Source organism: Magallana gigas, chromosome 1 (genome assembly GCF_963853765.1).
Source record: "Magallana gigas chromosome 1, xbMagGiga1.1, whole genome shotgun sequence".
NCBI classification, from domain to species: Eukaryota; Metazoa; Mollusca; class Bivalvia; order Ostreida; family Ostreidae; genus Magallana; species Magallana gigas.
In genome coordinates, this window is record NC_088853.1 from 34,117,693 (window position 1) to 34,189,781 (window position 72,089).

The 72,089-nt window shown below is 32.7% G+C and overlaps 2 protein-coding genes and 1 long non-coding RNA gene across 3 annotated transcripts; 1 reads left to right on the top strand and 2 right to left on the bottom strand.

Annotated features, from left to right (window-relative positions):
- The first annotated feature begins 4,312 nt into the window (after positions 1-4,312).
- On the top strand, positions 4,313-6,892 carry LOC117688008 (uncharacterized). Its single transcript, XR_004600790.2, has 4 exons — positions 4,313-4,426; positions 5,209-5,316; positions 6,412-6,528; positions 6,779-6,892. It is a non-coding gene; the product is annotated as an uncharacterized lncRNA (long non-coding RNA).
- Positions 6,893-29,779: 22,887 nt separating this feature from the next.
- On the bottom strand, positions 29,780-31,194 carry LOC136275867 (uncharacterized). Its single transcript, XM_066085988.1, has 2 exons — positions 30,127-31,194; positions 29,780-29,953 (listed from the first exon to the last, which is right to left on the bottom strand). Exons 1-2 carry the CDS (start codon positions 31,192-31,194, stop codon positions 29,780-29,782), a joined length of 1,242 nt encoding a protein of 413 aa, XP_065942060.1.
- Positions 31,195-50,289: 19,095 nt separating this feature from the next.
- Positions 50,290-51,766, bottom strand: LOC136270072 (C-C chemokine receptor type 8-like). The gene is made up of 2 exons (XM_066066465.1): positions 51,544-51,766; positions 50,290-51,352 (listed from the first exon to the last, which is right to left on the bottom strand). The coding sequence occupies exon 2, from the start codon at positions 51,253-51,255 to the stop codon at positions 50,341-50,343; it is 915 nt and encodes a 304-aa protein (XP_065922537.1). The 5' UTR covers positions 51,256-51,352; positions 51,544-51,766; the 3' UTR covers positions 50,290-50,340.
- Between the last annotated feature and the right edge of the window lie 20,323 nt (positions 51,767-72,089).

The following is a 72,089-nucleotide window of genomic DNA, read 5'->3' on the forward strand; positions in this document are numbered from 1 at the left end:
CATTGGATGCCTATTTTTTGGATGTCGTCGGTCCTATGACACTCCAAGCGATGCAGACATAAATAACACATAGGACCGACGACATCCAAAAATAAGCATTCAATGATTATATTTTTACGTTCATACTGATGTCTTTTTATTATATATTGTATATCGCCGCTATTAAGCCAGTATTTGCGCTAATAATCAGGGATATGAAATATATATGGAACAGCCATATTAACATCTTATTTGGTTAAAATTAGAGTATCAGAAACTTTGTGGAAAAATATTTTTTTAAGGAATAGATATATCTTAATGAGTATTTCAAAAGTACATATCAAATTGGTTATGTAAGATTAACAGTTTAATTTAATTTAACAAAAATAAATATACTCAAAACACGTGAAAACGTCTCTATCTGTGCTCATGGCGCATGAATTAGCAAAGTATATTCATAGAAAACTGCATGTTGCAGATTTCCAATACAAACATAAAAAGAACAAGATCGTTCTCGTTGCGAGCAACGAGTGGGTCTTCGGTCCGATTTTTGAATTGATCTGATAAAACTCATCTATTCAAACATTAAATCCTAAATCTAAGCGAAAAATGAGTAAAAAAAAATGCGGCACTCATTGTTTGAACCTGGGTCGCCTAGACCATGTCCACGACTCTATCGACTGAGCTACTCGGACTCTCGCTTCAGGACTTTGACGCTTAAATTTTCGAGAGCGCGTTAATCGTTAATAAAACAAAATACATATTCTGAATCACTGAAAGAGTCACTATTATCTTACTGGGAAAAAAAATATATAACAAAAAAGCTTAAAACGACTGGAAGTGACAACGGACATTCTCTTGACCGAGGTACACCAGAAAAACGCTAGATCTATAATCTCTAAAAATTTCTGCCCTCTATATTCACTAATTTTTGAGAAACATCGCAGAGAAAATTGACTTTTAAAAATCGTAAAAGAAAGATAACTTCCGAACGGAAGTAGATTTTCAAAAACTGTCTCGGTGGTATAAAATTCAGAGTACGAGGCATCGGCCCTGAAAATTTGAAGGGAATCAAACGAGCGATCTCCGAGAAATCGCCTGCACAAAATTTTTACGACAAAAATTAATAATGATAAGAAAAGTGAAAAAGAAACAATAGAATAATAGAAGGGTCTTCCGCTGAAGACGGAATACCCTAGATATATACTGAATATTTACACTGAATGTAAATATATAGTGATGAACCCCTTGATGATAAGTGACGACAGTGTTTTCAGTGATGACAACATTGTTAAAAAGATTTTAAAAAATTCAATTGTCAAATTTTTCATTATTTTTTTTACTATTACTTAGCATGGCATATAAACTGTAGTCGATGTTTAGAATCTACCAAGGACTATAATTTTGGCGTAACATTGGCGCAGGAAAATATCATGTTTTTTTTTTTAAATACAAAATTGCTATAGATTCATGAGTTTAGCATAGTCAGTATTTATTTAGTATTTAGCGTTTTTGAAACAATAACATTTATGTTCGAATTGTTCAACTTATGTGAATTAATGATAAGATTTTGGGTATTAGAATATGTTTTTACACACATTTTGCCAAAAACAAGTTATATTTTTATTTGTTTAAGCCACTTTCTATAAATGGTATAATAGGAAAATGTCACTAAAATATTATTTTTCTCACTTAATAATTGTCCGTACAATTGGTCAGTATGTTAGCTTTTTGTCAATTTATATCTTTATGCAAAGCTTTCATAATATTTAGAAATCAGAAATATTTCATTTTTGGAAGTAAAGAGCAAGAATAAAAATAACATCAAAATTTAAGAAAATAGAAGAAAGAAAATGAAATGAATGAGGACAAAGCAATATCAATTTTGTGTTTAAATATTTACTTCATTTTAGTAGTAAAAGCTGATAAACATTCAAGTCTTTTAACATTTAAATGATAAATAAAAACTTCATATCTTAATCAGATGTCAACATAATTGCTGATATCTATATTTATTTTCAATAAGAAGTATGCCTGATGAAGAGAAAACCTGTTCTTCAAGTCCAGTATTATTTTTCATTTGTTTAGTTATGGCTGATTTTAAGTTCAAATACAATTTAGAAGACTCTAATTTTATTAAGTTATCTAAGTTATTTGTTTTATATACATATTGCAAATAAGTAGACATTTTGATGAAATGTTAATCAGACTAACTGATATTCGACCGATACAGGTTTAATTTAATGTAATCATAATAACTTCTGATAAATAACAAAAAGTGTTCAATTATACATCCCACCAGTTATACATGTATTAATATCCTCGACAGGGCCGATTTTGACCTATTGTTTGCCAAGCTCTTTCCTTAACAAAATCAATGAAACTAATAACATAGCGGAAATATAACTAAAACTTCGTCAAATGAATTATAATTAATTCGTCAATATTTTAAGTGATTATGTTGCAAAATTGGTTATACTTTTTCTTATTCACACATAGATGCATGTCGAACAAATCCATGTCAGAACGGCGCAACCTGCATAAGAAATGACGAATCATTTAGTTGTACATGTGCAACTGGATGGGAGGGTGCTCTCTGTGATCAAGGTATCATCTATATATCTATCTATCTATCTATCTATCTATCTATCTATCTATCTATCTATCTTTTGATATCACTATCATCCTCATCATCATTTTCATTATTATTATTATATATCGACGCAAGTACAATGCAGTAAAATTTGGTAATCTATTACTTTTATTTCAGTGCGTTATCATATAAAAACTTACATGTAGTCATCAGTATGAAATTAGTTTCATAGTTACTTCGCCGCAGTTTCCACAAAGCCATAAATATATCAAATTAAGGTTAAACGTCTTTGTAATGTAGAAACCGCGAGTGTAATCAGTCACTGTCCTTAATTATATATTTTCCGACGTCTACACCGTGTGTACAAAAACGATGTGTGGCACTAAAGCAAAACAGAACATTGAATTCTAGCAACACTTTCCAGAAGAATATTAATTATTTTTGTATATCATAAAACAAGACAATAGAAAGCTTGGTCAACAAAAAACTGAAAAAAACTAGATATTTGTAGAGAATATTTGATAAAATTAACACCACGTCTCCGTCGTCTCTTGTTAAATATGCATCAAGTAACAACCCCTCCTTCTAAGAAAAAAGAGTTCAAAGATTTCATGTATTTTGATTCTGTTTACCATGCATTCCGATCTAATTTACACTACATTGTATTTTGTGCTATGACCTTATTCACTTTTGATCAAGGTTTACTTGTGTGATTATATATATAGACCAGTACATAATGTTTTAATGATGTGTTTTTCGCATAAAGATGTATGTCACAGTAATCCATGTCAGAACGGCGCAACCTGCATAAGAAATGACGGATCATTTACTTGTACATGTGCAACTGGATGGAAGGGTGCTCTCTGTGATCAAGGTATCTATCTATCTATCTATCTATCTATCTATCTATCTATCTATCTATCTATCTATCTATCTATCTATCTCTATCTATCTATCTATCTATCTATCTATCTATCTATCTATATTTGTGTATCTATCTATCTATCTATCTATCTATCTATCTATCTATCTATCTATCTATCTATCTATCTATCTATCTATCTATCTCACCATTATCCTCATCATCATCATTATTATTATAATCATATATCGACGCAAGTACAATGCAGTAAAATTTGGTAATCTATTACTTTTATTTCAGTGCGTTATCGTGTAAAAACTTACATGTAGTCATCAGTATGAAATTAGTTTCATAGTTACTTCGCCGCAGTTTCCACAAAGCCATAAACATATTAAATTAAGTTTTAACGTCTTTGTTATGTAGAAACCGCGAGTGTAATTAGTCATTCTTCTAAATTATATATTTTTTGTCCAGCACTCAAAAAACCATCCCAACGTCTATACAGTGTGTACAGAAACGATGTGTGGCACTAGAGCAACACAAAACATGGAATTTTAGCAACACTTTTCACTAAAATATTAATTATTTTTGTATATCATAAAACAAGACAATAGAAAGCTTGGTCAACGAAAAATTGAAAGAAAAACTAGATATTTGTAGAGAATATTTGATAAAATTAACACCACGTTTCAGTCTTGTTAAATCTAAGAAAAAGAGTTCAAAGATTTCATGTATTTTAATTCTGTTTACCATGCATTGCGATCAAAGTTACAGTACATTGTATTTTCTGCTATGACCCTATTCACTTTTGATCAAGGTTTACTAGTGTGATTATATACAAATACCAGTACATAATGCTTTAATGATGTGTTTTTCGCATAAAGATGTATGTCACAAAAATCCATGTCAAAACGGCGCAACCTGCATAAGAAATGACGGATCATTTAGTTGTACATGTGCAACTGGATGGGAGGGTGCACTCTGTGATCAAGGTATCTATCTATCTATCTATCTATCTATCTATCTATCTATCTATCTATCTATCTATCTATCTATCTATCTATCTATCTTTTTATTGATATCACCATCATCCTCATCATCATCATCATCATCATTTTCATTATTATTATTATATATCGACGCAAGTACAATGCAGTGAAATTTGGTAATCTATTACTTTTATTTCAGTGCGTTATCGTGTAAAAACTTACATGTAGTCACTCAGTATGAAATTAGTATTATAGTTACTTCGCCGCAGTTTCCACAAAGCCATAAATATATCAAATTAAGGTTAAACGTCTTTGTTATGTAGAAACCGCGAGTGTAATCAGTCACTGTCCTTAATTATATAGTTTCCCGACGTCTACACCGTGTGTACAAAAACGATGTGTGGCACAAGAGCAAAACAGAACATTGAATTCTAGCAACACTTTCCAGTAGAATATATATTTTTTTTTTAATATCGTAAAACAAGACAAAAGAAAGCGTTGGTCAACGAAAAATGAAAGAAAAACTAGATATTTGTAGAGAATATTTGATAAAATTAACAACACGTTTCAGTCGTTTCTTGTTAAATATGCATCAAGTCACGATCCCTCCTTCTTAGGAAAAAGAGTAATAATATTTCATGTATTTTGATTTTGTTTACCATGCATTCGGATCTAATTCATACGACATTGTATTTTGTGTCATGACGTAATATTTTTTTAATATATGTATAGACCTCTACATACCACTTAAATGATTTGTTGTGGGTTTTTTTTTTTGCATAAAGATGCATGTCACAGTAATCCATGTCAGAACGGCGCAACCTGCATAAGAAATGACGGATCATTTACTTGTACATGTGCAACTGGATGGGAGGGTTCATTCTGTGATCAGGGTACATCTATCTATCTATCTATCTATCTATCTATCTATCTATCTATCTATCTATTTATCTGTCTGTCTGTCTATTTATCTTTCTTTCTTTGTCTCCATCAATCAGTTTGTCATTTTTTCGATATTTTGTTTTGTAATTGCTCGTATTGCAAATGGAATAATTGTTGCAAGCTTCAGATAAATAAAACTGCCATATTATGTTTTCAATGTTAAAATAAATGTTGATAAAAGTCGTTCATATCATTATCAGGTTGCATAAGTACATTTTAAAACTTTAATGCTTCTTAAATACTTGAAAATGAAAGCAAACTAATTTCAATTCATATCACAATACATTTTTGCATACAGGCTGAAACTGTTTACCACTGTATCTTAATTCACGGCGAAACAGATTTTCTTAATAATGCAAATTGGATTGTGTAGTTACACGTTTTCGCGAAAGTAGTTCGAGGAAGTAATGATATTTACTATTTAAAATAAATTATTACATTGAGATATCTCTTCTGTATATAGATTATACTGAATTGTTGTTTTTTTTTTTAAATAAGCGGCCTTTACAGGTAAAAAACCTTAGGTGTAATTAGTTTGTCACCGCAAAGAAGTAAATGTACGTTATCGGTCGCGTTTTTTGTCTATAAAGCATTGTTTAAAACGTTCCAGATATAAGATTGTCAAAGACGATACATTCATTAACGAAGGTATTGCACAAACAATATAGCATGTAAGAAGAGTGCGAGAAATGGACACCTGGTGTCGTATTGCGTTCCAGTGTCAGTGTAACATAAGTGAGATAGGCGTTTATGACTACATTGTAACTCAACACTAAAATAGCCAAATAAATGGTGTTTTTGACTAATGGTTAGATATAAATCGCTATCGTGTACGTATAAACATGAAGTTGACTGTTAATATTTGCTAGCTGGTTCATTATGTAGAGAATACAATGATTACTATGTAGTACTACTTACATCAGATATCATAATCAGTTGTTTCTAGGGATGAGTTCTAAATTTTATATCGATATTTTTTTTATATTATTTCCATACCAATTTTTCACTCTTTAAGTAATCTTGCTCTGTATTTATTCTTATTTTAGATATTAACGAATGTGAATCTACTATTTGTGGAATTAAGACGGACGATTGTTCGAACACACCTGGATCATTTATTTGTCATTGTGATTATGGTTTTGAGGGGGTCTTATGTGAACGAGGTACATTCTCTCTCTCTCTCTCTCTCTCTCTCTCTCTCTCTCTCTCTCTCTCATGAAATAAAAACTCAAACAGCACCTTGACATATTGGAAGTTATCCTTGCATAAACCACGTTAACAATATCGTAATTCCTTTTCTACTAACAGCTCTATTTGAAGCTGAAATATATATATATATATATATATATATATATATATATATATATATATATATATATATATATATATATATATAATGTTTTTATTTATAAGAAATAGATCAATGCCTCAGTAGCCCATGTCAGAATCGTGGAGCCTGTTATGACACACTTGGATCGTTCGCTTGCGTTTGTGCTAGTGGATGGGTTGGAAGTCGTTGTGAAATAGTAAATATATATTTGCCGTTTAATGTATCAACACACACACACACACACACACACACACACACACACACACAGATATATATATATATATATATATATATATATATATATATATATATATACATTATATATTGTTTTTTTTTTCTTGTTATCAAACTTTCAATGTATTCCTCCGCACGGTCTATGTATTAAATATCTCTTTAATATTCTTTTTGGTTAAAAATCAAAAATTTTAAATTTAGAAGTAGTGCTTAATCAAAGAAATGTATGTCTGCAAAGGGGGAGGGTTAAAGAGCTTACTTGTGATTGTATTTTAATATTACGGTTTAAAGAGGGTACCTTACATATTTCGACCCTCCTGAATGTTGACAAAATAATCCTATCATATCATATGAACTGCATCCAATCATACAAATAAAATTTGTCATAACTTGTTCCATGATATTTATAATCAAGAATAAAAGATATACAAACAAAGTTTGAGGAAATTAAACTTTATTATCAAATTCATAAAATGTACGATGAGCATATAAGCCAAATTTTGGGGTATTTAGTAATATGTTTACGGTCATTTGTATCGATGAGGTTTAGTTGTCCGCGAGGTGTGCAAATATCAAAACAAACTAATATGCAGACTATTTTCAAATTCGTGAAGCATAAAAGAGGCCCATGGGCCATATCGCTCACCTGAACAATCGCTATAATTGAATCAGCTTCATGTAGTCATACACTGCAAATATTTGAACAAGGTAGTAGAATAGATCCTATACAAAAATTATCCCAACTTTTTCTCTACATACTTTCATGTTAATTATTAATTTATAAATATTTGTACATCCAATCATAAGTTGATTTAATTTGATTGATTCAAGGTTGAGGTCAATTACTTTAAAACGTGATTCACTACTTTTAAATGCATCAATAACTTTGCCCATTACTTGCATTGCAATAACATATACATTTTTTTTTTCAAATGTATTTCAATGAAATTATTCTCAATTACTTTGAGGGATTTAATTAAATATATATCAATTACTTCATTTTATTTGAATTAAAAAAAAACAAATATATGTTTAAGCAATAAAAAGATACTTATTGCTTTGTGCATAGTAATGTTATTAAAATTAGAAAGGTAGATTTTTAGTAGCGATATTTTTTGCTCGTAAAATTTATACAGTACAATACAATATAATATAAAATCTGATTATCTGCATGATACGATAGTTTAGGAAACAACTAATATGTTCATGTATCCTGCCGCCTTAACTATCGTATTATTAAACAACTATCTAAACGGCGGTCCTGTCTCTTATTTCAGGGAGAAGGAGATGATGAAAGATGAGCAAGTTCAGTTTGGCTAGCAGAATTGACATAATGAACCAAAATTTTGAATTCTTTCAAATTTTTATATTGTACATAAAACCATTTGAAAGAATGCAAAATTTATTGTTTCTACCTTTGTATATCGTTTTTATGGATTTTCAAGATTGTTGACAGTTTGTTATTGTCATTTTTTCCTATGAAGAATAAAAATTAAACAAAAAAAATTTATCAACAGAAAAATAATGATATTAACTACTCTTGAATTTTTAATTAAAGAGATACGTTGCATGTATATGTATTTATTGATGTGTTCTTTCTATCCTTTTATTTGGTAAAATCATTGAAATTATGCCTTTCTCAAGGTGCAACAAATTCATCCTTTTTTATGACAGTCTGTCACAAATGGCAATTTTATATTCGTTACAATGTATGATAATTTTCATATTTTTTCATGTATGTTTTAAATTATGTAATTTTCTATTTCTATTGAATAAACATGTATATAAGATCTCATATGATTGCGATGGTATTTGATTTTTATCCGACGAGGGCTTGGGATAGATAACAAACAACGAATTGGATAAAAACTATATACCATCGCAAACCATGAGATTATATTTCTATCACATGCTTTACCACGTCTTTTCAAAAACCTTAATCTGTCCTGAAAAAATTATAATTTAGAGCCACTAAACGCATTTACTGCCAGAAGTCAACAACGTTACGCAAGAAAAAAGTTCCAACGTACCAAACGAACATTTCATTTTCGAACACATTTTAATTCATTCATGAAAAGAAATAAAACAGTGTTTAATGCTTCACATTTACAACTCCATAATTTAAACCTACGTAATGTTTAATTATGACGTCACGGCGAGTAAGAATACACAGTGTAATATCCAAAGTTTATTACGTGCGTGATATCTACCGTATATTAAGCTAAGGATATGAACAATATGGATATGTTGTATCAGTAAATAGTTTTAGCAAAAGCACCATGTCTGACCTTTGCATAATTAAAACTTTAAACAAACCTTTCCCGATAGCGTCAACAAAAGTATCCTTCGCGTTTTTGCGCCATCCATGCCTTACATCTGTAACAATATTGATTCCATCTAAATACTAATAAGTGCTTATCCCTGCGTAGAAAGCTTTGGAATCTCTTAAGCATGCTTGGCAACCTTTTTTGTAGTTTTCGAAGAAAATTGTTCTTCGTTGTTCCTTTGATGCACCCTATTCCAGCGCCGTAAGTACTTGTATAATAGGAGGTTGGCATTCCACTACAAAAATATTCATGATTGAGTCGCTTGTTGACAAGATATTCATTGTTTAAAGACCAAAGATATCAATCATAGTTGCCAATATTGCACTGAAACCGAATGAAAAAAAAACATGACCTTTCATTATTTTCTTCAAAACTGTAAGCTTCTTACTCTAAAGTTTAAAGCAACAGGCAGTTGTCATAAAATGGAAATTGTAATTCTGCTGTAACAAACATCTGCTAGTGTGTGTGATTCTTTTTCGTCTGAACAACTGAAGGTGGGAAAACATTTTCTTTGTCAATTCCTTCAGTAGAATCATGATTTTGAATCCAGAATATCAAATGGTCATCAAAAGGTTCACCACTGGCTGCAGGTTGTTTCTCGCTGCGGTCAACACATTTTCATCCGTTTTCATTCTGTGTAGAAATGGACTGAGGTAACGCAATGTCGTGGGGAAAACGTGTTTTCAAATTAACTAAATTTATATTTTCGAATATTTGATTTAATAACATGTAAGTAAAGCTATCAAATTCTTCTTCAAATTTACAACAATCAATCGATTTTTTACTACATACTAAGGCAAATAAAAGGAGAATGCGTAATAGTAAGTTGTTTAAGTAGAAGTATGGGTCACCTTCTAACATCTTTAATTAGCTGATTGCGAGAAGACTTTGACCCCGCGACTTTATGTCTTAGTCAACGATATCTGTGTTAGTCGACGATATCCGGCCACATAATTAATTTTTTAATTATTTTTCGTGATCAAAAATTGTGTCATGTCAACCAGTCATTAAATGCATACACACACACACCGTGCACCCAAAGTCGTATACCTTTTTGCATAAAATCCAGTCATTTAATTTACAGTCTTTAGAATTTTGAGCGCATATCAGTTAACATTAGCGAATGGTTAGCGTAATGGAAAAGCAAATCTAAAGATCTAGGGTTCGAAATTAGTTAAAGACGTAGTGTTTTTCTTTTATTTACACTTGCAAATGTTTTTCCTTATGAAGCACTGTTTGCTTAATCCGCTTTTATTTCTACATAACATCAACAATGTTCAAGAGGTTAAAGTATTGGATGAATAATCTAGATCACTACTTTTTCTATGTACGCAAACTAACATACTTTGCTAAACACGTTAAATATCGTAATGTAAACACAATTTATGCATATATTTAAAAAATTAAAAAAAAAAAATTGTATTTTCTTATACTTAGTTTTACTCATTCATTTCCTTACAAAATATAACATTAACTGCAGGGAAAAATGATCATGGCTCTAGGTTCAGGCAAAATAGATGTAGTTCTATAATTTTTTATATTTACATTCCACATATATTTTGCATCTAAAGGTACTGCAGATATAGCACCATAACACAGACAAGGTATTAAAAGGTTAAATCACGAGTTTTAATTATGATGTCACAAACGCTGAACGCTGATAAATACAACGTCACAAGCGAAAATCAAAGATCACGCTTGTGGCTGTTGCTGTGGCTCTTCCATTAATTTGAACTTACCCATAGGATAATACAGTAATTTAAGGTAAAATTTGCATTTGCGTACAACGCAAGAAGGTAAAAAAAAATGTAAATATAACCATTAAATCCTTATTTTTTGAAAGATATAGTCTCATAACTGCAACGGTGTGTGCAAACATATCTGTCAAAAAATAAGGATTTAGTACTTAAATGAATCGACATCGGCAGTTTGTCAAATGACCTAAAATCAGTTATTATTCATATGACTTTATTCCATGACTCGATCAAAATCGAAAACGCAATATCACAGACCTTTCGTCCATTCACGGATTTAACTCCGTCTGCTTCGCTGTCCATTTTGTTCCATAAAAGACGTTAGAATTGCTTTCCTCCACCACCCCAAACCAATGTCGGACGAATTGTTATGCTTCTGAAATCTGATTCTGCGATGGAGTATCCCCTGATAATCCCTAAATGGACTCTAATTCAACTTTCAATCGCTTTGCTTTCAAATTTCCAACCGTTGTACGACTTCAACAGAATAAGTACTATTCTGCCATGCTTCAATCTTTTTTATCAATTGTAGAATTAAATTCCCTATACTGTTTCCTTTTACTTTAATAAACAGTGTTGTCTTGTCAAAAGTGGTGCATTAATTATCTGTTTATCATGACAATCAAATACTTGCAGAACTGTACTTGCAGTACTATTCTAAGTAACGTCATCATTATGGAAGCGACTTTCAAGGTCATCACCAAAAAAGGAAGTACAGAGCATTGTTATCGTCATAATTTGCTACAAATGTAAATATAAGAAAAAAGGTATTATTTTTGGATGTATATCGGAATTTCTACTACAGTTATTGCCGAGGTCAAAGAAATGCTGCGGAAATTATTCTTCAATATAACCACAAACGTCATCAGTAAATTATCAGATCAGAAATACCCATTGTCTCGCACTGACCATGAAAGTACAACTTTAAACCGTAAAAAGTTTTAAAACTATGTAAATGTCACGGGTTAGTTTCAGTCAATGTGGCTGTTCCTAGGACCTCCCTATCACATTTTTACTGCGTGTTTTTTACATAAAATATATAACATGCAATAATAGTAATCGTATTAAATTGCCCTTAAAATATTAGGAACATGATTCAAAAATATTTTATAAATAAGTATAGAGTATTAAAAATCTAAAGAAAAGTTATGTCGTCTGCATGTGATTCCTTTGATCGATACACATGTAAACAATACTAACAAAACCATCGGAGTTACACGGAACAGCCGTCAAAATGACATAGATCGTCTCTCTTTAGGAGAAACGATCTGTAGAAACACTGGGCTGTTAGTAGAATAGAAAAAAGTTCTTGTTATTGTGGATGTTGCAGGATAACATCCTCGGTCTCGAAATGTTGTTTAAAATATAAAAGCCTCGGCTAACGCCTCGGCTTTTTTATTTCAAAACAACATTTCTCGACCTCGAAAGTTATTCTGCAACATTCTTGAAAACTTGTACTTTTTTCTCAAATAAACGGGATATAAATACGGGTTGGTACGTGATCAAGGCTTCCATCGGGTTGTATGATATTTGATCACGTGACCAACCCGTATTTATATCCCAATATACATCCCAAAATGATACCTCATTTTTAAATAACTACATGTATAACATGCAGACCACTCATTAATCAAATAAGGAAAAACAAGGTTTTTGTCTATAAACTGTATTTTCTATCGATTATAAGCATTTGAGGTAAACGTTAAAAAAACGTTTTTAATATTTTGAAAATTGCAATTAAAACGCGACTGACCTAATACATTTAAACACATGAAATTATATTTACAAATTACACACAGTTATACATTGCAGTTGAAAAAAAAAGCAATTAAACTCCATCCTTGTTGTTTCTTTATTTTGACAGATTAATATTAAAACTAATATTATATAAATTATAATTAATAAAATAAATATAGTTTGCGATATTGTGAAGACTAAAATTGTTAGCTACCGGTCTAAAAAATGGATGTATGACCTTGACGCTACTATTCTGTGCGTGTTAAAAGTTACAATATTCATGTGGAAATAAGCTTAATCAGTCAAAAAAGTAGCACAATTGTTTCTGTGTTGAAAATTGCATCTTTTTAACACTACGAAGCAAGTTATCAGGTCGTTCATCATGTTTTTGCATACTGGGAGCTACATTTACATATATGTTCCTTCAGCTACAAAATCGAGAGACCGATATACCATTTAATGCTTCATGATACAAGGAATGCGAGTAAAAATATATATGGTTTATGAGTAGGGATTTCAACAGTTTTTGGGATGTTAGGCAATTTCTAATTAGTGCGGGAGGGGGAGGGAAAGAAGGTGGGAATAATATCACAGTGCAAAATTGACTGTTCAATAATTATCTTTATTTCGGACTTTACTTTTCAAATACAACATTTATTTTGTCATATATTCTTAGAATTTAATGTTTACAAAGTGATTTAACCATTGACACTAGGCAGACTTTTTATTAAATTGTTATTACAAATCAGACGGATGTTTCTCCCAAGAACTGCTAATCTCTTGAAACAACATTGCGTAATTATATGCCTTTCATGTCCTGGTCATCAAAGACTCATTGAGTTAATCTTATTACCTAATACCCGTGAATCTAACACTCAATTCATTTGATGCGGGGCTGCTGCATATATTTTGCAGTAGTCAGATCCTGGACCTCTTCAGCCAGCGAGTTTCCCCCACTGAACATCAAATCAACGTATCAACGATGGACAACAACAGCCACAGTCATCATGGACAGCGCAAATCTGATCACCGTGAAGTTCCAACCAACGTTTCAACACCCTTTCAACGCCCAATTACAACCATAAAACTCAACAAAATGACAAGATTGTGATATTTCATTCAAAACACGAGGACATGTTTTCCCCGGAGCGGTGGGAAACTATCACCGTGCAAAATTCACTGTTTAATTATAACTTTATTTTGGACATTTCTTTTAAAATTCAACATCTGTTTCGTAATATTTTCTCACAGTTTATTTCTTACAAAGTTACTTATTTAGTTAGTGATTGACACTTTTCGGACTCTTAATGTGATTTCAAAGAGACAAAGTGTCATGTCTCAAGGACTGTTAATCTCTTAAAACAACATTGTGCAATTATCAGTTTTTCATTTCTTGGACATCAAAGACTCATTGAGTTTATTTAATTATTTTATATCTGTGAACCTTTCACTCAGCTTACTAATGTCATCACCTGCCAATTTATAGTCATTGTTCAAATTCCTTGATATAGTTATGTACAATTGTCAATCGGCAGTCTGGAATACGGCGGCCAGCCTCGGCCACGTCCGACTCACCCAGAGTCTTGAGTCCGGAGGCCACTACTGGCCATATCCGACTTGTTTGTAATATGTCTGCTTGTTAAATTGTTATAATGTTGCCATCGTTGAATCTCGTCCAATAAATACGGAATACTTCATCACTTGGTTTATTTCTCTGGAACTGTATACTGGTGGACCTTCGGGAATACGGCAAACCTATTCTTCGTTTCTTCATGTTATAAGTTTAATAGTGCTCCATCATCCTCTTTAAAACGTTGCTACGTCTAGGTTAATTGGTGTTTTATACAAATCATCTTTATGCACTAAGATTTTAACATTCTCCTTTTAAAGAGTGCTTACTTTAAAAAGAACTCGGATGAGGTAAACTGCACGAAGAAAATATAAAAAGATGACTTTGAGATTTTATTACTTTGTTAGTAAAACACAAGCATTCATAATACTTCTGGGTGTTTTGGATACCTCTAGTAGCCTGGGTGAGTAACAAATTAAGTTAAAATGGTTCCGATGTTTACTTTAAACTTACTATACATGTACAATTTCAGTTTATTCAAAAAAAAAAGAATTCTTAACCAATAACATCTGTTATTAGTTAAGTCTCATTTAGAATATAATGACCGTATTCAATTCATTGTGCGTCTTACGTTAACAATTTTACATTGTTAACTTTGTCTTGAAAACTACACGGTCAGGTTTAAAATTATGGTTCGAAAATCTAAGAGTAGAAGAATATAAAGTGTGAAATTACTATATATGACCTAAAATGGTCCCTTAAAATGAACCTCATAATTTTACTGTAATTCATAGTTTTAGTTAAAAACAGATAAACTTGTAAAAGTTTTTTTGTTAAAATTTTTTTTAATTATGATGCTCTCAAATAAGAAATGTTGCATCATACATTTTAAATTTTCTTTGCCTTTTTCGCATTTTTAACATTAAGCGGCTTGTTTTAAGCACACTTTTCTTTCAGAAAACATTTAGCGAATGCATGCTTGTGATAACTAAACATTTTCATCAGAGATGTCACTATCCAAGACTGATGTGTTACAACAAAATTCTCCATGTTCAAATTCACGCTTGGTATTTCCAATTAAAAAAGATTAGAAAAATATTAAATTTGATTATTTTTTTTAGAATCCTCACTTTTGAAGTCATATATTACCAGCGAGTGCAAATATCTAAAATAAATACATGGGAAGTATATCTTGCATCAACATTTAACAAAAAAAAGGCATAACAATTTAATGTACCTGAAACACTTTCAATAATGGCGATTTATGAGGGCCAAATTTTACTCAAATCATATATAGTTGATAATGAGCATTTTACCACCACGGCTTCATGAGCAGGTATAATTAAGCGTATAAATACGAAATTTTCTCCTCTTTTCTACACCCATACATGTTGGAAAAAAAAACTAAAAAAAAAATGTTACATGTATCCTAAAACCCTCTACAACAGATGAGTCTTATATTAAAGTTTAGACTCCACAGTAGAGAAATAGAGTTCAAAATACAAAATGAATGAAACCTTTTGTTTTCAGTTCTGAAAAAAAAAACACAAACACAAAACATTAAAATTATATTCTTTTTATCATTGTGACGTTATATGATTTATCCCTATATGATACCCTGTATCATTTTATCATTGACCATCGTGCTGCAACAAGATGTATCTGAGAACGGCTGATTTCTTGCAAATCTGTCTAAAACACTCAATACTCAATCAAATTAAATACAAATTAATAACAACTCTGATATAATCATACATTGTTTCTCTAGTTTAACGTAATTGATCAGTGATATTGTAAATTGTTTACTGTACTAAATTACTAAAAAAATTATGTGCCACGTTTATTAATAATATTAATCATATCAATAGGAACAAAAACAGAAGAAAAAACGCATAAAAAACCAAAACGAGGTTAGTGGGAGGCAATGCTCACAAGTGACTCTCCTGCTCTGATGTGAATATACAAAAAAAAGGTAAAGTCGACATTTAACATAACGTCCAAATCAAATTGGTACAAAAATGGTTCCGTTCATATTTATTTGGCATACCTTTACAAAGAATGTTGAAAAATTGCAAGCACCATGATCAGCGATGAATGGCTGCTGAAATATCTTTGACTTAAAATGTTGTTAAAACTTAAGCAAAAGATGAAGAAATATAGTCCTTTAACAGGAAGTTGACGCCCAATTGGAACAAAAATGAATCCCGCCATATGGCATGCTTTAACAATGAGTGTAAATTTCAAGCAGATACAATGAATAATTGCACCTTCGGAGCGGGGGTATAATAAAATCAACATACTGGTTAGTGTTGGTACGATTTTATCCCATTTTGAGATATTATGACATAAACTTAAAAATTAAAAGATACTGATGGATATATAATTATGTATTTTAAAGTTGGTTAGCATTTGAACTATTGATATCAGTGTATGGATACAATATCGAATAGCAAAATTGTTCATGCTGTAATCTTTTTTTAAAACTATAATTATAACTGATTAGTGATACCATCTGTATAAATTTATATCTTTAAAGTTCATCAGCATTTGAACCATTAATTCAAGTATAACGATAAAATATATAATAGAAAATTGCTCATGCTGTAATTTTTTGTTTTGTTTTAATTATGATCACTGATAACATATCTATATATTTCCTGGAAGGCGTACAATTAATGAAAAAAAATGACAAAAACTTTACATCAAACAACTCATACATTTATTTAATACTTGTAGCGAAGGTTAGCCCCGTTATAAATATCTACAAAACTACACGCAAAACGCCGTTACTTACAAATACCATTTTAATTACCGAGTATTTGTATATTCTATTCTAAAAATATGATGTCTACTTTGAGTTATCAAAAATGACTGTCATTTATATTGTTGTCGGATATAAATAATCATATTTTTATTAATATTTGTACACGATGTCCATACAATGTGATTGTTTTTTTTTTCTTTTTGAATTTGTTGTTCTTGAAAATATCCGCATGCTCCAAGTTATATTGGTTTCCAGCTGAATTAATCATTGTTTTTCGAATGTGATTACCATAAAAGTGCAGATGGTTCATTTTCTTTATTATTATAATTATAATTATTATTATTATTATTTACATCAGGAAAACACATATCTACCAGGAGATGTGTCTAGTTTCTATTTTAAAACAAAGAAAGTAACTAAATTGATTAATTTTTTAGAAGACCATTCAAAGTTATCAGGCGTGGATATTGCTGATCTAAGTACATGTAACAATACGTATAACCTTTGTAACAATGTCACTGGTTTTGGTGAATTTGAATGTCTGCCTGGCAGGAAGGGAAACAACTGCAGTATAGGTATTCACATTTTTAGCATTCATATATATTTAAATTTGTGAAAAGAAAAAAAAATCTGTAAGATTGGTTCTACTTGTACAAAATATTACACTTATTAAGATTTATCACTGAGTCAGGCAGTAACAAAACTAATAAGTGGTTTATTTTCCCCGAGGTCTATCAAGTGAGACATTTTTTTCCAGAGAAAAATGGCGGACAGAGCCTTTTTACGAGCGTTGTTCAGCTTTTGATATCTATATTTCGTTCTCACACTTTTTTAGCTTGTGAGAACAACACGTATGGAATTAACTGCAGTGAAACATGTGGACACTGTCGCGACAATGACGAGTGTTTCCATAGCAACAACAGATGTTTATATGGGTGTGATGCAGGTTACCAAGGATACTTGTGTAAAACACGTGAGTAAAAAGACACATGGACTTTATACATTCATGAAGCAAATCATTATATTTCTCGGGCTCTCTTTCCTTAAAAAAGAGTAAATGATTTATGTTAACACTTTAAATCAAACAGAAAAGTTATTGTTTAATAGTTTCGATATGTCTCTTTGGAAACCTTTCTTATTAATTAAACGTGTCTACATGTATCTGGTTGTTAATTAAGTAAATTGTTAAGGAGATTCCGCTGCGCTGTTAAGGTTTTAGTCGTAGTCCCGCCGATGTTTACGATGACATTACACAAAACAATACGTCATGTAAATTGATCCAAAATATTTTGCGTTTGTAAACTGTACAAACACATTAAACAACATTAAAAGTTAATTCTGAGCGCACCATTGCAGTAAGAAAAGTTCAACAAGTTGCTGTCTTTAAAGAAAGACTGCCTTACTTTCACCATTCACAATTTTTATAGATATTCTAGTCCGAATTTCCTCTATCGGTTTTCAATTTACTACCCATTTTTGATTCAATATAATAGAAAAAACTGAATGTTGATAATGCTAAAACATTTATAGTATTAAACTAAGTATATTGACTTTTCTCTGCTGGCATAAAATTGTATGTGTTTCTAACTGAAAAGTGAAAGTCTTAAGATTACAGAGATTGTACCTGCTTTTAACCAATTATAGCACGCTATAACCCTGACTTTTTACATCCAAATATAAAGAATATATATAATTCGAACATTATTACAAATTATATAAATGAAAATAACATGTAAAGAATTAGGCATTCGCTGAAATCAACTAATTGCGCACACATTACTCCTTGCTCTACATTGTCAACTATACAGTGACAGCTTTTGGAAAACAACAAAACATTGCAATTAAAGCTCTGTGATGCATGTTGTAGTTTCGGCGTACAAAAAACATTTTCCATGATTCTGTCATTCACAACACACGCCGATCATTTCTTTAAATACAATACTTTCTGTTCTGTTACCGACATCTAAACAATTACAGTGCATTTGAACCTTTGTGCACACATGGCATGAAATTCAATTCCAAATTTAGATAAACGTGTACTAGCCTGGTTTCCTGACATAAAAAAACCATATAAACAACCAAATCGCCATGCATCTATTAATGTGATACTGTATGTAAAACGACAGGACTTTGCAAATATTTCGACGGTTTCTTTGTCATGGTTTTTGTTTTTAAAATGATAATGTATTTTTCTAGCTTGCCCTTGGGGATACTTTGGTCAGAACTGTGCTTCCAAATGCAACAATACATGTATGGGGTGTAACAATGTCAATGGTTTGTGCGATTATGGTTGTTTGCCTGGCTGGAAGGGACACAATTGCAACATAAGTATTGGCAATAAAAAAAATAATTGCTCCTATCCTCTAAGTTTTTTTTTTATCTCACCTGAGCTGAAAGCTCAAGGGAGCTTTTCTAATTACTCTTTGTCCGGCGTCCGTCTGTCCCTCTGTCTGTCCGTCTCTCTGTAAACCTTTTTACATTTTTTACTTTGTCCAGAACCACTGAGCCAATTTCAACCAAACTTAAAACAAAGCATTCATAAGTAAAGGGGATGAAATTTGTAAAAATAAAGACCGTGCTTTCTTTAAAGATGAGATAACTAGGATATATTAAAAAATGTTAATATTTTTCAAAAATCTTTCTCTGAAATACCATATGGCCAAAAAAGCTGAAACTTGTGTGAAAGCATACTCAGATGGTGTAGATTTAAGTTTGTTCAAATCATGGTCCCCGGGGCTAAAATGGGGCTACAATGGGGGGTCGAAATTTTACATAGGAATATATTGAGTATATCTTTAAAAATCTTCTTAGAAACCAATCAGTCAGGAAAGCTGTAATTTGTGTGGAAGCATCATCATGTAGAGTTGATCTAAATTTATGAAAATCATGACCCCCAGGGGTAGGAGTGCGGCCACAATTGGGGGGAGGGGGCGAACTTGTACATAGGAATATAAAGGGTACTTTTTTTTTTAAAAATTTTCTTCTCAGAAACTGATCAGCTAGGAAGATGAAACTTGTATGGATGCACCCTTCTGTAGTATATATACAAAATTGTGAAAATCATGACCCCCGGGGGATAGGCTGGGGCCACAATTGGGGGTCGAACTTTTACATAGGAATATTTAGAGTAAATCGCTAATGATATTCTTCTCAGAAACTAATCAGCCAGCCAGGAAAGCTAAAACTTGTGTAGAAGCATCTTCAGGTAGGGTAGATTCAAGTTTGTTCAGATCTTGAGGAGTAGGGTGGGGCACTGGGGCACTGGGGATCCGACTTACAAGGGACATGTTTTAATTATTAACAAAAAGTGAAGGTTATGATATATGTTTTACTTGCATGCAATCATTTTGACATATTGCTGATTCTTTAAAATTGTTGAGACTTTGCCCAGGACAATTTTTGGGCCCAACTAGGGGAACATAGTTTGATTTAGGTTTATATTCCATATATAAACAATTGTTTTTGAGAACTGCAATGCTCAACAGGTGATATCACTATAAAATAATCCTGTTAGAAAAGGGACTTCATTATAAACATAATTATATCCAGAGTGAAAAAATGGACTTTTTTCTATACTAGATCTACAAGTATTATACTACATTGTCCAGATATTCTGTAATATGACTCTGTTAAGCTGATTGTATCATACCTATTGTTGCTCAGGTGAGTGATGTGGCCCATTGGCTTCTTGTTTTTGTTATCTTTTATACTATGTAAATTCTAATTAAAAGGAACAAAAACAATTATCAATATAATGCATTTTAATCAATGTGGTTTTTTTCAATAACTATATTCACGAGATATGAATTACAACGTTAAATAGTTGTGTACTGAGTGTTCCTTTTCATCATTTAACATTTGCACGCAGCTTGTGATAAAAATTCCTATGGATTCCAATGCAATGAAACATGTGGACACTGTCGAGACGATAGCCAGTGTTTCCATGTCAATGGTACCTGTTTGAATGGTTGCAAGGCTGGTTATCATGGAAGCTTGTGTAAAACAAGTGAGTTCATGAATCAAATGACATGGTCATCATGTTAAACGAAATATAATGCAATTAAAACGCAAATTGGTAGGCCAAATCAATTGTAAAAAGTATTTAAAATTTAAAAAGAAAATGAAATGTCATTATTTGAAAGGATGTACACAGGGATGGTATGGTAAGGACTGCAAAGAGAAGTGTGGACATTGTCTTGACGAAAATCGATGTTTCCATATTAACGGAACATGTATTTCTGGATGTCAACCTGGTTATGAAGGGCAACTATGTAAATCAAGTGAGTAAATGTAAAATGCACATTCAAGAACATATTAAAAATTTCTTTAGATACAAGTATGTGTATTTACCAAAATGAATCTAATATTATTTCTACTTGTATACAAGTTCCTTTTAACTTGATATGCGTTTCATTTCACTGAATGGTGAATGTTTTTAAGCAGTGTATATGTCAAGCACATGTCCGTATTTTCTTACCTTTGTTATGTTATAAGCATTTACAGTAAATGCAAAAGGATTTCTTCTTGTAAGATATTTATTTAAAAAATGTTTCACTAAAAGCAGTAAGTGATAACACGAACTATTATCGCGATGAGATTGTAACTTTTCCCCAGCAGTATGTCTTATATAAGCGTGCGATTACTACTTGAGAGGAAGTTGCTTAATAATTTTGATAATATTCATAAAACTACAGTTTCGTTTGTTACGAAATAAATTTACGGTGCACACAAACTTGTTTCTTGACCAAATAATCAATTTTTAAAAAAAATGCCGGTATAAATTGTGGAAACCAGATAATAAGCAGACAATTCACTATACATGTCTTTAGCGTTTTTGCCTCACAATTCCTCTAAAACACGTTCGCAAACCGATATTTAAAATTTACGAACACATCGATAGTTGCTATTTCTTTTTGAAACTTTTTATAAGTGCACTAAATAGTGTAAAAATTCGTACATACATGTATGTTGAACACAATCAGAAGATCTTCGACAGCATTTTTTTAAGGTCAGACAAGATTTAATGATTTGATGACAGTTTAAGTTTCCATAATTCTATATAGTGTATTGCACATACTGATGTTGAAAAGTACTGGAGGTAAACCTTACAAATTTTATTTTTCTGAAATTGATAATAAACATAATAAACGTTTTGATATATTTCATATAGAAACGTCAATATGGATGTTTTTCTCTTTTTTTCATTACTTAATATATTTTATAAACATACATCAACTAACAATGCAAACTGTTTGTTTATCAATGAGAAATTCTAAGGCAGTACTACTTTGCTGTCGCGCAGATAAAAAATAAGGGAGAATGATTACTTTGACAACACACAAAACAACAGGCCATCACATATGCAAAAGAATAATATAGTGCGCGACTGTTATTTGTACGCATACATTAATGTACATTTAAGGTTACCTCAGTGTGAAACTTTAAAGTCAAATAAGTAAAAAAAGAAATACTTTAAATATAAACTGTTTGATCGCGATGCACTTGTCGATGTTAAGTCATTCTGTTGTTTTTGCACTAGGGGACGTGAAAAAAAGCGGCATATTAATCATGTTTTTTTACATGGGAAAATGCATTTTATAAATTAATAGAGCATAATCTTTAAACAATTTTTTACCTATAAATTCTATTCCTTATGCTTGTTCTATTCCATCTTGTAATTGTTTAGAGCTAGTTTTATTTTTTCTCGGGTATTTAATATACAAATTCAATTTATTTGACACCTGGAAGCTTACTTAATCTGCTTTTTACAAGGGCACACACTTAAAAGACCATTATCATCCTCTGAGTATATATCAATAGATACATGTATAAAAGAAATATACTGCTGCTTGGATAAAATCTACAGAGTGAATAATATATAACTAAAAAATAGAGCGAATGTATACTAATTTCAATCGGAGCTCATATCTTTTTATTCTAATATAAGATGAACTCCATACTAAGTAACAGAAATTTCTAAATATACTAGAATAGTAGAATATATATTCATTATCTAGATTTTGAATTCACTTAAGAGGAAACTTCTTGGGAGCTGAAAAGTTTAATATGAGATACGATAGCATCCGGTTCAAATGGGCTTATTATTCAACACAAGACTGTCCTGGCAAAAATTTAAACTTTTTAAACATGATCTTTCTAGATTCCATCAGTCAGGTTTTATTATGGACTTTGTTTTGAAGGTGAGCGATGTAGCTAATGGAGCTCTTGTACTTTTAATCAAAGAGCAGTTAGTAAATGCATAAGACAGTATGCTTTATACGTCTCCTTTTATACTTCATTCCAAAATCCAATTCATGGACACATCAGAATCAATGTGCAAATTTAGAAATCAATCTTTTTTATGACTCCTACATTGTTTTGAAATGTATTGTACGCAACCGAATGTCTGTCAAAGCAGGGTTGTTCCTTTAGAATAAACAAAATAGTGCAAAAGAATAAATAAAGGAAATAATTTCATTTATCAATGAAATTTTATCATATTTGACTTGGGCAGTGATATTCGTATACTGCTAAGTGATAGACGTTTTTGTAAGTTATTGCAAGTATAAATTACTTTTATAGTATGACGCGCAACCTTAATGAATGAAGTTATCAAACTAATAATAACTTTAGTGTGATTTTTTGGTTTACTTAGAAAATGCGCGTTAGCAATTTGGAGAAAAAAAAGAATAACCCAAGCAAAGTCATCAATTTATGTAACATATGATGATGCTGAAATATATTACATGCATAAAATACGAAATACCATATATAGGAAATAACTGTTTGTCTTCTTTCTACTGCCGATGCAGTAGATTTCATTTTGTTGCTTTTAAGTGGAAAATGAACCAACAAGACTATACAGCTTTCGTATTTCCCTTTTTAAGACTTTTGTTATTAAAAAAAAATAAAAAGTTAATATAATTTCTCTAGCTTGTCCTGAATTCTTAGATCAGGACTGTGCTTCCAAATGCAGATAAACGTGTACTAGCCTGGTTTCCTGACATAAAAAACCCCATATAAACAACCACATCGCCATGCATCTGTTAATGTGATACTGTATATAAAACAACAGGACTTTGCAAATATTACGACAGTTTCTTTTTCATGGTTTTTGCTTTTAGAATGATAATGTATTTTTCTAGCTTGCCCTTGGGGATACTTTGGTCAGAACTGTGCTTCCAAATGCAACAATAGATGTATGGGGTGTAACAATGTCAATGGTTTGTGCGATTATGGTTGTTCGCCTGGATGGAAGGGACACGATTGCAACATAGGTATTGGCAATAATTATATCATTGTTCAATTTTTTAAAAGTTGTTTAATTATAGGTTTACTTTATAATTATGTAAATCTTATTCAAAAGAAAGCAAACAAATTATCAATATCCTGGGGTTTTTTTTATCATTTATTAATATTAACTTTTTTCAAGAGTTATTTTATAAACGGTATGTGTTGAGGGTTTAATATTTGCCCGCAGCTTGTGATAAAAATTCGTATGGATTCCAATGCACTGAAACATGTGGACACTGTCGGAACGAGAGGCAGTGTTTCCACGTCAACGGTACCTGTTTGGATGGATGCAATGCTGGTTATCAGGGAAGCTTGTGTAAAACAAGTGAGTTCATGGTTCATTCGTCAAGGTCATCGTGTAAAACGAAATATAACATGAGTCCGATTAAAACACAAATCGGTATGCTAAATCAATTGTAAAACGGCTTTGAAATTGAGAAACGAAAACATAAAAAAACAATCCTTCTCCTGAGACTATGTCATTATTTTTAAGGGTGTACACGGGGATGGTATGGTAAGGACTGTAAAGAGAAGTGTGGACATTGTCTTCACGAAAACCGATGTTATCACGTCGACGGAACATGCATTTCTGGATGTCATATTGGCTACAAACGGCCTTTCTGCAAGTCAAGTGAGTTATTGTAACATGCAAATTCAAACACACATCAAAATATTTCTTAAAATACACAAGTACGAGGGTTGTGCAAAAAGTTCGTGGACACATGTAATTTTATTCAGACTTATCAGGAAGTATTATAATATTGTAATATAGAGTATACTAATGTATATGTATAAAAATCAGCAATGTACATTGTTGCAATGAAGTAATCAATGTGTATACATTGCCTATACAGTCTGCACGGCCCAGTCTGACGTTGAGTTATAACAACGTTTCTATAACGTCGTAGCCCTGGGTGTACCTGAAAGTAATATGCCGCATTGTAGATAAGTAAACCGAACTATTTTGATGTTTTTCCTGTTTCCTCAATCGTTTGTTAAATTTTGTTTCTATCGGTGTTTTACCTCAGTTGACACAATTTTATGATGGTGTGCTTTTTCATGCGTTGTTAAAGACATATACTTGCCGTAATATCTTTTAAAAGTCCACTGCTGGTTTGAAAATATTTGCAAACGACGTATGAAAATGACGTACACCATACAAACTACATCACAATAGAGGATTATAAATTTTTGAAATATTTTATAAAAACTGTAAGTATTCATATCTAAAAACTCAATTACAAAATTTGGACAATTTTTACGTTGGGCCTTATTTACTGTCAGCGACCTTTTTATACATTAAACTTTTACTTTATTTCTATGAAAAACTGTCAAAACCACTTTAGTTTGATTTGAAAGTTTATGAAAAAGATTTAAATATACAATATGTATAAACACCTATAAATTGACAAAAACGCAATCATCCACGAATTTTTTGGACAATTCTCGTATGTGCCTTGACATGCGTTTCCTTTTTCTTAATCGTGTATGCTTATTTATGCAGTGTATATGTCAAGCATTTGACTATGTTTTTGGGGTATTTAGGGTCTTCCGTCTTCATCGGAAGACCCTACTATTATTCTATTGTTTCTTTTTCACTTTTCTTATTATTCTTTTTATTCTTTTTTTGTCTTACAAATTTTGTGCAGGCGATTTCTCGAAGATGGCTCATTCGATTTTCTTCAAATTTTGAGGGTTGATGTGTCGGTATCTGAAGTTTGTACCGCCGTTTCAATTTTTTGATAATCACTTCCGGTCGGAAGTTATCGTCCGTTTATAAAAAACGAATAAAGATATAGGGCTGAAATTTTCAGTGAAGATAGTCTTCCACTTAACCTGTTGCAACATGGTCATAAAATCGTCCGCCTTCACTTCCGGTCGTCACCGGAAGGAAAGATATAAAATCGGTTTTTTCAACTTTTTATTTATATATATTTTTCTAACGGGTTGATAGAGACTCTTTTACTGATTAAGAATATGTAAAAAAAAATTAAAATCGATTGATGCGTTCCCGAGATATTAAGCATCAAATTCCTGAAGCGAGAGTCCGATTAACTCAGTCGTTACAGTGGTGGACATGTGCCCAGGCGACCTGGGTTCAAGCCCTGGGTGCCGACATTTTTTTTCCCTAATTTTTTTGGCGTTAATTAACAATTTAGTCTTAAAAGTGAAGGATTTAATCTCATTTACTCAAAAATCGGACGGAAGACCCACTCGTTGCTCGCAACGAGAACGATCTAGTTTTTTTTCATTTTTGTCTGTTACATTTTACGCATTTGTATTTAAATGCAACTGGTGTGCGGCTAACGAGAAATTAGAAAAAAAAACTTTCAATGAAAGCAGTCGGGGATAACATAAACTATTATCGCGATGAGATTGTAACTTATTTCCAGCAGTGCGTTTCATATATGTCTGTGATTGCTATTCAAGATGAAAATTCTTAGGAATTTCGCTAATGTTGATATAAAAATATAAGAATATCATGCATTCCCTCGATTTTCTTCCTAATAAATTCCAAATTCGAATAAGTGTATTTTTGTGTAGACTTATGCTGGAAATTAAAAAAAAGTAAGAAAAATTGGTGTGTTTTGCTAAAAGGCTGTAAGTTAATATAGAAAATGCTATTTTATAATTTGTTCGATGGTTGGTAAATAATTATCAGATTATATGGGGAGTAAAAGAATAAACAGATTTTTACACTTCACCGCAGATGATCTTTTCTGATCTCTGACATGGTAGTATATTAAACACGTTTATAAGTAACTATTGTGTAAATAGAGAAGTTCAACATAATGTGTTACATTTTGTTTTTGTTAAGGCAAATAAAATGCTACCCAATTAATAAGATGATAGTTTTGCCGAACAATGTAGCTCTACGAGAAAAATTTGGGTTGACTTGCCGGAAAACTCAAGTTTCATTTATCTATTGCTTGTTTTAAATGAAAGTAATTCTGAATATAAATAACAATTGAATGAGCCTACTAGGGATATATATTTATGCTCCGGCATCGAGTCGCTCTGTGAAGCTGTCGTGCCGAGGTATCACATGACAATTCTAATTCAAAGGAGCAAAACAAATTACCAAATGTCATGTATTTATATTGTAATCGATACTTTTTTTTGTCATGAACTTAATGCAAGACATATAATTTACAACGACAAATAATTATGTATAAAGCGTTCCGTTTCATCATTTAACATTTGCACGCAGCTTGTGATAAAAATTCCTATGGATTCCAATGCACGGAAACTTGTGGACATTGTCGGAACGATAGCCAGTGTTTCCATATCAACGGTTCATGTCTGAATGGATGCGATGACGGTTATCAGTGGAGTGGATGTAAAACAAGTGAGTTCAAGGTTAAAATGATGTACAGTAGTTAATATGTAAAACAAAATAAAACATAAGTCTAAGTCAAAACGGATATTGGTACTCTAAATCAATTGTAAAACGTATTTAAAATTAAAAAAGAAATAGTGAAATGTCAATATTTGAAAGGGTGTTTACGAGGATGGTATGGTAGGGACTGCACCGAGAAGTGTGGACATTGTCTTGACGAAAACCAATGTTTTCATATTAATGGAACATGTATTTCTGAATGTCAACCTGGTTATGAAGGGCACCTTTGCAAATCAAGTGAGTTAATGTTAAATGCACATTCAAGAACACATTGAAGTTTCTTAAGAATCTTGCTAATATTCATAATACGTTCATAAACATCATTAAACATTGCATGTGTTCCGTCTGTTTTTTAAATATCATAGGTTACAAAATTTTCAAAATGTATTCTTAGTGAAGTTCTGACATGTTGCATTATTTTTAAACTGTTTTTTTTTAAATTCAAGAAAAAATAAATAAATGTGTCTAAAACCTTTATGATTTAAGCATATGGTTTGATAAGTCAAAAACTTAGTTTTGGTGAAATATGACTTGTTCGTTTTGTTTTGTTGGTGTTATGATGATTTGTTTTGTGTCTTTCAAACTTTGATTCGTTGTTGCTGGTGTTTTTGTATGGGAGGAACTATGAGGCATTAAAGTTGAACAGCATTTCAACCCTAATTTCCCCGTAGAGCTACAGACTATGAGCTAGTCGATATATCTTAGGAACGTGGTTTTGATCAATCAAGCGTTGGCAGTCGTGATCCTTTTTTAAACTTTCCTGGATTTAATTGATTATCTTAAATCCATTTCATAATTTGAGCTTTGGGATGATTGAGTTCATAAGCCAAAAACATCTAATGAAGCTTGTTTCAAATATACGATAAGATCGTTTTCTTCTTCCCAATATGGGGTATTCCAGTACTGGACGCACAAGAGTTGTAAATGCCTGGCTTCGGATGCTCTTCGGGCAATTTCTGAGGTTCCTTCTGAGAAATCCAACTGACCGTGTGGCATTGGCCGAAGTTGCGTTGATGTGTTCACGCCAAGATATGTTCTCGCTGATGGTGACTCCGAGGTATTTACCACTTGGGACTTATTCAAGGATGTGGCCATGTAGATGATATGAAGCCTTGATGGGATGGCGTTTCCTTGAAATGTGGATGGTTGTACATTTCTGGGGGTGGAAAGCCATCTGCCAATCCCTCTCCCACTTCTCGAGTGCCGATAAGTCCTGCTGGAGTTGGACCGTATCGCTGGTTGAACAAATCGTTCTGTAGACGAGACAGTTATCCGCAAAAAGCTTTACGTTGGACTGGACAACTTCAGGGAGATCGTTGATATAGGCCAGGAATAATAGGGGTGCCATTACTGTGCCTTGGGGAACCCCTGAGTTGACGTATACGATGTTAGAGGACAATCCTTAAACCCAGCACTCTCTGTTTTCTGTCAGTAAGGAAGCTCTCAATCCATTGTAGAGTGCAGCCTCGGATTCCATCGATGTGGTACCTTGTCGAAGGCTTTGGCAAAGTCAAGCAGTATGACGTCAATCTGGTTGCCGTTCGACAGGTTACTGGCCAGGTCTTGAACTGTGGCTATAAGCTGGGTTTCACATGATCGCTTACTACGGAATCCGAATGGTGTGAGGATGTAGTTCCTTTCAAAGTGGTCCATGATGTTGGAATGGAGGATATGTTCCAGCATTTTGGAACAGATCGACGTAAGAGATACGGGGCGATAGTTGGCTGCCGTACTCTTGTTGCCTTTCCTGAAAATTGGGACGACGTGGGCTATCATCTGGTACTTGGCCACCGTTTAATGACATCTGAAAGAAGAAGGTTAAAGCTGATGTGATCTATACTGCTAGTTCCTTCAGGAACCTGGCACCTGGTCCTGTCTCCTTGTGTGGACGACACGTGGACTGATGACTATGTTGTCTATTGTAGGGAATGGACTGTGACCCTTGTATGGGGTTTGGCTAATGTCCTCTGTAGTAAATACGGGTTTAAGCTGTTCGTTTAGGATGTTAGCCTTGGATTGTGGGTCGCTGGTTATAAGTCCATCTGAGTTCCGTAATGGTGCCCCGCTTCTTACACTTTATAAATGACCAGAACTTCTTAGGGATTTCTGAGGCACTAGGAGTTATGATGTCATCGATGTATTGTTGGTAGGCACGACGAATGGTTCGCTGGCATTCTGACTTAAGAGACAAGTATCTACGTTGGTCTCACTTGTTCTTTGTTGCCTTGAATGCACGGTGTTTTCTGCGCGTCAGTCGCCTGCTATTTGTGTCAATCCAAGGATTTGTTGTTCTGGATCTGGTACTCTTGGGAAAGGGGGGGGGGGGGCATGTTTGTTGATGATTTCTAGTACAGTGTCTCTGAAGAGCTCCCAGTGGATGTTGACAGATGTAAAAGGCCTGGCGATGAAATCTTGTACAAAGTTGGACACTTCTTGGAGCAACAATGTAATGTCTACCTTGTTCCATGAATATATTTCCTTACGGACTGGTTTGCTTATAAGTGGTTGTATTAATGAGTCTTTTAGCACTGCTTCGTGGTCGCCTACTCCTTGGATTACTTTGCAGCGTTGTACAAGAAAAAGGTTGTTTGTGAAGAACAGGTCAAGTATCTTGTCTCCCCGTGTGGGTGTGTTCACAAGCTGTTGTACTCCACAGTCACCAGGTATGTTGGTGTACTCTGCTGACATTTTGCTTGGGTAGAGATAAGAGTTGATTGACATTGTGGTCCAGTCTATATCTGGGAGGTTGAAGTCGCCAGTTAACCAAAAGTAAGATTTTGGATTATCTGATCGGACCTTGCTTATCTCTGCTTCAGCCATGCGTGCGTTGTCTTCGCAGGTGGTGTTTGGCGGTCGGTAGTATGCTCCAATGATAATGGACTTCCGTCTGGTTGGCTGAAGTCTAACACATAGGAGCTCATGGTCTTTGCTGGTGAATATTGGCCTGCACACCAAGTCGTTCTTGACTACTATGAGTAACCCACCATAAGAGTCCGCTCTATTGCGTCGGAATATGTTTAATGTTGAGGGTAACAGCTCAGCTGAGAAGATGTTGTTGTTCAGCCAAGTCTTTGTACCAACTATGATGTCTGGTTCTGAGTTCTCGACAAGTACCTCGGTCTCCAGGACTTTGTTCTTGTTACTCTGAAAATTAAGGGATATCAATCTCAAAATCTTCCGCTTTTGTGCCTTTGGAGGCGCTGGATCCTTAATTGGAGACGATGTGGCGAACGGGCTTCCTATAGAGGAGCACGGGCTGCATGGGGCCTCTGGGTTGGTAGTAGAGAGGCTACTGTATGAGCTGTCTTCTACTGAGATGGAGTTATAGATCTTGCGTCTGTTAGGGGTGGTACAGGCACTGCAGGTCCACACTGTAGATGTATTTGCAAGATGGAAATACTCAGGGGTGGTCACGAACATGCATGAAGTGCGATGCCATATGTCGCACTTGTCGCAAGCAACACCACGCTGACCGGTTTTAACTGCCTTGGTGCATATACCGCAAGGATATTTTACAGGGCCAGGGTTGAGCTCCACCTGTCCACCGATGAGGAGTAATAATTTAATAAGGCACTTTGGTTTTACGTATATGTGAATATTGCATTGAGAGGTAAGAGGGAAGGCTCTTGAGAGCCACACGTATATACTGATGTGAGGTTTTATGTTGGTATTTTATGTCTTCCTCATAGGATCATGAATCGTGGAATGAAATATGGCAGGTATGAAACATGTGAAAAAAAGAGATAAGCAAAGATTTTTGAAGGTTCATAGTTACGAGACGTAAATACTACTCATGCAGTTCGAATTTCCTCTGTCCAGATTGAAAGTCGCCATAAAGTGCTGTATGGGTGGATACGCCAGCAAATCCGTTTTGATCATGAATCCATATAATGGCCTGCTAACTCTTCTTGATTACTAGTGATGTTTAAAGTTTATGTGGGTAGGTTTACACAAGAAATTAACCAAAAGATCGTATCACAGAAATTTTGTGTATTCACCATGGAATCTCGATCCCGTTCATTTAAAACAAAAACTTGGTGACTAACCTTTGTAATTTTGTGGTTATTTATAGTCATCTTCTGTGGATGACAACTTTTACTTTCAGATTTAAAATTTTAAATATCAACAGTTCCATTCTGTGTTACATTTGCACATATCTATTATACGCATGTTTCAATTAACACAGGATAAACATCTGCCATTCAGTGAACTGAATGTTAACTGAATGGTCTGGAAAGGTGACTGAATGGCATAGCTATGCCATTCAGTCACCTTTCATTTACCGATCAGTCACATTTCAGTTAATTGAATGGCAGAGATTCATCCTGTGTAAGGTTTTTTTTTTTACTTAAAACACTTGAATCCTTGTAAGTCGACATGGTTTCAGTTTAGTTAAGACATATGTTCAACATTGGCAATGCAGATTTTTTTTTTCAGAATTCATATTACTAAGCAGTGATGTAAGAGGGATGTTTTACTTCGTTATCACTGCATGTTGCCTCTCACTTGTCTACATAGTATCAATACTTGTATATCTCATAAAGAAACGGTAAGCGACTACAGTAATTATTAAACCATACACTTCCAAGCTAGCACACAATATATTGAATAAACTTTTCTTCATCGTTTATTTTCTATGTTAGTTCAACATTTATTTCATATTAGATTCCTTATTTTTCGCGAGTTCTTAATTCCGCTATTCAACTGGTTTGTTTTGAATTGCGAGAATATAAAACTGCGAATGACGAATTGACAGCGTAGTTTCATTTAATTGACATATACCTGAAAAACAAAAACAATATATCTCTCAGTTTTATGGTCACTACAGAATTATTCAAATAGTAAAATTCTTTTGTTATTTCTTGTTTTTGATTGTGTTTTCTTTCAGAATAGTGAAAAGAGGAGAGTTTACCATCTCATATAATGTTCCAGTATCAAGACGTGACAATCCACATGATGCCTCTATCTACGAAATTCAATCTAGTGGATACGAAGAACTCAGAGAAGAAGGCGAAAATCAAACATATGAAACCATTCTATAAACTAGAGGTACTGTGAGCAAGCTCACAATTGATAACCCCCGCTAAGATAAAAATCATAATGCGTGTATTTTTCCAATTATAGAAAATATTTGATGAATCTATTTCACCGTCTATTTCTTTAAATAACAACTGCTCTATTTTTTTTAAAACTGTTGGTCATAAGCAATATTTGTGTGAAGTAAGAACATTCAATGCTTCTCTATAAGAAAGATAATGACCAGACACGAATTTTGCACTTTTTCTGCCAGTTACCTTGACGTTGCCCAAATGACCTTGGGTCAAGGTCATGACACACCCTTTAGTCCTAAGCAATATTTGTGTTAAGTTAGAACATTCAATGCTTCTCCATAAGAAAGATAATGACCGGACACGAATTTTGCACTATTTTTGCGTATGGTATAATGATAATATTCTATTTACTGATTGACAACAATATGGATAGAGTTTTTATATTGTACACGAAACGCTTTATTAATCTGTTTTTGTCATGAAACAATGAATATTTTAATTAAAGCGGTTTTATGATCATATTTCAAAATGCGTAGGGTAAAATTACACCAATAATCCTGTTCATATATGTCACAATTTACGTCCATGTTGACTTTCCATGTCCATACATTTTGTGCTACGTTTATAATGTTACTAATTTATTGCCAGAGTTGCTTTCCATAGTTTAAAGTTCACTCAACTGGTTTTACTGGGCGGGTTCTAATCCCGTGTATTTAGTATTTGGGCGTAGCAATTGGGAAAGTGGACGTTTTTCAACCAGCTCCCTCATTTCATTCTTCATGTAACCTTTAAGTATTACTGATCAGAGTCCAACTATTCTGGGTAAGTTTGTTTTTATTTTAATGAAACGGATTCAATGCCGTATTTATTCCTAAAATGACCAGATAACCTTGTTTTATATTTACCGTTAGTAATTTAGAAGTATTTTGAGTAAAGTGTGATAACGAGTATTTGCTCATATAAAAACTATTCAGTATAAAGTAAAAGTATATGTATTGTTGTAATGTGAACATATATTGTATGTATTTCAGAGTAAGGCGCGTAGTAGTTACCGTAAAATAAATGTATTTATGTAGTACACAAGTATATGAAAGTGAAGTACGTGTACGAGTCTAGTGATTGTGTAAAGTAAAGTATATGTAGTGAAGTAGTAAAGTTATGTAGAGCAAAATGTGCAAATATAAGTGTAAATACAGGAAAATGTATTCAATAAAGCAATGTGCAGTAAAATGCAAGTATGAGTAAAATAATGTTATCTGTGTATTTATCATGTCATTTGTATTTCAGATCTTTTTTTGTACCTTTTATTTGAAGTCTATGGACAAGTTGGAAATCAATTTGTGAAATATTACCTGAATAAAAGCCTAGTAAACTTAATAAGAGTTATTATTTTGAATTCGCAAAGCCACTCGGCGACAATAAAATGTTTACAAAGCAATACACACTGACATATTTTCAAAGGAGGCCAATGCGTGGTTTCAGAGATGATACATGTATGTTTAGTTTAAATAAAAAAATAAAGTTATTTTGAAAAAAGCAGACTGAACTTTTAACAAATACAGCGTGTAAAAAATAACAAACACCGTATACTGGCAGACGCAAGTCTTACACAAACACTTTTTAACCCAATGAATAAACGCCTAAAGTGATGAATTTAAAGTCACTCCTCCAAATAACATGCTAAAAGAAAACTGATAAAAAACAAACTTTGCTCTTTTATATCACAAGATCAACATCGTTGTTTGTGACAATATACCGGCAATGTGGAACGTTAACACACAAACGTAACGTAGGGAATAACAAACTAATGTTTTATATCAAATATGTTTTGTGGGTGAACAATATTACGGAAAGAAATGTTTGAACTTCCTGGTTATACATTATATATAATTTATCTTAATTAAGTGAGAATTGGCTTTTTTTCTTTTCTTCTTATTTAACTCTTTGTATCTGGCGAAGTCCTTCCAAAAAAAAAATAAACACTGTGTCATATATTTAATTCAATTCACTTCCTGGTTGGTAACTAGTTCACATATTAAGCTAACTGTGACAAAGTGCAAACATGCGACATGACAATGAGTTTCTCTTTAACCCATTCCTTTTTGAATATTCATTTTCTGATTTTTTGTTTTGTTTTGGGTATAAAAATGTGGTATATAAATGACGAAAATAATTGAAATATTTAAAATGTATTTTTCACCTACATGTATTAAACTGATCATAGATAGATAGATAGATAGATAGATAGATAGATAGATAGATAGAATTGTGCTAACGTCTCTTTGAAAGCTCATTAGATAGTTTTAAAATACAGTTTAAATGGTGTTCCATGTCTTGTGATAACCTCTTCCACAATTTAATCATTAACGTTTGCTGCCTCCATATATATATATTAAAAATTCACCCTATATATCTGTATATTTATACAACTTGCATTGGTGCCTTTTTATTACATGTAGTTGTTGGTGTGTTTACAACTAGCAATGTACTTTTTTGCGTCTTTTTTGCAATCCAGGACAGTACAATTTAGATTCAAGGGTATGTTCCACTTATGCAAGAAAAATATTTACATTAAAATTTCTGGATACTTGTGATTTTTTTTGAAATTGCAATTTCTTAAGAATATATTATAAATATACGAAAATTGTATTTCAGTTTTTTTTTCTTCTTTAAAGAGACCCGACCCTCTTTACATGGGCCAAAAATTGAACATGGAAATTTTCATAGAAAATGCACTTTGACCAGACATTCCCTATAATTAAAAAAATAAAAGTATATTCCAGACATTTTCAGTTTTGTTTACTTGAAAACGTTTTAGATTTTATAATTTGACATAACTAAAACTATGAAATAATAAATATGATAAGTTATACCCCAAAAATGTATGTTACCCAAGGAAAATGGAGCATAATTGTTGATAAAATATGGTAATTAAACCAAACATAAACAGGTTTCTTGAATTAAATTTTCTTATAAAAATATTTGTACAATTTCATTTCATATTATTGTTCCAAATGGAGGCATTAAGAATACGGGTTAGTGTGCACATAAGAAAAAAATATTGTTAATTACATAGGGTGCACATAAGAAAAAAATATTGTTAATTACATCCTAACCCCTATTATCGGTTGAAGCATTTTATAGTACCAAAATAAGCAATATTTGCAGCAAAACCTTAATTCCATTTTCTTGGCATCTCATAGACCCCTGGACAAAAATTCATGTTTTGAAACATTTGTGCTTATCAACAAGGCACCCCAATTCTTATTTATAAAGGTGATTGGCTAATAGAAAATTGTGTGATGAATTTTTAGAACCATGTTAAATTTGGAGAGATAAACGTAATTGTTAACACAAAATTTGCATAACACCCTGAAGTATATAAAAAAATTTCCGAACCCTTATTGAGCATCTACATGTTAAAGTTATAATCCAATAGATGACTTGTTAATAGCGAAAATTGTACGAAAGGTTTTCGAAAGCACGTGCTTTGTTAAAAAAAGTCAAAATTTGCAACTATTGACCCAAATAAATTATTCAAAACCTTTTTACACATCAATAGGACATTTCTAATCACATCCCTAGAGCTGATTTTGTTAATGCATACAACATGTTCACGTAATGGGAAACAGGAGTCCTGGCAATACAAAACCAAAAAACGTTGGATTTGAAATGGTTCAAATGGGGAGGGGCTGTGATTTTTTTTTATTTCCTGGCAAAACATTTCACTAGTACTCATACTCATTTTTTATTCATTTATACATTATTCCCTTTTTATGGAGATAATGAAGATACATACATGTTATAAATTCTCAGAAAACATCAAATAAAACAAAAATGTGAAAGAAAAGAACAACAGACTAACAAAAACTTATATTTACATTCTACTGTGTTTTTCCATTACATTCCGTGATGTTTAAATGCCTCTAAATGCAACACCTATTCACTGCGTAAGAATTTACGAGTAATTCACAGAAGTAGTTCTCAAACAATTTTTTCTATGTTTTAGGTTAAAAAATGCATTTCATGAATGTTGTCGAAACATCATGTTTTATAATTATTCAACAAAAAAATTGACTTTATTGTTAAAAGCAGTATTTCAAGAGTTATTTATCATGGATTATTTTTTCATGCTCGTCGATCTTATCTCATAAGTCTATGTGAAAACCAGTTTTAACCGGTTTTACAAAACAGCTGTTCTTGCTGTTACTTATTCACTCCCTCCAATTCAATTTCAATTTGTATTATTCAATATTCAATATTCAATTTGTCTGCTCACCTGACGGCAGTTATTGACACGACGACGTCAAAAATAAATCATTCAATGCTATAATATACATAAAATATACAAAACAAAAAAAAACTCTAAGTATACCAGTTTTTCTTTTTTTGTTTTTAGTATGAAAACAGGGAGAAAAAAAAGAAGTTTGATAAATAATGAACCCAGTTAAATGTTTCACAGCTAAAACTGTTAAATTTGTATAGTTTCTGCGAAAATACTAAATAGTGTTGCTTATGCAGGATGCTGCACCAATGTGGTAACAATTTAAAAGCAGGGAGTATGTGTCCGATAAATGTGTGTTGATGTATACAATGAATGGGGTGGTATCTTTAAGTAGTTTAACTGCAATATAGCTTTTTGGCTCAGTGCATTTAATGTTAATTATTTTTAAACATGAAATGTGAAAGCATGCATTATTTGTGATCGGTTTTGCCACTTCCTGTGGTCGAGAGAACCTTTACATTTATAAATCAAACAGTTTTTGTTGATACTTAGTTAATACTTAATTTAAAATTGCGAACTGTGACGTGTGTTTTCAGACAAAATAACAAAACGAGGACTTGTGTTATTGTTACACAATCTTAAAACCAGTTTATACATCTTACACAAAGACACATCATTCAACTTCGTACAAGATCTGGTTAATTTTTGATTCACTAAATAGAAGGCATACATTTAAAACTGTGATGGAATGTACTTGGACAATCCATTACTCCATGAACTCTAATAGTTTAAATATGGAGTTGTATTATTATTCAGACAGAAAGATTATTTTCCATAATTATGAACATTCAACAATTCTAAATGCCAATGTAAGTGGTACTTGTGTATGCCAGAAAAGTAAAAGCATGAAGATGATATGAAATTACCTAAGACATTAATGAAAGTAAATTGCTATTGCCATCTCAAGAATTTCGCAGTTTCCTCCATTTTGTAGTTTTTGCTGACCGAACGGTGTTTCATTTATTTTTCGCTGCAGTTGTTTTTTATACCCAGTTTGGCGGAGTAACGTTTATTGAAACTTGTTATTACATATCTAGAGGTCATGTTATTTGCATTGGTTTATACATCTGTTTGATAAATATATCATAGAAGCGGGGAAAAAAATCGATCCTTTTTATTGCCATCTAATATTTCAATTGGTTTATCAGGTAATCTAAATGAAAAGCATTGGGAAACACTTGTCTTAAATCAATATCATACTCTTCCAGAAAAAAAAAACGGCGGTCAATTTGGCGTAAATTGTTAATTTAATTGACTTGCATGCGTTTTCAATGAAAACTGAAATAATGCAAAATAAAAATTAAAGATCTAGTCATATCCTTTGGTTTTGAACTGAGTTGTACATTTTTGCGGCTTTAAAGTGAATCTCATTAAAAGGATTTTTAAGAAGGGGTGGGGGGATTGCACTTTGAAACAGTCTTCTACCTGAAAATCCTTTCCATCACGATCGATTATGTGGGTTTAAAATGATTTAAATGCTTTAGTGTTGCACAAATTCAGGATCAAAAAAGGAGCCTTCAAGTTATAAAAGTATGTCTAAAAACAAGTGTGGATTAATTTTTGAAAAAGTAAATATATTCTTTAGATATTGAATAAAGCGTTAGAGTAAAAGAATGCCTAACCACCATCATTTTTATCCAGATTAGGGATACATTAGTTCTCTTCGTTACTTGTGGACCATAGGGCTACTACAGTGGCTCTCTATATCACTCTGTTATGGGATGTCCTTTGCCTCATTTCAGGTTTTCCCAATGTTTTCTAGTCTTGTTCTTTTCAAGCTGTGTCGTGGTCTCCCTTGTTTTCTCTTGCTATGTGGATTCAAGTCTAGTGCCTCTCTCTGGTGATGTTGTTTTGAGGCTTTCTCCATGTGTGGCTAATCCATTGCCATGCTCTCTTCTTGATCTGAAGTGATGTTGGTTCATGGCTGGTACGCTCCTGTAGTTGTTCATTGGATATTTTTCTTGGCCATGCCACTTTACATATGTGTCGAAGGTGTTTGTTGGTAAAAACCTGGATTTCTTGGTGTAGTCCTGTTGTTAGTCTCCAGGTTTCACATCCGTACAGTAGAACCGACTTGACATTGGTGTTAAATATCCTGATCTTTGTACTCTCGCTTAGCGTGGTAAAACTCCACACGGGTTTGAGCATTGCAAAGGCTTGTCGGGCTTTGCTTATTCTGGCTTTAATACCTTCATGTGAGCCACCTGTTTTGCTTATAATGGACCTCTTGAGAAGTCTCTATCTTTTCCAGTTCTTCCCCCTCGATTGTGATTGGTCCACCGTGTCTTGTCTTAATTTTATAACTTTTGTTTTCTTGCTGTTAATATTGAGTCCTATCTTCTTTCCAATTTTACTTAATTTGTTTTTCTTTTCTCTGATGTCTTTTTTTTTTGGTGGGACAGCAGTGCAAAGTCGTCAGCAAAGTCTAGGTCTTCTAATCTTCTGACCAATGTATCCACCTTGGCTTGTAAAATACCTTCTTTGTGATCTAGTCTATCACTATCACATGTAAGAGGGTGGGCAAGAGTAAGCAGCCTTGTTTCACTCCAGTTTGTACTTCTGAGAAATCAGAGAGGGGTGTGTTAATGCATTACTTGCAGTAATAATTCTTCATGTAGGGTCTTGATGATATGCACTATCTGAGATGGCATTCGATAGTGTCCCAGTAGTTGTCACATTCAATATGTGTTGACACTTTCAAATGCATTTTCCAAATCAATAAAATTTAAAATTAAAATTTTTTACAGTGATGACTATTCGACAGATTGTTCCACAATTATTCTTAGAGTTGCTATTTGGTCAGTCCAGCTTCTGTTGGATCTAAGGTCTGCCTGTTTATCCCGCTCAACTTTATCTACTGCGTCTTTCATTTTGTTTAATATGACTCCACGGAGGATCTTACTAGCTACTGGTAGTAAGGTAATGCCTCTCCAATTTTTACAGCAGCTTAAGTCTCCCCTTTAAGGCAGTTTCAAAAGCAGCCCTTGTTCCATTCTCTTGGTATTCTTTCAGCTTCCCAGATTTTATTTAATACTTTTTATAAGTATTCACTTATATCTTCTCCTCTATGTTTAAGCGCCTCAGGTGGTATACCACCAATTGCTGCCTCTTTACCTTTCTTCAATGATTTTAAGATTTTCTTGATTTTATGTATCTTTATATTTTCAACCTTGATGTTAAGATCTTACCCTGGTAGTAACTACTACCAGAGTTGGGCTAATGTACACAAACTGCTTCACTGGTTAGGCATTCAGTTATCTGGCCATGTTTACATAAATAAATTACTTGATGTGTTCAAAACAAATACTTTTATTTGAGGCTCTTGGTCAGCCAGCCAATTTTTACTTGAAATATTCTACTGAGCTTAACAAACACCTTGAAAAATTCTCTGTAAAGCGATCTAAATTCATGGCCAAACAACAGGCGTCTAAGCATTAACAATGTATTAAAGCTGACATAAATTCATAAATACGCATTATTTCCCTTTTATCTCCAACTACCGCCATTTTAGTTGTCGATTTCTATTGTTCTGTTCATCGCTACACACCCGCTATATAAGGCTGAAAGCACTATTCATGCTTCACCGCACTCAGGAATTTCGTACACCCGAACACGTTACCTTGGACTAAGAGACATGGAGAAACGCTTTTTGAAGAAAAATATGACAACCTCTGCACTGGCAAGATATATCCAATGAACGGCGAAACAAGACAGACAGAAATCCAGCTAGGCATAGATACTTCAAAAAATCGCTGATAATTGTAGACCGTTTTCCTGTGTATATTATAACATCGCACATGCGCAAACCACACACTGTGGCAGATCGAGTAATGTCAATTATCGCATGGATTTTAGAAACGTTGCATTTTTGTAGGAACGGATAGAAACGATGTTACGTTGTTACTTTCTTAGATTAACTATCATTTAGCTATTGTGTTGGATGTCGTACCGCCGGGTTTTTAAAGAATATGCAGACGCTATGCATTCTGTATGAACAACACACGTGTTCGATGTACATGCGAAGTAATGCAACACTGTCTGTGCAAAATAATACGGATACCTCGGAAATCCTTTCAAAGAATCAATATATTTTGTATTTCATTGATTGTTGTCTTCTATAATCTTTATTACAACATTTTACTACAATGTGTAGTTCATGCATTTAGAAGTCCGTGCAACCTGAATGCCTCGATCGAAAAGCAATCGACCGTAAATTTCTCATCCGGTATATATACCCCGGTGGCAGTAGAGGAGCGATCGAAACTAATATGACGACCGAATGCTTTTATGAATTCATGTCAGCTTTAACAATACATTCAACAAGAGACCCATGACCCACGTCGCTCACCTGATAAAATCAGCTTAATGGAATCATAATACAAAATACCTGGAAAATATAATATAATACATGAAGATCCTGTATAAATAAAACATTTTTCCCTTGGATATTCTCATGTTTTAATCAAGTCCCTCTTAAAACAGAAACCCCTTGTGAGGCCCAAAATCTTCCAGGGACCAACGTCTTAACAATTTGTAATCTGTAATTTGTCAAAATGCTTGCATGTAAGTAAAATCATATATAGTAACATTTCAGTGTTTGCATATATACTTGTTTTTTATTTTATAATTTTATGCTAAAGTCTATCGTTCTCTCAAAATTTAGTTTTGTAAAAGTTCCACAGGACCTATAGAACATGTCACAAACCTATAAAATGTTAAACGATTTGAATAACGAATAAGGTATGATTGAAAGAAAAGTAGATTGAAAAGTCATAATATTGCTTGTTTCTGTCATTTTTTTCTAAAAATAACCGTCCGCGCGAGAAAATATTTCCTCCAAAAACTTGTTTGTTTCTTGAATTCAGATGAATTTTCTTCATGAGTGTTGTGTATTTATGAAATTATAATCTTTCTGTGAGGTTAAAATTAATAAAATCATAATTAAAATATAATGAACATCTGCGCAATGAAATCAAAACGTGAGGAGTGAGATACATGTACCTGAAGTCTTTCTTTTTCCGAGTAAACTTTTCAAAGAACTATATACACAATTTCTCAAGTCCCCTAGGTCTCTTCAAATGCAACAATTGAATTATATTCTATAATTGAATTATATCTTTCTATTTGAAATAACTCCTAATGCTTCCCTTTACTGAAATATTCAATAAATCGAGTACATAGAAATTACAAGATACATTTGCAGTATGATACAATATCAAGATGTGTTGAAAAACACAGGAAATTCGGATTAATAGTTGGCGATGTTTTCAGGGTGTCTTAAACCTTATGTTATGACTGCAGCTTTGTTAAATATGTTAAACAGAGAAAAAATAAGGACATATTGATCATTGTATAAGTATTTTTTCCTAATAAAATTCAACAAAAATGCATTGTTCACCATTTTATAAAAATACAGGTAAATCGGAAAAAATAAACCTGATTTTTACTGGAAGTTGATCGGGTCCGAAAGAGAGAAGGAACTTAAGAAGGAACTGCCTCATCCCTGTAGATGCTGAGCGGTTTTTTTTTTCAAGTTTATTCAGTCTAAACAGACATTATTTTCGCTGATGGAAATATTTAGGCATATGTATGATTTAAAAAAAAATAAACTGTATTTTTCCTTGTTTAATGCATTCTCCCTCTGTTTTAATTTTTTACATTTTTTTACTAACCATATTTGAGTGCCAGCTTGTGTCTTCGGTAAAATATCACAACATGACGACTGATCTGGGGATAACACAACGTTTATCACAGTTTACATCATACATAGAGACGCATCATTAATATACGTCATTTTTGTGCATTTTTGGGAGCTGATTTTAATAAGCACAAATCATCGCCACTGACAAGACTAAGTTCTTGAAAATAATTGATAAATTCGAAATAATGTACCCTAAAGCTTTTTTTTCAAGGAAACTTATTTATAAATACCTTGAAAATAGCCAGATTTTAAATGGTACAAACGATTTGGATATGGTTTGTAGTCGTACGTATTCTTACGCCAGAATTCCATATAGTCTCCTTCAACTCGACGCTCGGCTGTCTCCATAAATCTCCGACAAGCACAGGATGAACCTCTGCCATTCAGTCAACTGAAATGTGACTGAAAGGTAATTGAAATGTGGCTGAATGGCATTGCTATCCAAATTCAGTCACCATTCCAGACCATTCAGTTAAAGCTGACATGAATTCATAAAAGCATTTGGTCGCCATATTAGTTTCGAACGCTCCTCTACTCCAACTGGGGTATATATACCGGTTCAGAAAGTTACGGTCGGTTGCTTTCCGATCGAGACATTCAGGTTGCACGGACTTCAGCATGCATGAATTACACAATGTAATAAAATATTTGTAGCAAAAAATAAAGAAAACAACAATCAATGAAATATGAAATATATTTATTCTGTGAATGGATTACCCAGATACCTTTATTATTTTGTACAGACAGTGCTGCCTTACATGTACTTCGCATTCACATCGAACACGTGTATCGTTCATACAGAGTGAATAACGTCTGCGTCTTTTTGAAAAGCCCGGCGGCACTACAACCAACACAGTCAATAAATGATCGTAAATCCAAGAAAATAGCAACGTAACATCGTTTCCATTCGTTCCTACAGTGTGTTGTTTGCGCATGTGCGATGTTATAACATACACAGGAAAACGGTCCACAATTATTGAGGAATTTTATAAGTATCTGCGTCTGTCTTGTTTTGCGTTTTTTGGATATATTTTGCGAGTGCAGTGGTTGACATTTTTATTTTTCCTCAAAACGCGTTTCTACACGTCATTTCAGCCCAGGTAACGTGTTCGGGTGTATGAAATACCTAAATGCGGTGAAGCATGAATAGTGCTCTCAGCCTTATATAGGGGGTGTTTAGCGATGAGCAGAACAATAGAAATCGACAACTAGTATGGCGGTAGTCGGAGATAAAAGGGAAATAATGCATATTTATGAATCCATGTCAGCTTTTACATTCAGATGACTGAATGGTAGAGCTTCATCCTGAAAAGCAGATAGTTTCTCTTGCTTGTCGGAGTTTAACGGCGAGAGCTGAGCGTTTGGTTGAACGAGATGAGAGTTCAATATTGCTTGGATCCCTATATTTTCCGGAAATATATTTATCACAGATACATTGTTTGATTGAATTAAATTAATTATATCTTTAAATATTACTTGATTTATATGGGGATTTATCAACATTATTGTGTCAAAAGAAAGTCCGAAAATTCATATTATAAAAATGTGCGTAATTCAAATACAGATTAAAAACTACATGCACTTGTCATGCAAAATAACATATCATTGAATTTTGAATAAATAGACATCGATAAAATCAACTCCCATCAGTTCTTCGTTACTTTGATTAAAAGTGCAATAACGTTTTATATGAATGAAAATAAATGAATAATCGCATACATCATTTAAAAGATATATATGATGCCAAATATATGTTAAAAAATGGTTAAACCCCAATATAGAACATATAGTTTCCCAATTCATTAAACGTATTCTTTTGAAAAAAAAAACCACCTTATAAACAACTAGCAATTCTTCTGTTTACTTTACGAGGTTAACTTACAAAGGGTTTGGATTTTGCTTTTAGTGTTATCACACGTACGAATCGAAGCATCAAATCTTCTTCGTGTAGACTGGGTGTCTGGGGTTTCGAATTACAAACATGTAGACCTTGAACTCCCAACGCTTTAAATGCAAAGACATAATTACCGACAACTTGGTTAACCACCAGGAAACGGAAACACGCACTAAAGATATTGTAGTGTAACAAAGAATATCCGGTAGTGACAGCATAAATGACCTACTTTGATAACTACACATGGGTAATATAGCAGGCAAACAATTGAACAATCAGCGGGGTTTTTTTTAAATCGGAAAACTCATACTCTTATGAAGTATATATTGTTGAAGTTTGGATCTGGTTTTATATGTCGTCTACGTTGTTATGCTTGCTATAAGCGACAATTGGTTGGATAATTTGAATACATTTGAATACTTATGTAATCATTGTTTTCCTAGCATTTTATATAATGCCTAATGGGCGGTGTCGTAAAACGGCCTTGAACGAGCACTGTCAATCAGTTTCATATAAATACATTGAAATATTAGCAAAACATTTTTATATTCAATTTAGTACTTGTATACCCTAGTATATTTGAATATTTATACTAATAATCTTTTTTAGTATTTAAGAAATTACCTGTATGTTGGATTTGGAGATGGAAACATTTCATCAATTGTCTCAATTTTCTTGGGTTGAGACTGGGCGTTTTAACCAACTACATTTGATATCAGTCTTGCTGACTTTCTTGTAGCAACTGAAAGGGAAAAAAATGATGTTGTTTAAAAATAGTTTTAAATCAATAAAACTTTAAAGTTTAAGAAACTATTGCAACATAAAGAATTTCATGTTCTTACCTATAAAGAAGAGCAGCAGCAACATGATGGCAGTAGTAGTCTCTCATAACACATTCACACGCCAATCGTTTGACTGTGTCATCATCTAATTCAATCTAAAGTGAACGAGAGATACATAATACATGTGATGAAAGTGTATATATAAGACCAATTACACGTACCGGTAAAAATACACAATGTAAATAGTAAAGAATTTAACTTTCCGAATTTCCTATCACTTCTATGGTCTCTGCGTTTTATTATTTACAAGTAAAACAATTGAGAAGATCGTCATAGTTTGATACAATATATATATTTTTCTTCATGTTCTTGACCATATACAATCTTTAGAAGGTGATCGCTGTTCACGGAGTTTCTGATCGTCGCTGAAGTTTGACGCGCCCCTCAGTATATGAGGCCTAATAATGCAAGGATATCGGGATGTGTATGGTTCCCGGAAGTGATGTATTCTTTTAAATCTCGCGGCGTTCGAGATTCATTAACAGAGCATATTTTACCTTTATTTTTTGACGACTCATTTATAAAAACTCATAATGACCTTTTTAAAAACTTAAATAAAAATAAACACATTAAATCAAATTCCATTTAATTGTTCTGAAGGAAGCATTAGTTGTTTCGTTTACATTAATGACAAGGAGGAACACATGGTCGATCCTCTTTCTTGTTCTTGACCTGCCAATTTGGAGGTCTCTGCCCCCCCCCCCCCCCAAAAAAAAAAACAAAAAAAAAAACACACGTTGTTTAAATCAGAACATTGATCAAACCAATATTTAAATGAACAGAAAATTAGGAAAGCTGACTTTAGAATATTGGAGTAATCATCTCTAACATACAGTTCTGTTGTTAGATTAATGCCAATGTCCCTAAGAAGTAAAATATCCAAATATACAAAACAGATGACGCAGACTATGTTGTTTCTTTTATTTCAAGTTCACTGGTATATATATCGAGTAGACATAAGTATGGACGTAACAATTGTTAATTGACAATACGTTCTAAAATTAAATAACACGAGTTTGTACTTTAAAATTTCCGAGAGGCAAATTACATTGTTTACACTGAAACCTTAGGTAATTCTCTTATTAACAAGAATAGAATTCCTGGGTCCCCCGCCGGTTAAGCAGTATACTAGTATCGACCAAGGCTGATTTAGGAACTTGACCAAGGTATTAGTGGTATAAACATTTGGTAAAAATTTTATGAAAATCCTTCAAAATTTGTAGGCATGAGAGCGCTTACAAAAAAGTGTGACGGACGGACACACGGACGCACGGACGGACGCCCGGCATTTCTATTTCCCTGCTGCGGCGGGGGACAAAAATGCTGCAATACATTATCTTGGGCTTTGCTTTAAAATCATATATAACATCAACTCTTAGTGGGGATGTAAGATACCTGACCCTCTCATAAATATATTGTAAGAGTTATCAATGTAAATATGTTTTAAATTGCGTATACATTTAGTTCATATTCAATTACTCAATGTTTTTATTTAGTCTGTAAACATATGAAATTAATGAAGTCGTTTTCAACAATCAAGCTAACTATATTGTGCATACTTTGATTTACTTAATCAAGCATTAATTAAATTTACCAAAAATTAAATCCTTGAAACCAACAGCAGCATATTCCAATTAAAGTATCGAAAGCACTCCAGTAAATATCTGCACTGTTATGCCGTATCAATTTTATGTTTTATATTTACAGATCGGAAATTAATATATTGATTTTAGATAGCATGCAAGAGTTATTCTTAAAGATTCATGTTTGTATTTTAAACAAATACATAAATTCTTTTTTTCCAGATTATTATAAATTTCGAGGTATTGTGTTTTAAAAATCCTCGGCATTCACTCCTTGCATTATTTTCAAGTTCGGATGAAATCCATGCGATCGTGTTTTTAGATGTACAAGGGTTGTCCAAAAGGTTCGTGAACACATGCATTGTCATCCTAAATAACGGCGCCTTATTTTTTTTTTTAGAAAGTATTCTGATATTTTAATATACACTCTAAAATGTGTATGTATAAAAATAAGGGCAATGTTTCTTTTATACATTAAAGTTATCATTATGTATACGTTGTTTATATAAGCTGCAGACATTTAGTTATATCGACGTTTTTATATCGTCTAGACCCTTAGTTTCTAGATAGTAATACGCCTCATTCACCCTCTTGGCGGAGGGTACAATCACACACACATCGAATAAATCCTCCTATAGTTTTCACGATATGACGTTGTTCTTGCAAACCAATTGTACATACATTAGAGTGGTTCATATTGCTAGGATTTTGATTTTTGATATTTCATGTTTTTTTTAAAATACCAGCTGTTGAACGTAGTCATCTTTGGCTAAATATTGCATATATGGTACCCGTATTGTACGGATAACTCTTCCTTCAGTTTTCAATATAGCAAGTAAATGTTTTGAAGATCAATAGCACATACGTTAGATATGTGTATATTGCTTGGCCTGTGATTTCTAATTATTTATGAAAAAATTACCACCTGTTTGTGTAACATTTTCATTACGGATTTTCTGAACGAGATCCTTTTTTGCGCTGTAGTTTGTAAGCGTTTGGCTATTAAATTTAGCTGATGTAGCCATCTCTTTCATAAACAAAGCTAGTTTTTTTCCTCCAACTATTCATTTCATAAATCATATATCGCTACGGGAGTCAGCTGAAGAGATGATTCTTTTTTATAGCTAAAAAGGGTCCTCATCTGACGAATAGCCTAGAGGTATTTTTGTTGCATATAGTTTTAAGAGATCAATCGGATCTCTTGCATTCCGAGTCTAAAACATTTTGGGTTTAAGTTTGCAAATGTCCACAATGTTTTCCTCTGTTCTTAATTTTATGCTAGAGTATCTGATTTTTTTTTTTTTAATTTGATGTCCCCCATCCTAAATTGTAATGTTCTTCACTCCTCTTAAACCAAAATGAATGATATTATTCAACCAGAGAGTGTACGTTAGTGCTTCAGGAGTTTCATTGCCAAGCGTTTTCTTTTCGTACAAAATGTTAATGTATTCGTCTGTTAAAGCGTCCATTTACACTTGTAACGGTCTGATAGGTATCGATAGGAGATCTTCTTTCCATGACCTCTACATTTGCAAACAATCTAAATATACACTGTACCCCCAACTTTTCCCGTACATGTTTTTATCTGTTTTATGAGAGATGTAACTCTTCAATACTCAGCAGTTGTAGGTTACATATATAACTACTATGGATTAATTTGTCTATCAATTTATGAAGAGTTCCATATGGTTTTCCATAGCCCTCATTGATCAGAAGTTAAAGTCGTGTAAAGATTACCTCCTATTGATACCTATCTGATCTTGACAAGGAGAAAAGGACTGGTTTTATTAAGTCTGATTGACAATCCTTTCTTGACTTCAAACTGTAACGGAGGCCTCCTCGTTGCTTGTAACGAGCTCAGCTCTAGTTTTGTTTATATTGTTGTCACTCTGTTTCTTCCTACATGATTGGCCTTGGTTATTTTCCGTTCCTATGTTCCCTAAATTAACAACAATCGATCGATTTTTTACCCCATTTTGTTCAAAATAAAAGGAGAATATGCAATCATACGTTGTTTACATAAAAGTCAAGGTCGCCTTCTAACATCTTAAACTAGCTCGTTGCGACAAGACTTTGACGTCGCGGCTTTATTTCTTAGTCAACGGCATCCGGCCACATTGTTAACAAACAGCACTTATTTCTCGTCATCAAAAATTATGTCGTGTCAACCAGTCATGAAACGTATACCCATACACCGTGCACCCCAATCAAGTATATCGTTTATTTGATAAACACGGTGGATCTAAATCATGCGGGTGTGCATTGCATTGCATCACATCACATTCATTCAATTGACAGTCTATATAACTGTGAGCGCATACCTGTTAAAAGTAGCGAATGAATAGCTATTGAATAGGCAAACTTAAAGATCTGGGATTCGAAATCCATTATGGATGTTCTATTTAAATTTATTTTATCTTAGATCAGATTGCTATTTACAAGTTTTAGTGCAAATTAACTTAATCCTCGGTTGTACATCTTTCTGTGCTCTCTGTTAACTGAATGACAATGGACTTTATCAAACACTAATATATAGTCTTATAACTACAATATGTTGACCGTTATTGATATAAGAAAAAAAATGTTCGTTTATAAACTGTATAATTTTTTTATGCTCAAGATTATAAACATTTGAGGTAAATGTACAAAAAAAACCTTGCTTTTATATTTATAAATAACAATCAAAACGTGAATGACTAAAAATAATTAATACATGTAATTAAATTAACAATTTACACAGAGTGATACATTGCAGTTTAAAAATACGCAATTTAACTCCTTAATTTCCTTTTTTCAAACTAAAAGTTAAAATTATTGTTATATAAATTATTTGTATATATAAATATAAAGATAAATATATTGTTCGATATTGCAAAGGATATAAAATTGCTAGCTATAGGTTAATAGCTCCGGTCTTAAAAAAAAGACGGAACTACAATTCTATACGTGTTTAGATGTTGCAATTTACGCGTAAAAATAAGCTTAAATAGTCAAAATTAGCGTGGCTTAAAGTACGTCTAATTGCAAAATTTAAACACGAAACAAAAGTAGTTCAAATGTCGTTCATTACACATTTTGCAGACAGGGAGCTACATACCTTACTAGCTATAAAATCGGCAGACCCAAAATTTAACAATTTTAAAATATCACCAGTCTTAATGTAGAACAAAAACGATTTTATTTGATTACGTAAATCACAATAGCAAGAAGTTACATCAAATTGTAAAGGACGAATGGTTTACCATGCGATTCCACTTGTGGACACGACCTAGGATTGCTTATGTGTGGATCTTTGCCATGATTACAACATTTTCTTAATCGGGAGAGAAGTCTTAAGACAGGAGGTGAAAACATGAAATATATCAAAGGATTCAAACAACTATTAACAAGCAATGAAAAAGAAAACATATGATGAACAAAGTCTAATTTTCTATTTAGTAGTGACCTTTCTTTTAACATTGCATAGTCAATTACGTAAATTAAAGGATATATTGTGCTGAGAAGATAAATCACGATAATAATCCAAAACATCAACGACATCGAATTTGCTATTCTGGTCCGTCGAACATTAGCTGTTTGATTATACAGATAATACAGCTTTCGAACATTAAAAATAATTACAATAATAAATGGTAATCCACTAACATACAAACCAAACCCAATCTCAGCTAAAACTGCTGTTTCGAAAGATATAATGTTCATTAATTTTAGCACTTTAAATGCTCCGTACCCGATGGAAACGACAATAGAGCTAATCCAGATGGCACAAGACATCAAAAGAATTTTTTTACAAGTCAATATCAAACTGCGGAGAGGATTTGTAATAAAAACAAAACGTACATATGACACTAACACCATATGGAAAAATGCCGAGTGAAGAAATAAAAAGCTGAATGTCCAATAAATATATATCTGTGTATATTCTTTAAAAAAAGATTTTTCAAATATCTGAACATATCGTGTCACGGAGACGAGTAGGTCAGACACTGCTAGGCATCCAATCAGGACGTATGTTGGAGTGTGCAATCGTTTGGACACAGCAACAAAACACAAGGTTATAGAATTTCCAATTAATCCAATGCAAAACAAAATTGATGCAGCAATAACAATATACGTATTTGCCATTGTACTGCGTGTTTTCCCGAGGCATAGTTATATTATAATGAGTATCAACATTTTTCCGCATTTCTGCTAATATTGGTAAATACGTTGGCCATATCGTCTGTAAATTAAATTGTAAAATATGAATTTTATTCATCAGCACATACATGTAATACATCGTAATAAAAAAAAACGTTTTGATAACGGAAAGAAAATATCATTTTATTTATTTAACGTCTGACAAAAAAAAAATACACCTTGATTATCTGTTTAAATGTAGATGTTAGGAAAGAAATGAATATTTTTACTTACGGTTACATTTTGCTGAAACGTTTTTGTTCATTTCACATGACCAGGACCCAACGTCATTAACATTGTCTTGCCACTCAATCCAGTTTTCAAGAAGAATTTTGAAAGAGAAGTGCATTAGCATGAGATTGATACTCAGACGTAAGGCTAAGCACTGCTAAAGAGGGGGCGAAGACAATGGGTTAAGTATCCATCTTAAGGAAACATCCGTATCTTCGTCCGGTTTGATGTAAACATGTGTGGCACGTGACATGATTGAAGAGAACATAACATTGCCTTCTTTTGTAATATTCGCAGAGAAAAACTTGTGTGCGTTTACATGTATATAATGATTACATTGTGTAACATCCTATCACCAGACAATTCCCTTAACACTACATACAAGGTAAATGTATATGTTACAAAGTTTATAAAGGATTGTTTATTTTTTTGCCAAAAAAAAATGATTTCTTTATTTCTATATATAAATGGTGTAACAACGCAGTTTTTATACTGAATAACGTTGAGGTTTTTTTTTTTAAGTAAGTGCGGTTTGTTATACATATTAACCTTAAATATTGCATAAGCCATTCAATGTTTTAACTTTATAATTAAAATATTTATCTGTTAGTCAGTATAATTATAAATAATTTCTTTTGTTTTTGTATCTCTTTTATTATGTTACATGTTTGTATGGTTCGCAATTCATTGAAATATGATTAAACTATTTCAAGACACCATTTCTCAAAATGTTGATAATTGACATCAAATAAATTTCATGCAAGCAAAAATTCATCAAGTACTTAAAAGTGTGTGGGTGTGGGTGTGTGGGTGTGTGTGTGTTATATGTATCACCATTCTTTTCTTTTTTTAATTAAATTGAAAATGTATAGCTTAAAAAAATGAAAAAAAAAATACACTAAAACATTAAGAAAACAATGTCGCCAAAAATCTAATACTGTGTATTGATTAAGTTACGGAGCTCTCTATATTAATTGAATTTAGTTTTTAGAGGGTGATTTGTTTGTATACCGAAAGAAAGATACTCTTATTGTCGTGTTTTAATTTACATAAAACTTATCAACAAAACGTTTTTTTGCAATTCTTTATAAAAACAGCATTAAGTCTTATCCATTTTTTTTCATACCGGTACCATGTGATGTTTTTTTTTCTCTTTCATTTTTTTATATCAATCATTTCTTATTCTCTGTTATATTATCAATATTGAACATTTAAATATTTCATTTGTTTAACTTGACCTCAATGTAGGGAGAGGGCTAATATAGGCGTTGGCTGCTGTCATATCCAATTCAGTTTATTATATTGAATAAAATATTGTTTAAATAATAAAAGAAATAACTAGAAGTGTTGACCTTAAATTTGGTACATTAAAGAAAAACTGTAAGCTCAGGTAATACTTAACCAATGCAATGAAGTTCGTGAACACGTTTTAGGCATTTAGGATGTAAAGTGTACATCTGCATGTTACACCAGGAAACTTTAATCACTTTTTTATTTGGAAGTCTTAATTAAGTTGTTGTTAAAGGAACAAAAGTAGAACTGTGTTTTCTGGCATAAGGATTTGATATGATGTATTTGTTAGGTTCGTGCTCGTATATCATTGTTTAACAGAATAAAATGGTTAATGCATATCTGTAGCAACACATTATGGTAACTATTTAAAAACAATTATCGGAACGCATTTTCGACAAATTGGAAAAAAGTGTTGTTCTGAGGCAGGTATAACTTTGGCTAGCTATCCCTTTCAAAATGTGACGCGAATCGAAACTTCACATCAACGATCGAGTTGAGTTGAAGGTATTTTATTCTGATGTGTTTTATATTTAAAAAAGATAAATTAAAACAACACCTTAAGCCACATTGGGTACATTAAATAAAAATGTGCAAGCTCAAGTAATCCTAAACCGATGCATTGAAATTCCTCAAGTTTTTCAGCATTAAGAATATAAAGTGTAGCTTTGCAATTGTCCAATTAAAAAATGTGTTGTTAAGAGGCCGGTATTGTCTTAGCTCATTGTTGCTTTAAACATTCAAACGTGACGCAATCGGAAACGTCACATTAACAAACGATTTGATGATATGAAAATGTGTTGAATAAAGTTAAAACGGTTTAAATTTAATCAAAGTACTGAAAGCCGGGCTTTTTTTTTTGGCCTGTCTTTATGCATATTGTGTAGTAAATACTGAAAATCTCTCTCTCTCTCTCTCTCTCTCTCTCTCTCTCTCTCTCTCTCTCTCTCTCTCTCTCTCTCTCTCTCTCTCTCTTTCTCATGCTTTTAATGTCGACATAGCGTCAGAGAGCGACCAAATTTTGTAAGCGGCATTTGTTTTGTTATGCATTTGTTATTTTTATTGACTGGCCTAATCCTAAGTATAACTTAAGTCAGCTTTTACCTTACTCGATGGCCACTGAAGTGTCACCGTTTATATACCATCATTTTTATTTTTTTTTATTGAAAATTCTGATGGTACTTTGTATCATGCTTTTTTGGGGGGGGTTTCTTTGTACTAAATTTTGATTTGAAATTCTCTAAGTGTTGTTTTGAAAATAGCTTGGATTGACCAAATTGCATTTGGTGGCAGTGGTCGTTGATAACCTGTTTTCAAGATAGCCGAGATAAATCAATCATGAAAGCTTGTCAATGGTAAATAAGTTTAAATATAACTTAAATTATTAGTTTATTATGTTGTTAGTCAAATATTGTCTATCCACAGGTTTAGGTTTCAAGCATGTTTCACCCCTATCTTCTTTAGAGGTGAGAATCTAAGATGAAGATAATATACCATTATTTAATGCTTGAGCAGTCGATAGACCCGAATATTTTTCCCTTGGTGCAGGGAACAGCTCAGTATGATATATTGCCCGAGGCCGTTGGCCGTCTATTGACTGTTAAGGCATTAAATATTTGTTTTATTACTTAATTCCGTTTTAAGTATTTTGTGTTCATAAATTACAGAAGGTTTTCATACCATTTAGATAAATTTTAAGAACAATAGTAAAAAAAACGTAATAGAGTTATCTTTTAATATTGTGCCAATTTTACTTTTTCTAAAATACGTTGCCGGATACGTTGCAAGAGATTGCAATCTATTGACCGGCAGTCCAATAGAACACAGTCTATTGACCGACGGTCCAGTGGATCACAGTCTATTGACGGCAGTCTAATAGATCGCAGTCTATTGACCGGCAGTTCAACATATCACTTTCAAATCTGAATCCACATACAAAATAGACGAAAATATTTAATATGTAATAACACAACAAAATCTCTTTGATTAGGTAATAAATGCAATTATAGTATGTAGATGCTGACTGCTGATATTCTATAGGTAAACTTGTTCTCTTAGGTATTTATAGCCATGTCTACTATTGCTGAGATTGATAACTTTTGGACCTAGGGACCAATTTAGGACCGATTTAATATCGTTTTACACTGTACCTGGTAATTTCTTATGTATCGAACACATAAAATGGATTGATTTCAGTTAGTTGACATATCAACTCCTTCTCACTGGCCTATATAAAGACTGAATTATGAAACACTCGCGTGCTGACTGACATTTTTCATACATATTGTCAGACTTTAATTAATCACCTAATTGTCTACGGACTTCTCCGTTTTTCCCGATTACGACAAAGAGCACACGGCGGGGATGACCGGTCAGCAGAGGATGCTCACTACTCTATAGCGCCCGATTGTATCTCTTATTTTTTACAGGTTCATGTTTGCTCTGCTCCTGTTTTTGTTGTTGTTTTTTTTATTAAGACGTTTGATTATAAACAATGTTGGTTATCACCATATGTCATTTTCTTTAAGGAAAAGTCTTCTGGGAAGTTGACCAGACCGATCTTGCAATTAAAGCAACTGAATGCTTCGAAAACTTAAGTGTGAACCAAAATACAATCAAGTAGCGGTGTTATAATATCCCTAGTCAAAGTTGCCATGTCAAAAGAAATGAACTTTTCTGACCCAGATGTGTTTCCTTCATATCATATTCACTTTTATGTTGATACCGAACAACCAATTATGAACTAAGCAACTATTTCTGTTAGTTATCTGTAAGCGGATCGGAGTTCTGTTCATGGAAACGAGTTTACTCGTGTTTGAGAAGCCTGTACATAAAGACGATTCTAGTGTCTAATGCCTTTAAAAACGGTCTTCTTGTTTTATCGTGATTTATTTCTAAGACATTTATAATATGTATTTTAGATAAATAAAAATATTAATATGCCAGTAAACAGGATTTCTTTTGTGTGAACAGTTTCCATTCTATACTAGGCAATCGTTATTGAAGCCTATTTTTCTTCAGAAAATTTTGCAAAAAATTTAAGAGATGTGCATTTTGCTTGGATTTTGATTTTTGATAATTCTTTTTTTTTAAATTCCAGCTGTGGAACTTATTTATTTTTTGGCAAAATGGTGCCTATATGGTAGCTTCAGTGTACGAATAACTCTTCCTCTGTTCATATTGCTAGGGTTTTTATTTTTGATAATTTATGAATCAACAATATCAGCTTTTGAGTTTAGTCATATTTTGGCTATAATTAAAAACCGACTGTACATTTTTATGTGCGCTAATTTGCAGAATGTAAGTTGTGGAACATTTCTGAACAAGGTGTTTTCTTGCGCCGAGTTTGTAAGCGTTTGACCTGTAAAGTTAGCTTTTGTAGCCATCACTTTCAATAGAAGCAAGGTTTTTTCTCCAATTTCCAATTTAAAAACCATATATCACTACGGGGGTCATCTAAAGAGATGGTTCTTTTTGATAGCTAAAAGGGGTCTTTAGCTGACAAATAGCCTAGAGGAGGTATTTTTACTGCATATAGTTTGTAAAGATCAATCGGATCTCTGGCATTCCCAATTTAAAACATTTGGGGTTTGAATTTGCGGATGTCCACAGTATTATCCCCTGTTTTTGTTTTGTTGTCTTTCGTTATATTCGAGGACATCTGTGCAGCTGATTTTTTTTTAAATTTAATTTGATGTTTATCCTAAATTGTAAAGTTAAGTCACTATCTCTTAAACTTAAATGAATTATATTATTCAATCAGAGAGTGTACAAAAGTGTTTTATTACCAAAGGTCTCTTTTCGTACAATAAGTTACTGTAAACGTATTGTATTTGGCGTGTACGATATTTGGCGGAAATTAGTTTTCGAACAAGTTGGCGTGGATTTGAATAAGCGTATTCCTGAATGTGACTATTCTTATACATAGATGTATGGCGTTAAGAGATTTACTTGATTAAGCGGAGGGCCGCATTCCGCCAAAAGCGCTAAAAAGAATACACCGCCATATGTAGTATGTTTACAGTAATTTTTTCATCTGTTATAGCGTCCGTTTTGCTTGGCTTGTTTTGTTTTAGGGCATTGCGAGTTGAACGGAAACAATCATTTTGATTGTCCACTATTTTGTGTCAACATTTTTGACTACCTAGTTTTCTGTCTAAAATTCTGATGATTAAGCGCAAAAAACACATTCCATACTTCTTACAATCAGTTTTTCCGACTGACAAAATCAACAAGGCTAACAGCTGATCTAATTATTCGCAAGGAATTTTATGCACGTCGCTATGCTCATTTATTGTCTTTTTTAGAAATGTTCTAACCAGGTTTACATCTCCAAGAGTCTTCTTAATTGTGTTTGGTTCTTCTTGATTCGCAACTCATCAAAGTTTACATCAATAAACTGAAGGTCAAAGTTGACAGAGGGTCCCGTTCGCGCCGAGATTCGGAAATTTCTGCATACGAATTTTGTTCAAATTCATGCCTGACTTCATATATTTTTTTATCGATAGAATTGATTTAAAATGTGCTGGGGGGGGGGGCTTCACAATGCGTTTTTTTTGGGGTGGTAGTTATATTTAGATCCGCCACTACATCAAACTTGAGATTAAAGTCAGCGTCAACGTCAATTGTGTTGTCAAGTAAACAAAAGTAGTCCGTCTTCATGAGATCATAGATCAGCGCATGGCAATATTGGAAAATGACCGATTATAGCTTTGGTTTATTGGGTTACCTTTATTTAGTCTAAGCAGGTGGTTGTTGCAGAATAAAAATTGATATATCGTAATACAAGTTAAACGGATAATTCGCTTGGTATGAAAATAATACTATGACAGTGAGCCTCGTTTTTGATTTTCTGAACTTATTATTATCATATCAACAATTCTGTCTGATGACAAACACCCCTTTCTCCTTACACTTGTCACGGTCTTATAGGTATCCATAAGAGGCCATCTTCACATGACCTCTACATTTGCACAAAATCTAAAATATACCCCCAAATTATCACATACGTGCCTTTATCTGTTTTATGAGAGGTGTAACTCTCTATTCTCTGCAGTTGGAAGTTACATTGAAAACAGATATCGATAAGAGCCCATCTTCACATGACCTCTACATTTGCATACAATCTAAATATACCCCCAAATTATCACATACGTGCCTTTATCTGTTTTATGAGAGTTGTAACTCTTCAATACCCTGCAGTTGGAAGTTGTATAGAAAACAGACATGAATTGATTTGTCTGTTAATTTTTTAAAAGTTCCAAAGGATTGTCTAAAGCCCTGATTGTTCAAAAGTTAAAGTCGAGTGAAGATGACCGCCTATACTACCTGTCAGATCTTGACAAGTGTAAGAAGAAGGGGTGGATTTTTTAATGTTGATTTACAATCCTATCTTGACTTCAAGTTGTAACGGAAGTCCTCCTTGTTGCTTGCAACGAGTTTGGCTCTAGTTTTGATTAATATTTTGTCACTGTTTCTTCTTACATGATCGGCCTTAATTTTTCTTCCGTTCATGTATATTCTTCAAATTTACAACAATCAATCGATTTTTAACCACATACTTTTCAAAATAAAAGGAGAATGTGCCAAAAAATAAGTCGTTACATAAACGTTATGGTAGCCCTATAACATCTTAAATTAGCTGGTATCGACTTTTACATGACTTTGACCTCGCAACTTTATTTCTTAGTCAACGGTATCTGGCCACATTGTTTACAAGCAGCAATCATTTTTCATGATCAAAAATTGTGTCATGTCAACCAATCATTAAACACATACCCATACACCGTGCACCCAATCATTTTTTTTCCCGGTTAAACATTGTGGATCTAAACCATGCGGCTGTATAGTGTATTGTATCACATTCCATTCATTCAATTGACAGTCTATATAATTTCGAGCGCATACTAGTTAAAAGTAGCGAATGGATACGTAATGGATAGGTAAATCTAAAGATCTCGGATTCGAAATCCATTATAGACGTTGTATTTTGTTTTCTTTTACCTTAGATCAAAAACCGATTTAACAAGTTTTAGTGCAAATTACTTCTATCCTTGGTTATATGATCTTCCTCTTTCTGTGCTTTCTGTTAACTGAATGACAATGAGGTTTATCAAACACTTATATATAATGTTACAACTACAGTATGCTGACCATTATCGAAATAAGAAAAACGTATTTTCGTTTATAAACTGTATCTTTATTAGAGTACTCAAGATTATAAGCATTTGAGGTTTATGTACAAATCAGACTTTTTTATATTTATAAATGACAATTTAAACGTGACTGACTTACGAAAACTTAAATACATGTAATTACATTTACAAATTACACAGAGTGATACATTATGATTAAAAATACGCACTTAAACTCCACACACAATTAAACAATCTTAAAATATCGCCAACCTTAATGTAGAACAAAAACGGTTTTATTTGATGACGGAAATCACAATAACAAGAAATTACATCAAATTGTAAAGGACAAAATGGTTTACCATGCTATTCCACTTGTGAACAAGACCTAGGATTGCTTATGCGTGGATCTGTGCCATGATTACAACATTTTCTTAATCGGGAGAGAAATCTTCAAACAGGGGGTGAAATATGAAATATACCAAAGGATTCAAACAAGTATTGACAAGCAACGAAAAAGAAAACATATCATGAACAAAGTCTAATCTTCTATTTAAAAGTGGCCTTTTTTTAAACACTGCATAGTCGGTAATGTAAATTAAAGGATAAATTGTGCTTAAAAGATAAATCACGATAATGATCCAAAACATCACAGACATTGAATTTGCTATTCTGGTTCGTCCAACATTAGCAGTTTGTTTAAACAGATAATACAGCTTTCGAACATTAAATACAACTACAACAAGAAATGGCAATCCACAAACATACAAGACAAACCCAACTTCTGTAAACAATATTGTTTCGAAAGATATCATGTTCAATAAAAATAGCACTATAACTGTTCCATATCCGATGGAAACGACAACAGAGCTTATCCAAATGGCAAAAGACATCAGCATATTTTTTTACAAGTCAGTTTCAAACTGTGCAGAGGATTTGTTATGAAAACATAACGTACATTTGATACTAATACCATATGGAAAATTGCAGAGTGAAGAAATAAAAAAGTAAATATCCCATATATATATCTAGGTGAATATTCTTTAAAAAGAGATCTGTCAAATATCTGAACATATCGCGTCACGGAGGCGAGTACGTTTTCCAATTAATCCAATGCAGAACAAAACCGATGCAGCAATAACAACATACGTATTAGCCATTGTACTGCGTGTTTTCCCGATACACAGTTTACCTAAAACGAATATGAAACTTTTTTCTCTGCAACACTGCTAGCATTGGTATATAAATTGCCTATGTCGTCTGTAAATAAGAAGAGAAAAAATAACTAGACAGCATTGCGATGGTGTTCATCTCAAAGGATCCCGCTTAAATAATGGACAATAGGATGTAAAACATTTCGGAGAATTTTGCTCTGACCTTGATCGGTACATTAGAAAATTTCAAACAGGCATAAAACTTTGATTTCAATTAATCTTGTAACCCATTACATACTGGCAATTTATTTTCGACGTGAGCAAGATTTAGCAAAGGGAAAATAATGTACGGTCCAAAATTATTTATCAATAGATCAGTTATGACCTTCACGTTGGTTTTGTTGAAATCATAGAGTCAATGCTCACGGTTAACCCAAAAACTTAACGTGAAGTAGGAGCCAAACAAGACCCAATGGAGAGTATATTTGTGCTCTGAAAAAAAAATGCGTGATTCAATATGACCTAGACACTTGACCAACAAACATCATAATTCCAGCTTTCGGCATACCCTTTGATCGAAAGCACTGTGGGATTAAAGTAGGAGCCAGATTGGACCCAAGAGAGAAGATATTCACCAGACAAGGATCTTCTATATACTTCTGCTATGACCTTCACATTTGGCCTTGGAATTAGGTTCAGAATCCTTGCACAACCTCTACTCAAAAGCTATGTTTATGTAAAGTACATTTATGAGCCAAACAGGGCTAGGTGGAGAGTATGTTTATGCTCTGAAAGAAAAAGTCCGATATGACGTTGACCTACAAATTTCATTTAAAATAATTGCAATTCCTTTTCACCATAAGCATATTTTTGAGTAATATTAGACCATGTGAAGGTAAGATATGCTCCGGACAAGGTCATCATTAAAAATATCTATGTTTCTCCTAACCCGACCCAAAATTTGTAAGTTGGGTAGGTAGGTAAATAAATTATAAATTAAAAATGAAAAAAATAAATAAATCAATACTTTAATTTATTACAAAACTAAATAAATATGACCAGTTGTAAAACAAATTTTCAAACTTGTGCTGATGGAATGTACAACAAATTTAATATCGATATTGTTCATCTTAAATTTTAACATGTTTGATTCAATGACTAGATGTACATGAATACATTCATTATCATGTGTAAGGTGATGTACATAATCATGTAAATCTATATTTATATACCATTTTACCGATCAAAATGTACTTACTTCAAAGTATCGATTATTTTTTCAAAATTTGGTATATAAAATGTCGAAATGTATATTAAAACAATATAATTTGATAAACTTAAGGTTATGCAATAAATGTAAATAGTTGTAAAGTCATATTTAATGATTCTACAACAGTAACGTTACACAGAATTACTACACTTGCAGGAAATGTTCTTATTTGACAAGGAAATTTTAACCCAAATTTGAAGCATAATGCTAGGGGAAAAAAAAAATAGATACTTAAGATTTTTGTAAATTTACCTAAATGTTATTTCATTTTTTTATTAAAATTATACATTCAGTCATAACCAAAACCTGCTCTTTTGTATCTGTTGATTTAAACTTTGACGAAGTTAACAGAACTGTTTAAATTTTTCAAAACGTAAAGAGTCTTATATTTCATACAGGCATAAATCTAAATTTTGGGAGATTTATTTCTCTCTAACAGAAAAGTAGGGTGACGTTTGACATCAGGGAGACTGTCAATATTTGATACAGCATAACCAACAGGAACTATGATTTACACAGATTCAACCTTACTTAAAATTGGATTAAACTTTAAGCAAGATAATTAGAAATAAAACAACTTTTAAAAGCTTTAAAAACTTATCCAATCTATTAAATTTAATGTATTTTTGATATATTCATACATTTTATAGATAGATAGATAGATAGATAGATAGATAGATAGATAGATAGATAGATAGATAGATAGATATATATATATATATATATATATATATATATATATATATATATATATATATATATATATATATATATATATATATATATATATATATATATATATATTTATTTATTTATTTATTCAGTCTCTGCACTTCTGTGTATTTTGAAGGTATTGGTCAAACCTTTTGACACAATTACAACTATTGTGTTGAGAATCATTTTAATTTTCAAGATAACTTTAGGCAGATGGTTTAATGATTATTTTAGCATTAATTTGGTAGAGTTATTAACTAATTACAAATTACCATCTTTTTCTAATATCAACACTAAAAGTAATAAACATCGGTTGTAATTTTCAATGCAGAGTAGGCTTCATGTTGCATCAGTCGTATTTATACACATAAAAGAAAAGACAACCGATTAATCACAGTGGTTATCTGAGGCTTTTGAATTAAATGATTATCATTGTAATGTTTCTGGGGTTAATTTACACGATCGTGAACTCAGAACACCTTCTCTTTTGAAAAGTTACCAATCATAAAGCGAGTATTTCGCCCATGTTAATGATTGAGGCTCTCAAAATGACTGTAAAACAAATAGATGTGGGTCATTTTGGGTAAAATTAGCTTTCTTGATAAAAACAAATGTATTTTAAATATGGTGGTAGAAAGCAACAATTCAGTCGGCGGGATTTAATTGGGTCGATTGCGTAAGGGGAAACATAAATATTTTTAATTTTGACCCAAGGAGTTTTCATTTAATTCTACTATGACCTTCAGCTTTGAGTTAGAAACATTGATCAGGGTCACTGTACACCCTTTACCCAAAGGCATTCTTTGAATGATCATAAAGTATTAGCAAAGTTTGACTAGGGGGAGGGAAAATTTGCTCCCGACAAAATATATCAGATAGATTGACGGACGGATGATGAGAGATTGATCGTAGAGCGGGGCCCAATTTATGTTTATCAGCATGTAATATATTTTATCATTAATACGATTGATAACGTTAGAAAAAAAATTCATTTATCAAACGTTTGACCGAAAAAAGTGTACTCTTTTAATTTAAACAAAGTGTTAAGAAAAAAATGAATGCTCCTACTTACTGCTATTTAATGCTGTAACATTTCTTTAAATTCACATGACCAGGAACTAATGTCATCACATTTATCTTACCACTGAACCCAGCTCTCAAGAAAAATCTAAAAAGAGAAGTGCAATAATATAAGGTTTATATCTATACTTTTGAAAGGAAAGGGTGTTGTGGATGATGACAGTGGAAGGAATATGAACCATTTTGTATTCATCCGCATTGAAAATAACTTGTATGTGAATTGACAGGTTTGAAGATAACGACTAGAAGTCGACTAACAATTTGGACTGATCCTTTGTTCAACTAAGTCTAAGTGTGGGGGGGGGGGGGAGGGTATGACATGGTGTGTCTTCTTGTGTAATCTTCACAGAGAGAGGCATATCTTGTCTTGAAAATCATATCGTTGATTAGGAAAGAATCCAACGACCATGAAGCAATGCATTTTTACAAATTAACATGCTGTTGATAAATAATCTGCGATAGGTAATAAAAAATTGTCCGATCATGAACCTTACAGACGTTTTATAACAAGAAGCCCATGGGCCACATCGCTCACCTTAGCAACAATGGGCGTTCAAAAGATATTGTGCCATATGGTCCCTCGGTAGAATAACGAAAACTAAATATTGTCAAGTATTTGAATTTTAAACTTATTTTTGCATACACGTAATCTTTGACATTGTACCTTCATGAAAAACTATTTTTTACCAGAATAAGAAAATCTTATGCAAGATATAAAACTAAACATTTGGTGGGGTTACACTGTTCAGTTGTTAACTTCTTTTCGTTCTGCCCCTCCCCCCAATTTGTAAAGCGATCAAAATATATGAGATCATATAGGTACATTTTTTTCATCAACTACTTACTTGTTATTGTATTAAAAAAAAATATAATAGGTATTGTATTTTATTTTAAAAATCCTACATGTATAGATGTGAAGAAGAAAATTGTACCTCAATGTGCTCAATTCCTCAAATTAAAAACATTAAACAACTTTATTTCTCTTCTCCATTATAATTAAATGACTGTTATTTACCTTACGTACAAACCAGGATAATTTTCCGCTGTGATATTTTCTTAGGAAAAGTGAAACTTACTTTATCCCCGCAACAGAAATGTGTCAGAACTATGGAAACTGTTTTAAAGATGTCGTTTTTATTTGCTTAATTTGCGCAGATAAACAGTTAACTGTTTGATTTACCGAAGTCTCTGTTTGAATTGATACGTAAAAATCACGAAATACAGACGAGAGTTCCCAGGTTACAAAGCATAAATAATTAAAACGAAATGAAAATCAGAACAAGCTAACACCGACGTCATGTGTGAAAACTGTCAACGCATTGAAATATTTAGCCTCAATTTACTTCACAAAATCGGCACCAATATATTTTGCATGTTTCAAAAATTTCCCTTCATACGCGAACTGTTGCATAACAAGCAAATTCATCATAGTCAGATCGACCCTTTTTCGTGTAATGTCACGGCTGCTTTAAACAAAGAACCTCGTGTAGAAGTATGGAATACGAGTCTTGGTAAAATTGGTATGCAAACCCAGGCCGTGGCAAAATAAAAGCCGGGGCAGATCGGCAATCGTCAATTCCAAATACGCATTATTTTGCAACAATATTTACAGCGAATACAAATATTACTGGTCCATCAAATATCCTGAAATTTTAATGAGATTGGCAGATTAATAACTGCCAATCTTCTGTTTTGCCCAGGCCAACTATTGCTACCCATTTTACCGGATGCCGAACCCGAAGCTGAAACACGCCTTTCCTTTATTATTATTTTCGTAATAACTCAGATTTCAAACAGAATTAGACCTTAATTTTAGCAATTTATATTTTCCTTCCCATATGGATAATTTATGCTAAACTACGTTGAATTGAACTCAGTAGTTCTTGAGAAGAAGATTTTTAAAAGTGCATCCCCTTTTTCTACAGTTTCAAGGTTTTCTCCGCTTTGAATACACATCGGACTTTTATTTCTGCAATTTATATTCGCCATCCCATAAGGATGCTTTGTGCCAAATTTGGTTGAAATTGGATAAGCGGTTTTAGAGAAGAAGTTCAAAATGTAAAAAAGTTTACAGACGGACGGACGGACATACAGACGGACGACGGACAAAATGTGATCAGAATAGCTCACTTGAGCTTTCAGCTCAGGTGAGCTAAAAAGACGGTTGAAGAAAAGCATAAATACTTTTATGCCTTTTGGTAGCAACAAAGGGAACATTATTATCTTTAGACTACATAAATACAGGTTTGAAGTGACACTTTATTTCTATTTTATGATTTATTTATACATTTTTCATATATCTTTTGTTTATGCATAAATTATTGTTACCAATGTGCTTACTAGACTCTCATCTTAATTTCAAACGTCACTTGCCAGGCAGTATTCATTTTGTGACGTTATATGTTCAACATAGTAAACTCACGAACCAATAAGGCCAATTATGTTCTTTCCAAAATTGACGTCTTATTACATGCTTTAGATTGTTTAAAATAAATTTTACGTTTAACGTAACCCGCGCGCGTAGGTTTCGTCGAAATTGTTGTTTTTAAAAAACAAAAAAATCCGGATTTGAAAAAGTTGTACCGGTTTGGGTTTTTATTTAGTGACTTAATTCTATATTCTGTATGAGAGACAACTTGCTCAAATACAGTATCGAGGTATTCATTGTTCATAATAAGAAGAAAATGAGAGTCTACCGCACTATCAAAGGATTTTTTTTTTAGAAACAAACAATAATGAATCGGACCAATAGATTATCGAAGTTGCCTGTAAAAATCTCAGTTCCAGATTGTATAATGTGATATGTCGGTTGTCAGTCCCAGAGCCTGAACCATGCTGAACCAACTTTTGCCCAAAAAACGAGGTTTGTTGTATATTTTTATTAAAGTAGTTCACATACAACTGAAATAATTGCCCATGTTATTTCTAAAAAAACAAAATCAATTTGTTAACAGTAAATTTTAATTCTGATTTTTTCCACTTTTTAAGAAGAGGAAAGCAACTTCTTACCAACACCTACATGTACCAGACTTCAAATTATACCTTTCCCTACTAACTTCAATGTTAACTTCAAGATGTGATAATTTTATTACTATTTAATTTTCGTTCAATTTCAAAGGTAAATGAACCCTATAAAATCATACTTAGATTTTTGGGTTCAAACTGACAATATTTGATTTTAAACATGATAATTGTGGATGTAATACTTTGAAGTGAAAGACAAAGAAGAAAGCATTAATGCTATGAAATAAGTCAGCATAATTTACTGATTTAGATTAGAGTTCTCGCATGATAATGACTGCAAATCCCTTACATTTGAAATGTTTATGATTTACATTTTTAATAACATGTTCAGGAATAATAATAGATTACATTCATCAATAAGATATAATAGGAAGAAACTGGTGGCCCAGCTTATTGGAAGAACAGAAAGAAGTGGAATACACTTGTAGGGTGGTAGTTATTTCAAGATCCCTGTCTTGATATCTTAGAAGTAGGTACAGCGAATCTTACGACACAACTCTGATATGTTAAATTCTAAAATGTGTCATTATGAAAATGTATGGAATATTGTTATTATATTATAATTGTAGATAACTTACGAGTCACATGTGTTGAGCAACTTTTTTCCACAAAAAGAAAACGTTTTCCTTTGGTTTGCTATGTTTGTTGTGATGAAAATCCATTGTATTCTTCTTGTCCAGTATGATGTACCCAGAGAAAGTACATATAACCAAATTACACAACAGTATTTGCTTGGAAAATGAAAAAATTAACACAGATTGAATCCTACCATATGTATTAATGACAGTGTTGATGTATTGATAACTGAATGGGTGACTTTTAATAAATACACATTTGTTTGAAATTTTTGTCCTCCTTCCCTCGTAGGTTTTAAATTTTCATGTGACGTTAAACGTAGAATTAATTTTAAACAATCCTATCTGATAACAAATACTTAACAGTTTTAGATGTTAAGGCAGCCTACCATCAGATTTAAATAGAAGAACAATACAAACAGAGAACTGCTTTTAAAGTTGGACCATTAGGGTTATTTGAGATATAAATCGCCATTATGATCCAAATTCATTAGATATCAAGGTTTCAAATCATTGTAATGGTAACAGTTAGGCAATCGTCTGGAAAGTTTTGCACACATTCTGGTTGTTATAGTAATAACAGCCATTACTTAAAGGGGCATGGTCACGATTTTAGCTAAATTGTATTCTTATGTTTTTGTATTACTTACAATCCTTTAGAAATGCATTTCAAATGATCAAACAGAACTTGAGAGTCATTTGCAGATTTATGAGCAAGATACAGGCTCACAATTCTTTGTCATGTGAACAAGGCTCGTGCCCTGTTTTTGTTTACATAGGTTCAATATACCGGTAAAAATCTTTTTTGCGGATTATTTGCTTATCTTTTTATTTATTTTAAACAAAGATTAACAGTTCCTAACGTTTAACACATTCGCGTCAGGTTTCAAACTAAAATTGTTACTTCAACGTTAAAAATGTTAACAAACGCTTTGTTTACATAGTAAAGAATTTCATGCTCTGTAACTAACTTATAACTCAACAAATGACAATCATATTTCGGTTGCCTTTTTTAAATGCCTTTCTGTAGCATTGTTAATATTAAAATCACAAAATAATTTTTGACCAAATTCGTGACCATGCCGTTTTAATTGTAAAATGTAAAAATTGTTTCAGAAAGTTGAAAATGAAATGGAATTAGAATTACAGCACATGATTTGCATTTTGCTAGTACTGTATTGCCAAGTAAATGACATAAGTAATAAACAGATATGATATGGTTTAGCGCCAAACAGTTATATGTACATATACACACTACCCAAGCAGATAAAAGGGAGATACTTACATTTACCGAAAACATTATCCTTTCTAAATCCGTACTCTTTGTATAATGGCGTGGGTTTTCAAAAAGCCTGACCTATTTAGAAAACATATCGCGCGGAAACTGCATAACTAAGATCAGCTGCTTTCGTTCTGGCTGTGGTATCTTGCTTTGACATTTAGTTAACTCGCAATTTTTCAATAAACACAATGAAAAGGAAATTAAAACAACCCCCTTGCACTTTAAGTATTTTCATGTATTTTCCACAGTTAGATGTTCAGTTTAACTGCATGTTTAAAATGTTATGCAATGTCTTTTTAATATTTTGTTCAAACAATTGTAACAGACAATATGCATATAACCATTAATTAATATTTTTTTTTTAAATAATGATAACGAAATATGCTATAACATGATTACTGTTTAATTATTTTTTTTTTGACCGTAGCATAATTAACTAAGGTACGTCAATCCTATTCATTTTAAAGATAGAAGCCTTTGATTGCTTCAATGTTTTAAAAACGTTTTGCAAACATTGAGAGGCTATATTTTCATTACGCTGACTTATAACAATTTTATTCTGACGTGTATGATAATCAGTTTTCCGACGATCATAGTACATGTATATTCAATTGTAATACTAACGGAATAAAAGCAATTTTGGTCAGACAGTTCCTACTGATGTGGCTATAAAAATCACAAATTAAACATTTTAAAAATGTTTTTTATGCTAAATTATTTTAACATTTTTCGTTAGATTTTTACATCGTTGTCAAAACTAAAAAGAAAAGGGTTTGCTACGAATTTTGCGACGCATAACCCGTGCTTATTTACCTCCTTCATATGTCTTGGTAGAAGAGTCACACATCCCTATGTATAGCGTCCTTTATCTAATCATTGTTTTTTTAAGTTGTAGTGAAGTGGACGAGTAAATTTTCACAAATTGCACGTACGATTCTAAATGTCATAATTCTATAACGTTAATGATCATGGTGACATTTAGAAGAGGCTCAATGGAATTACTGAAAGTTTTGGAATCATTTACTCTTTATTTTGCAGCCATGTTGCTGAATTATGTATTGGCATCCCCCTGTGCATATCATACAATCAATTCGGAAAAATGCATCAGACAATACATATTATTTTCAATCTTCTTAATCAAATCTTCGATAAATGCAACAAAACAATGACTATATTCAAACAATTGTTTACTATATCGAAAGTGATAATGCATTTCTATGCTATCAAATGAAGACATTTTGTCAATAAACTAAGGAAGTATATGCTTACCCATTTGGTATTTCAAAGCGTGTTAGAAAATGACCGTAAACTATAATTTCACTTTTGCTTGATAAATATTTATTGTACAGTTAATTAAAAACTTACATTTTCGATAAACCAGCTTGAAAAAGCACAAATGAAAGTAATGTGGTAGAAACGCTTTTTGAGGATCTAAGTCAGTGGGAGTTAGCATAAATATTATTAACTTGCAATAGAATAATGAAGAGATTAGGCAAACCAACATGTTTGCCCAGGTGTACGTGTAGAACGAAAAATGTTCATTACGTCATCAGGTTTTATAATGACGAATTTCTACACGTATATATATACGAATGAAACAAGGTGTAGATTGCAAAGTACACGAAAGGTCAAGCTTGTGCTTTTACGAATGAAAACGGTATTTATATAATACAGGTAATAATAAATTGAAAGATAAAGTTGATTTAAACCACGGTACTCAAATCCAACTTATCTGGACAGAAAATATACATCCGTCTTTTAGTCAAATGAACATTGATTGACAAGCATCTTTGCACTTTTTTTTTGGTTCTCACTCTTTGTTCTTATGTAAGATACCGTTCTTTAAATTACGCTAATTTCCAAAACCTTCATATGTTAGAAATAAGAAAAAAAATACCTTGAACAGCCAACGATATATAGGTTTTAAATATCTGGTTATATGAGTTCCCTGGAGGCAATGGCAAAGAGAATCTTCGCTAGGCAAAGGTTATCGGTCCACTTTGCTTCCTATAAACCTTTGGCGGATTTCATACCAAAAACTCGGCGACAAGCTCCGTTTTATGATTGACTGCAGCTGCAAGTAGCTGATCAAAATGCAGTGCTTGCAAATATAAACTTTAAAGAAAACACAAGAGTGATCTTTGGTAAAACAATCGGTGCTTCTAACAAGTTAAGACACAAATTCTCGAGTACAGTGCCTCCCAAGCGATGGTCTAACCAGATCGCTTTAAAAACCTATATATTTTACCGGGATTGAACATACAAACTTGTCAAGGCTCGCGTGATAGCATGGGAAGTAAGTATGGCGAATGTAGAATTTGCCTATCCCGTTTGTATATACGTTCCAGCTTATGGTTGTTGCTTTTAAAGGTTTAATGAGCTCTGTTTTATTTAATTTCTTTGGTCCGCAATATTCACGACAACGATACCTGGTTTTATGGCATGAAAGCTTTCATATAAATCGGCGAGTTTTTTCACTCCCGGTACAGGTCCTTACAAAAACACTATAAATAAAAACACTCCGTGCTTTCCCTAGGTTATAGCTTAATTCGTATTTAATAGCATCGTTAATTATGTTCCAATATTCGGTAGTCAACATGTTTTAAGTTGTATTAATGCCGTAGTGCAGTGTGTATATAACCCGTTGTTTAAATCGATTAAAATGTAAATATGCAAGGGGCGTAACTCAAGTTGCTCGCTAGATAGCGTCACCACATCAACGAGTTTTTGTAATGAAATCCGCCAAGGGTTTATGAGGAGCAAAGTGGACCCAAAACCCTTGGAGAGCGAATATAGACAGAGAGTGGATTCCAGTAACCCAATGGTCATATTTGATTTAAAAACTTTAATGATAAGCTATATAATTTTTTAATCAAGTGCGATGATGGTATATGCATATTTGTTCTAAAATTTTATTACTTCTAGTACTATGCTCGATCTGATAGACAGGGGTAGAATAGTGTATGCACATATAGAATTAATATGGTTTGTTACAATCGTTGCTTCTTCTGTCGAAACATGCTTTCATCTCTTTGTGTATATCTATGGCCAATAAAATCATATTCAGTGCACAAAGCTGATATACCTATATTATTTATGTTTTGATTAGCCGCTCTCTTAATTTGGTCGAGTCGAGTGTATGTATAGTGCGTTCTGGTTATCGATTGCTTTGTTCAAATGCTGATCTTTTGAACAAATCCATAGCTTCTTGAGAAGTTGGTGAATTTCCTAGTTGAGTATTGGGGGCCGTTGTCCGAAATCATCAAATCAGGAATACCATATTTTGAAAATAAGCTTTTGAAATAGATCACGGTGATTAAACATGACAAGTTTTTAAGTTCAGCAAACTCGAGTCACTTAAAAAGTGATCAACACAAAGGAGATCGTGCCTTTTTCTGTATTCAACCTGGTAAGTAGACAAAATGAACTATGGTCTGTCTGCAGCCTCACTGATAATCATTGAATTGTGTTTCTGTTTCCTGACACCTGAAATAAGTGAGAACATCAACAAGCAGTGCACCACCTATCTTTTTAGGGGAGATAACCGACAGATATCGGCAACTATTTCCAAATTAAACTGACTTTATTGCCAAGTAAGATTTATTATTGTCTCACATTTTTTTTAGTATCTTGTAAACGAGACATTTCGCGGGCATATTAAGGCTTCCCGATGGATTTTACAGCGATATGTAGAAAGTCATTTGTCTGTACTTCATACGATATGACGTCATAATTGACTTTGACGTCACAATCTGCATTCCTGTCGATAGTTCTCAGGGAATGTATCTTAACGCTAAAAGTGAATTATATCAAACCAGTATAATTAATACCGCATGTTTCCCTAACGTAGATGCTGCCGTTAATGCTAGACGTACAGAATTCATTCATATTAAAAACCAGTATCAAATAATTGGCAGTTTTAAAGCTTCGTTTTAAGTAAAAGACTATTCATAAACTAGTTGTTTGGAGACTCTCCCTGCTACGTGTAAACAATTGAATGAAGAAATTTTAATGCATGTAAAACCA

What these genes read in the sequence shown, in the direction of transcription:
- LOC136275867 (XM_066085988.1), bottom strand. Translation starts at nt 31,194, where the DNA reads ATGTTCGTGACCACCCCTGAGTATTTCCATCTTGCAAATACATCTACA. An exon ending in GGGAGCTCTTCAGAGACACT is followed by an intron (nt 29,954 to 30,126) that starts GTACTAGAAATC and finishes TTGTCTCTTAAG; the next exon opens with TCAGAATGCCAGCGAACCAT.
- LOC136270072 (XM_066066465.1), bottom strand. Translation starts at nt 51,255, where the DNA reads ATGGCAAATACGTATATTGTTATTGCTGCATCAATTTTGTTTTGCATT.